The sequence below is a fragment of the Helianthus annuus genome, chromosome 5 (genome assembly GCF_002127325.2).
Source record: "Helianthus annuus cultivar XRQ/B chromosome 5, HanXRQr2.0-SUNRISE, whole genome shotgun sequence".
In the NCBI taxonomy this organism is placed as follows: Eukaryota; Viridiplantae; Streptophyta; class Magnoliopsida; order Asterales; family Asteraceae; genus Helianthus; species Helianthus annuus.
This window is the reverse complement of record NC_035437.2, coordinates 39,528,678-39,589,625: the sequence shown is the minus strand read 5'-3', so window position 1 is coordinate 39,589,625 and position 60,948 is coordinate 39,528,678. Positions and strand designations below refer to the sequence as shown.

Below are 60,948 nucleotides of genomic sequence, written 5' to 3'. Positions count from 1 at the left end.
ACAAGATTATCATCAACAATTTGAAGAAGAAGCTTGGATCCAAAAAAGGGAAATGGGCAGAAGAACTACCTTATGTGCTTTGGGCTGATAGGACAACCCCCAAGAATGCTACAGGCCAGACCCCATTCTCTTTGGTATTTGGGGCAGAATCAGTGATCCCTACAGAAATGGTGGTTCCAACTGCTAGAACAAGTATCCGTGATCCTGAGGAGAATGATGAGAACTTGGTTCAAGACCTGGATACTATTGAAGAAATCAGGGATATGGCTAGGCTAAGGATGGCCAGTTATCAACAAAGAATGGCTGGTGTTTACAACAAAAATGTCAGGATCAGGAAGTTTCAGATTGGTGATATGGTGTTAAGGAAAGCATTTCAGAATACCACCAATCCTGCTGATGGAAAATTGGCACCAAAATGGGAAGGCCCTTATTTGATTGAAGCTGAGGCAGGAAAGGGGGCATATCGATTGCTGACCATGGAAGGTGATTTGCTACCAAGAGCTTGGAATGCTGTCCATTTTAAGAAATATTTCATGTGAACAGGATCCTCATAGAACAGATGATCCTTACATTATGGGTATTCTTGAAGGATCCTTAAAACACAGATGATCCTTACTTCGGTAATATCCTAATCTCAAACTATTTCATTTCCTTATTTTCTCATATAAGGATAAGGATCATGTGTCCTTTATCCACCTCTCACGTGATTCTGAGTTTTGAAAGTTCAGGTATCCTTAGCAAAATGTTGGTTATCCATAGAAGCAACCAGTCAATTGGGTTTAACCCCAGTTATTTGGGCTTGACCCCAGTTCCGCCTGTAGCGCATGATGATCCTGGTATAGTTCATGGCAGTGGGACCAGTACTCGCTTTAGGGGCTGATAATTCCATTGTACTGGCTATACCTAGGATCCTACGTATAATGGTAGACGTACCATACATCCGTTCCTAAGGTTTCTAACGTTTTCACGTTAGCTAAGGTTTTGGCATTTTCATGTCACTAAGTTTGGATAGCCGCCAGTTAGGGCCATACTCTAGTTTACAAACGATCCTTGGGCTTGTCCCCGGTTATCCTTGGGCTTGTCCCCAGTTATCCTTGGGCTTGTCCCCAGTTGCTAACTTTTATCTTATATTGGCTTAGTCCCAAGTTATGCTCTATTTCAGGTCTTTGAAGTTAAACAACTAAGGATCCTTGATCCTTACTTCTCTCTAAGGCTTGTCTTATAGTTATCCTGATTATGGTATTAAGGGTTAGGATCCTAACTTGGATCCTCAGGTATGATCCTTAACTATTTTAATTTTGTTCATTGTTTATTTGAATAACCCTTGTAATTTGACAACTAAACTTGTGATCCTTAAAATATACTACTTTTTGGGATTTTTCAACTATAGGATATTTGATCCTAGATCATATCCTAAATATTTTCAATCTAACTTATCCAAGATTTCTTATTTAGACAAGTATACATCAAAACAATTGAAAATTAAAAAGACAAACAAGGATAACAACACAAGATAAGCCAAAAAAGATTATAGTTATTTTATTAACAAAGATTAAACCACCAAAAGTTGTCAAAATTGTCAACCCACGTTTCTACCAGCAAAACATGGTCCGTCCACATGGGTTGGCAACGGGTGTCCATTGTTTGTGAGGTCTTAGCATGCAGGTAATTAAAAGGCGGCAGGATCACAATGGCTTCATCCCCCAAACAGAGGATCCCTCCACCATTTGTAATCCTACCTATTGTCTGAAGGATCCTGGACCCTTAATCCTAAAACTATTGTTCAAAGTAGAAACTGACAATTGTTCAACAAACTACCATCAAAACAAAAAATTTGGGCTCCGGCTATGTCTAGAAGTGTCCATCATTGCCCAATCACGCAGCCTAAACCTTCGCTGCATCACCACCACCAGCTCCACTTGCCTCACCCCCATGATCCTTGCCACTGCTTCCAGCCTCGATCGTCAGGATCTCTTCAGCCTCCTCCTCATCATCCAGCTCAGCCAGCCTTGCCTTCCAGCCTTCCACATCCCAGTTGCTCCTGTCAAAATCAGGATCCTGAGCTTCCAAGGCCATCTGCAGTTTGGTCTTGTACATCGCTATGGCGGCAGAGACTTTGGCATCCTCGGTGATCTCATGCTTTTCATAGTCAGCATTGATCAATACCTTAGCCGTCTCGTTTTTGGCGTTCTGGATATCCTTCTGGAGGTCGGCAATCTTGAGGTCCTTAAGCAGTGCAACCTGTTGGAGGTCAGCAATCTTCCTATCCTGATCCTCAACGTTGCCCACGTAATCCAATCTCAGCAAATTTCTGCAAAGAGGATAAAGGATAGTTCAAGACCAGGTGATCCTCAAACAAGCAGGATATACAAGCAGGGACAGTGATCCTTACCTCATTGAAGTACTCAAGGAATTGTTGGCGGATCAAGGGCAGACCTTGCAGATCCTCAGCTTCAGAGGCTTTTCTTTTCTTGCCTCCCCTTCCCTTGGAATGTGCCTTGGGGATTGAAGCAGTCGGGCTAGCAGGAGTCTTCTTCTTGGAGGATCTAACATTGGCGAGATCAGTGACGCTGAATTTGGAGGCAGACTTTGAGGATTTTTCAGCACCTGCACAAACAAAACAAGATAAGTATCCTTATCCTACTTATATTTAACTGTTTATTTGAATTTTTAAACAGGATACTTACTTGACATCGTGACAGAACCTAAGGATACCTCTTGTGAATCCTAGGTGGTTGTCTTGAATGATCTTATTTCAGGATTGAGTCTTCTAAAGGCAGTAAGCCTCTCTAAGGCAGCAGGAGACAGTTTGAGGTGTGAGACGGTAACAGCTGCATAACAAAGAACAAAAGGGTGTTAGTGATCCTCATACAAAAGGAGACTGTCTGGTGATCCTTCTCAGGATCCTCTATCCTACCATGGGTGGCCCATTTTCTCGGTAGATCCTCTCCGTTGGGGATAGTATCTCTTCTGACAAAGAAGAAACGCCGTTTCCAGTTGGTGTCGTTCTTGGTGGCTTTAAAGATTGGGTGTTCTTCACCAGGTCTACGTTTGAACAAGTATCGGTGGGATCCAAAGGTAGTGAGATCATACATCTCGCCCAGCTCTGACATTCCTAGGTTAATCCCCTCCTGCTCAATGATCCTTTCAAGGGTATACAAAACCCTCCAGATCATCGGCATGGCTTGGATATAAGAGATGCCAGTAAGAGAGAAGAAGGACTGGGTAAAGGCCGGGAAAGGATAGGTGTATCCTATGGTGAACGGAGTAAAAGGGAAGGCAACCCATGTTTCAGAAATGTGATCGCTCAGGGCAGTGGGATCGAAGGATTTAAATACGGTATCCGCAGGGAAGCAATAGCGGATCCTATCGATCTGAAGATCAGAAAAACAGCAGCGTTCCTTTATGGAATCTTTGATGATTCCTTGACCTTTGAGAGGGCTGTTCTTCTTGAGATCCTTGGCAGGAGAATTTCGGAGCATCATATTTGACGGTGGTGAAGAAAGAAAAACAGAGTAAGAGAAAGGAAAAGAAGAAGGAAAGAGGATTACCTGGTTGGTCTTCCAATACGAATATAAAGGGAGTTCTCTTGAGTTTAAATGCTAATCGATCCCTATCTCTATCTCTTATTTATAATCATGATCTTGCAGGCATGTCACTTCGGTGACGTCAAAAGTGTAACGGCTAGTTCGATATTAACGGCTATAAATCCGTTAGTTAGTTGCAGATAAGATCAACAAAATACAACTCGTATATGTTACATAATTACTCCTTATATTTTGGGGGCAATTGTTAGGGCAGGATTTTTAATGAACTATGATCCTCATGTGTTATCCTATTAGTGATCCTTACTTCTGTGACAGATGATGATCCTCAGGAGTGCTTCATAATCAGGATCATGGATCACCCTAAGGATCCTCATACTAACGATTGTTCACTTTGAATTTCGTATTGTTTTGTTTTGCAGGAGTAACAAGTTGGACTTGGTCTTGGCAACGTTACTAAGGAATATTCCACGGTTATTTCGCACGTGTTTGACTGGAAATGGACGTTGTGGAGAACGTGGGAGCATGGCACGAATTGCGGATAGTTAGTTAGCATAGTTAACTTCTATTTTTAAAAGGGGTAGCGAGCTAGCTTTAAAAATACTTGGCTAATTTTGGCTACACACACTCGTACAGCAACACTCTTGAGCATACAGCAAAACACTTAGCAATTTTACACATTTTCTGCACTTTACACTATAGTGATCCTTGTACCTAGCTCGCTATTATCCGAAGTTGTAAACAATTATTGATTAATTTGAAGTTGGTGATCGGTAGTTTCCATCACCCGAGGTTTTTTATGTCGGAGATCATTCGTTGATCAAGGGCTTTTTCCTCGTACAAATCTTTGTGTCACTTGTGCAATTTACATTTAAGTGATCCTTATCGTTGATCCTCAATTCAAGCATCATACCCTGTAACAAAGAGTTTGGTTGCATTATCCTCATCTGATTTTTGACCAAAACAATTCGTATGTAAATCGATTTGCATAAACACCATCTTATTAATATCATATCACATATTAATATTACAGTCAAGCACATGTTCTGATTTCACAACATAATCTCATTAATAAACATCACTAGCATGAAACCCTAGTTGTCATATAGAAATCGAGATCATGTCAATTAACAAAGATGTAACACTAACCGAATCGTGTGATGTGACTAATTTGATCGAGATGGCCTTCAACTACCACTGGGTTCGGTGATGGAGGATTGTTGCCGTCGCACAAAGAGAGAGGAAGAGAGCTTAGGGTTTTTGTGTGTGTTAGTGTTTTGGTAAAGTGTGAGGTGGTTACTAACACCCTAAGTGTTAATCGAACTAATGAGGATGGGCTGAACCCAAACTTGGGCTGCCCTAAAGATCCGAGTACAAGAGTGTAGCCCAAATGACTTGTGCGGTTGGGTTGTGTTGTGCGTTTACATAATACATACACTCACATAACATATAACACATATCATCTCATTAAATTAACATATCAAATAATTACACCAAGTCTACATACGTTACATTAAGCACATGTATAAGTTCGGAAATACGAGTTGTCACACGTTTGGGCTAGCCATTGTCACAATATATAAAAATATAAATTTCCACATGTCAACTCAAGCCCCCAACCCACGCCCCTACCACACCCCACTTTTTTGGGGTGACCTAGTGGAGCCCATCTCCGCCACATGTCAACTCAAACCCCACACCCAGCAGTCTAAGACACTAAACCTCCTTGATCTTTTTGTGGCTATGAACTTCATGATTAAACTTCTGCAAAACGAAACACCATCATTGTCGCCACAAGAAGAGGGTTATCAGTATGACCACCCTCCTACGTGATAATAAGTATCAACTATCTAAGAGTTAATGAATGTATAAAGGACGTAAGGACATACGGAGTGGGCGGCAAAGGGGATCGGCAAACCGAGTTTGCCGCTCGGGAACACCGCCGCCAACCCCCCTTTCCCGCGCGGTTTCATTAATCATTGGTGTTTCATCACCGATCAGTGAAGGGAGTAAAGGAGAGTGAGGGGTGTGTGTGTGTGGTGGGGTCTATGCCATCTCAACCAATCACACATTTTTTTTTTTTTAATAGTTTACCAATTCATGAAGTGTCTAACCATTGTCAACACTTTTAAGCATAGTTTAAACACTTTTCATTGAATGACATGGCACACTCTCATTGGTTGATTTTGAAGTTTAGTATCAACTATTTAAGAGTTAATGAATGTATTTAAGAGCTAATGAATGTATAAAGGACGTAAGTATAAGCTTAGGGTTTGTTAGAGTGCATAAGAATGCAAATACTTAATGACTTTGGAAATTAGGGTTTTTCCATAATAAAGATAGGAATGTATAATAATTTCTATTAGGAAATGATATTTGTATCCGAAAAGAGATATTCTTTTGTAATTCAAATTCAAGAGAAATTTCTCCTCATTGATCGGAGACATCTTCTTGCTAAACAAGTTATGCCATGTAAGCAATCTTTTAAAAACCGGTTTTTAAGTCATACCGGGTTATGCTCTAAAATGGTTCAACCGGTTGAACCGGGTTGTATCGGGCGGTTGAACCGTGTTATTAGTTAACCCTATAAATTCCATAAAATACAAATTCATCTAAAAAACAATCCAATCTCAACTAGGATTTATGTAAGTAATCATAGTTTTATCTAAAAACAACTATTTTTATTGTAAATTATTAAGCATTTTAAGAATATTTTTATTCGTTATAAATAATATTGCATTGTGTGAGGTGAGTAACAATTTCAACAACGACGAAATATTGGAATAGAAGACACTATGTTAATTACCGAAAATATGGAAGATCAATATTACCTTAGTATTGTATTTTATTAAAATTAAGAAATCAAATCTTAAGATAATGCAAACCGGTTCAATGGTTTGAACCGGTAGAACCGGATTTACCGTCGGTACATAGGACATACCGTATTCGGGTTTTACCGGCCTTTATCGTACCAGACTCGCGTCCGATATCCGGTTTAACCGGTATAACCGGCCGGTTCAAACCGGTATTTAAAACATTGCATGTAAGCACCACTAAAACCAACCTGTGTGGACCGGATTTAACAAGGGATGGCGGGTATTATGATACCAATTCGGATTTAATGACGCAATTCGGGTCATACCTCATCAATTGGATTGGTACAATTGGTTACGATCCATTTCTCACTCGTGTTGGCTTCTAAGTTGAGTGAATAAACATTGAACAAAAATATATTATGATATGCATTTAAACTTTTTATATAAGATAAATAATTTTGGTATCATGATTAAAAAAGGTAATAAGCAAACATAGGCAAAATAATTGATGAAACAAATATTTTGTTTCTTTTCAAATATAATGTTTTATGAAATTCTGAATATATCATTGTGATGCGTATATTTTTATCTTCGTTTCAGCATAAATTTATTCAAAACCGAACCATCGCAACACACGGATATAACCCACTCATGTCTTTATAAAAAGTAAAAATATCATGTCTTTGAGTGTCACATTATAATCCATCTAATACTAAGGTTGTGGGATGTGGAAGAGCCCTCCCCCAACATCCACATCACACCTTCACCTTCACCTCCACATCATCTCCACATCACCACATCCCTCTCTATCTCCATCAAGAGAAATGGTTCCCCTTCACCCCTTTTGATTTTCCTCCAATCAACAACCAACAACAGCAACATCAACAAGCAAAAATGATTCAGGGAGATAAGAGGATTTCCCTGTCGGCACCGAAGAAAGGGCGAGAGAGACGATGTTCCCGTTGGGGTCGGCTGCCACCTCAGCTCCCCGACCACCTTCCCGCTTCCACACTCAGGCGTCTAATAAAGCATTACATCTAATGCCACATGATATTCTCTTCTCTAACCTATTTTTAATTAATGCCACATGGCATTTTCATCTTTAATACATTAATAATATATAATAATTAATATCTAATTCAAATCTATGATTAAATAACATACATAAGTGATCTATAATTTAAAAACTATAATTTTAGTGCTTCTTAAAATAAAATGGTTTAAATTCCAAAAAAAAAATGTCATCCATATATGAGATTATATATAAAATCGATATATGAGTTTTTCTAACATATAAATAAAAGGTAAAAAAGAGCAGCTAACCAGAGGACTATATCGCAAAAAGACTAAAATTTACTGAACTTTATTTTAAAATTATAGATGGCGAGAACTTAACGTTTGAAGTTTTATAGATGGGATAATATTAAGGTTTGTAGCTACACCGATTTATGATCAATAAATGTGTTTTCAATTTAATAGAGCAAAGAAATATATTAATTTCATTTTATACATATTTGTAACATAGTCAATTAACCTTTAATAATGAAAACATTTTATTCATCATATATAAACCTTTAACTTCTATCATAACTTTACAATAACTATTTAGAGTAAATTGCCAAAATCGTCCATGAGGTTTAGGCCTATTTACCAGTTTCATCCAAAATGACTTTTTTTTGTCAAACAGCCCTTCACCTTTGGTATTTTTTTTCATTTTCATCAAAACCACTAATTTAGTTTACTTTTTCTGTTAAGTTGGAGGATATTTGGATGAAACTGTCATATATAAAAACTCAGGGATGATTTTGGCAATTTACTCAAACTTTTTTTTACTTTCTTTTATTTAATTAACTAGGTTAGAACCCCGTGTATCACACGGGTTGAATAAATGCAATTTTATATACCAAATAATAAAATAATATATATTTAAAAATTTCGTTTATTACATTGGTTGAATAAATATAATTTTATATATTAAAATAATAAAAAAAGTTATATCTTTAAGAACCCCGTGTATTGTATGGGTTGAGTAAATTTAATTTTATATATTAAATAATAAAAAAAGTTACATTTTTAAGAACTTCGTCGAGCTGAGGAGCGAGACTAAGTTCGACCGTTAGGGAGACTAAAGCGGTAGGCTGTGTTATACGGGTTGAACACATGTAATTGTATTTACCAAACAATAAAAAGTTATATCTTTATAAATCCTATGTATTATATGTATTGAATAAATCTAATTTTATATACTGCATAATAAAAAAAAAGTTATATTTTTAAAACCCCGAATATTACATGAGTTGCATAAATGTAATTTTGTATGGTAAAAAATAATAATGTTATATCTTTAAAAAACTCGTTTATTACACGGGTTGAATGAATCTAATAAAAATTTATATCTTAAAAAAAACTAACGGATATACTCGATATATGATGGATGGGGTGATTGCGATGATTGTTCTTATAAATGTCACATAAACATAGTGATTACCGTATTTGAGTTGAGAATTGAACACAGAAATATAAGTATAGAACCAATAAACACCTTTAAAACATTTCTGAAATAGGTTCTACCCTTAACTATTTTAGTTTAATAAAATAAATAAATCATTTAAATTAACTAAATTAGGGCTAAAGGATATAACTTGCAAGGGTTTGCAAATATCGAGTACGTTTTCTGTAATTATTGAAGACAAAGGACACAGTTTGCAATAAGTAACATACATAAAGGACGATTTTTGTAATTTACTCTATTTTAAAATATTATATATATTATCTCCTATATGAATTGTTTAAATTTATATTAAATTTTATGTATATTTATCTTTTAATTGATATTAATTATTTATAAAAATAGATGGTTTCAATGAATGACACGTGTCCAAAACTTGGTTTCTTTTATTATATTAGATAGATTCACATATATCTATATATAACAAAATATATATGCAGTTTTTATAAAAAAATTAATAGTTTTGTCATATAATTTTTATAAATTTTCAACCAAACCACTAACTCGGTTTATTTTTTCTGTTAAGGTGAAGGATGTTTTATATTTTATAAATTAAGACAGAAATTAATTTTCTAGATTTTTATATAGATCAATTGTATAAAGAGAAAACGATATATAAAATAAATATAATTGGTGTGCAACACATAACAATCGCTTACAACTTTTAGTATTTAATCAATTGTAGAGATAGAAAAAGATTGTAAAACGTTACATATTTTTTAAATGTGTTAAGTGCCTAGGAAATATGTTGGTATAAATAAAATATTTATTTAATTAAGATTATGAGGGTAACAACTAATATTTATGCCGTTAAAAAAAAGTGAAAAGCCATTAAAAAAACAACTAATATTTATTCTGAGTGGTTTGATTAAAGAAACTTTTGGTTTATGGCATTATACTTACTATTTGGTGGGTAATTTTAAGGTTTTGTAACAATATGTTGCTTGATAAGGGAAGGGGGCACTGGCTTCTGTTTTTCGTTAGGAGCGAATTTAAAAGAGTAAAAGATGAATTACAAACTTGGTACATATGATAAGATCTGTTTATTTGACATTTTTCTATAAGGTCACTAACATTTTAGTTTTATAAAATTTAGAGGTTTAAGTAGATTTTATTTTTATAAAACTAATCTATATAAAAAATTGGAAATTAATTTTTGTCTTAATTTATAAAATTTAAAACATCATTTGCCTTAATAGACAAAATTAACTGAGTTGGTGGCTGGATGAAAATTTATAAAAATTATGTGACAAAACTATTATTTTTATATAAAAATTGCATGTATATTCTTTTTTATTATATATGTGACACAATTAATTAATTAAATAAAAGAAATTAAAAAGAGTTTGAGTAAATTGCCAAAATCGTCTATGTGATTTTATATTTGACAGTTTCATCCAATTATTCTTCAACTTAACAGAAAAAGTAAACTAAGTTAGTGATTTGGATGAAAATGACAAAAAAATGCCAAAGGTGAAAGGCTGTTTAGCACAAAAAATCATTTTGGATGAAACTCGCAAACAGGCCTAAACCTCAGAGACGATTTTGGCAATTTACTCAACTATTTATTAATTAAATCTCATAACAATTATTAGTAAGAATAATGAATCTAATATGTCATACCACTTAAATAATGAATTTTGTAAACAGAATTGAGGTCTTACAGATTTATTTTAAATAAAAGGTATATTTAAAAGATACACAATGAAAAAAAATATCATTATTTTATACACTGTTATATATAACGTAATACATCATTTCATTCATATTAATAATATATAACTTTGTGTATTACATGTTTTTCGGTATTCAACCTTTGTAATACACGGCTATTATGTTATCTTCAATGTTACTAATTAAGATGGATCCGTTTATGCGATAAATTCAAGTTAGTTATGTGAACTATCATATAGTAAAAAAATCGTTTATATAAAGTTTCGTTACTAATTAACATATGCCTTTAGTTATATAAAGTTTTATAAAGATTATATAATTATATCGTTTATATTGTACAAACTCGTGTAATACACGGGTATATAACATGGAAAACTAATCTAAAATTAATAAAAGATTACAATAATGTCACATGACACTCTCTCCTTCAACCTTATAATTTTACTTTTTTTATTTAAAATGTTTTTTTATCTTATACTTATGAATATTATTTATTATAAATTCTCTTAATTTTTTAATCATTATTATTATTATTTATAAATTCTCTTGATTTAAATTTTAATATTTAGATTATAAATTCTCAATTCTTTTATCCTTATCCTTAATGTTATTATTATTTATTATAAATTCTCTCGTTTAGTTTTAATATTGTGTGTATATATATATATATATAGAGAGAGAGAGAGAGAGGGAGGATCATGAGAAAACTACATATAAATTAGAAAACTAGAAAACTAACTAAAAAAGCAAAAAAAAAAAAAAAAAGCTAAAAAACATACAACACTTTTTTTTTTACAATTTTTAATAAAAAAATAGCTAGTTTTTATTCCTAGGAAAAAATTTTCAAAAAAAAATAATAATTTTGTTGTACTGCACATGTGCAATATATGTGATTATATATGTACTACACATGTACTACACATATGCACTATATCCGTAATAGTGCACATGTGCAATACAACCAAAAACTTTTTTTTTAATTTTTTTTAAATTTTTTTCCATGCATAAAAAGCTGTGATTTTTTTTATAAAAATTAAAAAAAAAATTGGCATGTTTTTTGGCTTTTTTAGTTAGTTTTTTGGTTTTCTCATTTAAACTAGTTTTCTCATGATCCATCCCCTATATATATATATATATATATATGGGAGCCGCTAAAATAGGAACCACCTTCAGTTGTAAGAACCGTGAGAACCACTTTCAACCAATCAGATTATGCCAACTAAAAGGGTGTTTTGGTCTTTTACTCCAAATGTCTAATCTCTCACTCTCTCTCTTCATTAATGCCACCAGAAATGTCACTTTCCTCTTCTTAAGTGTCTCTCTCCTCTTTCTTCACTTCACAATCACGCCTTTAAATCCTCCTCATCTCTCACTTTAACCTAAAGCAAAGATAATCATCATTCATTCTATCTTCATACACCAGAAAGTCAAAAACTTGAGTTTGGTTTCAAATTTTCAAAGTTGAACAGCTGATTACTTTAAAGGGTTCAAGATTATATATTTAAGAAGTGAAGATCATTCATTCATACTATCATAGCATGATGGTGATGCAGATGGGTTCTTCTTCAGCCGGTAAACCCTATATCTCACCGGCGACCGGAGCCGGATGTCAGCCGGTACTCCGGCGCCCAGCACCTCCGGCAAACCCCAAAAAACCCACCGACAACCTCTGTCACACACCATCATCCTCCTTCTCCCCGTTCACCGGCGACTTCTCCGTCACACACCATCATCCTTCTTCTCCTCGTTTACCGACAACCTCACCCTACAACCACCTCCTCCCTCTTTTTTTCCGGCGGCGGTGGCGGTGAGCTTCCGACGTCAAGCGAAGAGAGAGAGAGAGACGGTGGCGGTGATCAGGTCTGCCGATTCAACAAGGTATTCGATGTTATTTTGGAAAGGTTTTGTTGTTATGATGTTATTTATTAGATTTAGTCAGAATGATTTGTTTTTTTTTTAATTTTTTGAAAATAAAAACCCTTGAAGCATCTAGACTCAGTGACGACAATAACTGGTGATAATTGTTTTAATAAAGATCTTGTTTTTTTTTAATTCAAGTTTTTTTTTTTATATTCTTTTTGGTTTTGTTAAGCAGGCTTGAGTCGTCTTAGACTCAGTGACGGTGCTGGTTGTTTATAATGTTGGGGGTTGGTGGTGACGACGATGGGTTTGGTGGTGTGGCGGCAGTGGCGGCAGTGGTGGGTGACGGTTGGTTTGATGGTGCTCGATTGGGGGTTGTTCCGCCGGTGGGGTGGTTTGCTTGATTCTGGGGGTTTGTTTGTTTTTACAGGTGACCGATTGAAAGTGGTCCAGATGGTGCTCGGTGGTGCCGATGGTGCCCGGTGGTGCCGATGGCGCCCCGTGGCGCCGATGGTGCCCGAATTAGGGGTTGAGTTGTCTTCTTGATTCTGATGGGTATTTTTGATATGTTTTGGGGGTTTGAATTGGGTTCTTTGATTTCTATTTTTGATTTGTATTCTTGATTGTGTGGGTTTTGATCCGTTGGATTGGGCGGCGATGATGAGAAAAAAAAATCGTAGATTTTGATGACGATGGCGCGGCAAGGACGGTGGAGGGTAGGTTTTTGAACCTGCAACCCACTTTGCAGCCTCTGATTATTGGAAAATCTAAGCCAAAACTTCGTTTTTTTTCAAGAATCCACTCCTTCTTTTGATTTTTGTTTGTTGGGTTTTTTTTTTTTTTGAGGCGTCGATGATGATAACAAACTATCTGAGACACCCCCCGAGTGTGCGATTTTCTGGGTGCGTTCGGTTTTGCGTAAAAACGTTTTTGTAAAAAAAAAGTTAAACCGTAAACTTTTTAACGTAAAAACGTAAAACGTAAAAAGTTTTTTGTAAAACGTAAAACGTAAAAAGTTTTACGTAAAACGTAAAAAGTTTTTCGTAAGACGTAAAAAGTTTTAGGTAAAACGTAAATCGTAAATTTTTTTTAGTAAAACGCAAAAAACCGGCGCGTAAAACGTAAAAAATGTTAACGTAAAAAACTAGCGCGTAAAACTTAAAAAAATGTTAACGTAAAAAACCGGCGCGTAAAACGTAAAAAAACATCAACGTAAAAAACCGGGGCGTTAAAAAACGGCGTGTTAAAAAAAGGCGTGTTAAAAAATGGCGCGTTAAAAAACGGCGTTAAAAAAACGGCGCGTCAAAAACGGCGTTAAAAAATGGCGCGTAAAAAATGGCGCGTTAAAAAAATGGCATGTTAAAAAAACGACGCTTTGAAAAAACCTGGCGTAAAAACGATGCGTCAAAAAAACGTAAAACGTAAATAGTTTAACGTAAAACTTAAATTATAAAAAGTATAAAAAATCTTTTAAAAAAATCTGAATTTAAAAATGTTTTTAATAAAAAAATTATGTTTAAAAAATAAAAAGTAATATAATAATACAAAAAACTAATAAAAAACAATAAAGACAAAAAGACAAAATAGAGTCATTTTACTAAATTACCCTTTTGGATTATAATATTAAAGACATAATAAGACAAAAAACATTTAATATTATTTTTAGTTACTTTTAATCTCATCCATTGATCTTGAAGATCTAATAGCTAGAAAGTGGTTCTCTCGGTTCTTACAACTGGAGGTGGTTTTCATTTTAGCGGTCCAATATATATATATTTAGCCCCATCCTCCACCCCATTGGTCCATCCCCTTTAGGCCCATCCTCACTCCCGGTGATGTGACGGATGACGTAACGGTCCATCCTCTTGCCCCCATACCCTCCAGTCTAAGAAGAGCTTTGTATGCCCTGTTTTTAGTAGGCCCCTTAATGATGAAAGTGGAGCCGACCAAACCAAGCCATTTATTCAGTCATGACTCATGATAGATGGATGTAGATTGTGGGTAGATGGAGGAATTTGGGAGGAGAAGGAATTGTGAAGAAGAAACGCTAGAAGATAATTTAAGAACAACTTAATCGAGTGATGGAAGAGGATAGTTAACAATGAGTCAATGATGATTGATAATTTGTTTGAAAATTAAACATAAACTCAACAATCGAGTACTCATATATTTCAAGTGACTTCTAAGTGTCCACAATCCCCCTAGTTGGTTTCTTCTTCTTAACATGTAAACAAATTGTTTCTCTATGTTTCCTCATCTGATATTGTAGGTTGTGTAACTGGTCCAATCAGTTAACTAAGGCTAAAGGGTGGGGTTATGGTTGGGACATGATTCGCCAGTGGTAACATGGATGGAAGGCTATACTACCGTCTTCCCTAATGCACCATGATTTGCATGGATTAAACCATGTCAACCATGGTTCTCCTTTCCATTTTTCAAGTAATCATTTTCTTTTTCTTTAGACAAAGATAAATTAAAATAAATAAGTGGATAGTGGTTTGGGTCATGACCACACCCTTAGGATACTGGTTTTGGATTGTGGATTAGAGGTGCGTGACGTGACACTGACGTAGAGGATCATGGTGATCATGAGAGTCATGACCACACCTTATACCCTAATAAAGTAACTTTTAATAATCGCTCCGCCACGGTTGATAGCAATTTGATATATTTACACAGGCTATAAAAGTATCTATATAAATAAAAAAAAGTAAAAAAAAAAAAAAACTTTTTACCAACATTTAAGACATTCTATAAATAAAGAATTTTGAATTAAAGATCCCAACAACATTATTAAAAGATATAACATTTAAATTTAATTTTGATAGATTTACACAGGCTATAAAGTATCTATATAAAAAAAAAGTAATTTTTTTTACCAACATATAAGACAATCTATAAATAAAGAACTTTGAATTAAAGATCTCAACAACATCATTAAAAGATATAACATTTAAATTTAATTCCATTTACAACCCATGTTCACCAACAACTGAGCTGATCTAATTCTAGATCCTAATCCCACAATATTAATTGTAGTTTTTTTTTCTTTTTTTTTTTTTTTGAAGATTTAAACTTATAGCAATTACAAAGTTTAAATGTTCAACTGATAGTTTTAACCACATGTTGGGAGATATGGAAGGCACGCAACGATCTTATATTTTCCGGTAAACGTATCGATATTGAAAAAATCTTCGGAGAAATACAAACATCGTCTTACCTTTGGGCAAAGCATAGGGCGAAGCGGAGCAATTTGGAGTGGAGAAGTTGGTTAAATTTTAATATAGCAGAGTAATGTATTTGGGCTAGGTGATATGGGTGTTTGTGTAGAATGTTTTGGTCTAGTATCTTGCTTTCTAATCATTGTACACATTTTGGTGATGAATATATGAAGTTTGCTGTTCAAAAAAAAACAAAGTTTAAATGTTATCTTAGGTTTAGTTGGGTAGTAGATCTTTCGTTTTTTTTAATCATGTATAGTGTGGTTTGAAATTAATGTCTTTTTCTTAGCATGGAGTGATACGTGACAGTTCAATCAGTAGTAGGGCATTATGAGGCATTAGTTTAAAATGAGTGTAGTGGTATAATACCTAATCATGCTACATCCAGTGATTACCCAATTATTTTTTTTTTGTTTTTCTTTTAAAATTAAAACTAATGATATTTCATTAAATAAATAAAAATTACATAACTAATAAAACACACATAAATAACACTACTCGTCTTAATTTTCATCTTCGCTTTCGCTGTACTCATCATCTTCGTCTTCCTCGTCATCATCTTTTTCTTCACCCTCGTTTGGAAAATATACCGAACCGATCATGCGTGTTGGACCAAATCAACCGCTAACGCGGAACGTGCGGCTTCAGACCGCATTTCATGTGCCTTGTTCACTCTTTCTTCCATTGTTGCTTGCGGTTATTCCAAAACAGCTTCCGGTACATAGTTTTGGCATATTGCTTTTCCTTCGTCTTCCAATATCATATTATGCATGATTATACAAGCGTGCATAACATCTCTCATTTTTCTTTGGTCCATGCACGACAAGGATTTCTCAATAATGCCACTGTTGTTGAAGAACCCCAACGCATCTCTCAATGTCCTTCCGCGAAGACCCTTGAACTTTTTTTAAAATGAGCTCTTCTTTCATCGTGGTCCCTAAACGTCTTCACGACAATCAAATGCTTAGGATATATTCCATGACACAAATAGTATTCGTGCGGGTAGTAGTTTCCGTTTGCATAGAAAGATGCTTTTGCAGCTCTACCAGAAATGAAATCCTTTACCCATGGAGATTGTTCGAAAACGTTTATATCATTGCATGACCCTGCGAGAACAAAGTAAGCCGACCAAACCCAAAGGTCGTGTGAAGTAACCGCCTAAAGAATAACAAATGGTCCGTCTTGGTCACCTCGTGTGTGTTGACCTCACCATGCGGTCGAACATTTATACCACCGCCAATGGCGACAATCTAAGCTCCCGATCATGCTAGGTAAACCATGTTGATTAGAATGGACCTCGTAAATTTGTTGAAGATCGTACCATGTAGGCTTTCTCAGATAACAAGCACTATACAAATTTATTATACCTTTAAAAAACAAACATATATAATTTTAAGCAAACTAAAAAGAATATGAATGCATGTAATATTTATAGTATTGTAGTGTACCGTGACAAAAATTCTCCAAGGTATCGCACGTTATTTTCTCGGCCATCTTTAAATACTCGTCGTTGATGTCAGTCGTGTTTTTGTACGCAAGGACTCGTAGCGCTGAAGTACACTTTTGAATAGCGGTAAATCCAAGCGTCCCTCTTGCATCCGCTTTTCGTTTAAAATAATCAAACTTGTTTTCCAAGTCTCCAGCAATGCGTAGAAATAAACGTTTACTCATCAGGAAACGGCGCCTAAAAACGTTTGGGTTTGGGTAAGTAGGCGCTTCATCAAAGTAATCTTTCATCAATCGATCATTTGTCGAACGTCGGTCTCGTTCCATGTATTCTCTTGGCAAAATTTCACATTGAGGCCGATTAACATGTTTGATAAACCGCGCCGCGAGTTCGCACGCACTCGTAACCGCCTCTTGCTCGACCTCCTCGTCGGTCGACTCACCCTCATCGGCTAAAAACTCTTTGTAATAAAAATTGGCAACGGACGATGAGGACGTGGGGGAATCTATTTTTTATAGAAAATGGTGTGTAGTTTGGGTTTGTTATTGTAGGTTTTGGTTTATGGTTTATAGAAAATGGATTGTGAGAGTTTGTGTATATGTGTATATATATATAGGGTAAGGTTCATTTGAGAAACACCCTTATTGCGAGAACCGCGAGAACCAATGTGAACACAAAATAAAATCTTAAAAAAATAAAAAAAGCACTATTTTTTTTATTTTTATTAATATTTTTTAATAAAAATCGCTATATTTAGTTACAAAAAAAACTTTTTTTTTCGAGTAACAGTTATCCATGCACATGTGCATATATATCATTACTTCAACAAATTCCGTAATACGTTATCAGTAATAGAAAATTGCACTTTAATTTACAATACCATCTGTAATACACTACTTTTTACATTACCAATATTCAAAATGCACATGTGCATCATTAGGTATAACAATGATATAACATTTTTTGGTACAAAAAGTTTGTGATTTTGAATGGAGAAGTAGACCCATATACATATTTTTTGGTTAGTTATATCTAGTGGTTGATGGTTTGGCTATAGTTGTTACTTTATGATGTAATATGATGATTGGATGGTATAAATGGTATTGATATACATGTAATAAAGTGAAAATATTAGTAATAGTATTGTATTATGGATGGTAGGAGGTAATATGATATTGTATTATGGATGGTAGGAGGTCACGGTAGTGTATTATGAATGGTATGATATATGAAAGGGAAAGTGTATTCAAAGTAGTGTACCAAAACACCTTATTTCATGTTGATACATATAGATGCACATGTGCATTTCTAATATTGGTAATGTAGAAAGTAGTGTATTATATATGGTAGTGTAAATGAAAGTGTAATTGTCTAATATTTGTAATGAGTTACAAAATTTGTCAAAGAAATGATACATATGCACATGTGCATGTTTGTGTATTATGGATGGAATGATAGATGAAAGAGAAAGTGTATTCAAAGTAGTGTACCAAAACACCTTATTTCATGCTGATACATATAGATGCACATGTGCATTTCTAATATTGTTAACGTAAAAAGTAGTGTATTACACGTGGTAGTGTAAATGAAAGTGCAATTGACTAATATTTGTAATGAATTACGGAATTTGTCAAAGAAATGATACATATGCACATGTGCATGGATAACTGTTACTCGAAATTTTTTTTCTTTTTGAATTTTTTTTATTAACAAAATATAGCGATTTTTCCAAAAAAATAGTAAAAAAAAATAAATTTTTTTTTGGGTGTTTTTAGATATTTTTTGGAATTACTGTTTGTGTTCACACTGGTTCTCGCGGTTCTCACAATAAAGGGTGGTTCCTAACGGATCCTTCTCCTATATATATATATATATATATATATATATATATATATAATGTGAACACTTAAAAAATATTAAAAAAAAATTAGATTTTTTTGATTATATTTTTATTTTGTTTTTTTGATTTTTTAAGGTTTTTAGGGGTTTAGTTTTTAGCATTTTAGCTTGGGGGGTGAGGGGTTTAGGTTTTTTTTTTTTTTTGGAGGGGGTGGGGGTTAAGTTTTTTTTAGCTATTTTAGGTTGTGTTCACATTGGTTCTCGCGGTTCTCGCAATAAAGGTGGTTCTCGCATGAACCTTACACTATATATATATATATAAGATTAGGCTCAAGAGTGAACATTAGTGTATTTGTGAACTGAGCGAACTAATTCTGGCCATACACATGTGTAAATCAATGGTCAGGATCCGTTGGGTTGACCGTTGCCAACGGTCATTGGCCAAAATGAATCTCGATCCAACGTTTTAAATAACACGCCCATACATTTTTTTGAAAACCACGCCCAGGGGGGCAGTGGGGACGGCGTTTTTAGGCCTTTTTTTACCCTCCACGCCTAATTATGTTACCACTACGGGTGGTCTAGGGAGAAAAGGAGAATACTATGGTTTAATTATTGGCATGTAATAAATTATGATTAGGTTGGATGGTGTGATTTAACATAATACCCCGTCATGTTAGCATCACATAGGCAATGAGATTTAACCAACCCACTCTTTAATTAATAATCCAAAAAAAATAAAATATAACTAAAATAAATAAATAAAAACTAAAAAAAAATATGTGATTTGCTGCTTTTAAGTAGCCTCACATTTCTTCGTTTCTTGCGCCAGATAAAGGGATAACGATACCAGAGCTGACACTCACAGGGCAATGTGCCAGACGCTAAGACGCTGATATGGAAGGGGGCATGAGCTCACACATTTTAACCTTAATTTTGTGTAATTTATGAGTATGGTAAAATGACATTTAGCGACTAAAAAAACTAGAAAGTTTAATTCGTTTTATAGCGATTAAAAAAACTAGAAAGTTTAATTTGTTTTTAGGGCAGGCGGGGTGGAATGATTTTAGCACGTGATGAACCTTTTTCACGAGTGATGGAAAACAAAACACCACTGCCACTCATAAGTATCACTCGTGGATTTTATCACTCGTTATATATATCACGCGTTATTTACATTGAGTGGTGAGTTATTTTTAAATGGAGATGGGTGTGTGGTGAGTATTAGTAATGACCATTTCGACTAAAAAAGGTTGTGAGTGATGGAATAATGGTTGATGAAATGACGGAACTTGATTGGATGACGTGACTAATGAGTGAGTGAGGAGTGATCACCACCCGGTCCACCCCCACCCCCTTTATGCATTAAATTCTCACTAAAATTGTCACTAAAAACATAATAATTTTTGTTAAAGGTTAGTTTCGTCATTAGCAAAAAGGTACAAAAATCTACTCTTCTCCTTCAACCGTTGAACGGGTTTTCTTCCTATAACTAAAAAGCCGTCTCTCTGTTTCTCTCCCGCTCTTCAACCTTCTAATTTTGACTCATTCCATTTCAAAACCCTAAACACCTCCGTCGCCGGTAATATGCCTATCGCCGGCCACTCTGTATAATCAGTCATCGGTCTGGTTATGTTTCTTCACTTTTTCGTGTTCAATTCATGTTCATCCTGAACAAATTTCACATTCTGTTTCGTAAGTTTAAATTATCTGTGCTATTATAACTGAATCTGTTTCAAAACCTAAACAGCTCCGTCGCCGGAATATTCATCATCTAGTGATCGCCAGTCACACAGTCGAATCACTCACCGGTTAGATTACGTTTCTTCTCTATTTCGAGTTTTATTCATGTTCTTCAAATTCTGTTTCGTGATGTTTAAACCGTCTGCTGCTATTATAACTGATTCTGTTTCAAAATTAAACAGCTCCGTCGCCGGAATATTCATCATCTAACACTCACACAGTCTTATTAACCACCGGTTAGATTTACGTTTCTTAACTTTTTTGAATTTAATTTTATTTTAATTTAATTAATATATGCGTATTTACTGGAAATTTCAAATTCTGTTACGTGATATTTGAAATGTCGGTTATCATAACTAATTCACTGTGAAGTTTCAGTTTCGAGGTCAAATTTAATGTCATTAATGGTGATAGGAGTTTAATTGGTTATATTGATTATATTTATTTGCATTTCTACAGCATCCGAGGTTATTTAGGTGAAAAAAAATATAAAAATATCAATCTGAGTGCAGATCTCATTCGGCTATATTTTATTTTTGATTTCTGATACTTTGCTAATGTTCCGTAAACTATAGACAGAAATCTGTGACATCCAGACACTACATCATGTATGGTTCACGGAAAAATTTACTGTTATATATTATAATATTAAATTTATAATCTGTATCAGGTTTCTCCGTCGGTTCTTAGCATCTACTTGTAGATTTAAATTAAATATATATTTGTTTTTAGAGAACAAATCAGTAACTATGTGAATTTTGATGTTACTATATGTGTGGACCAGCTTTGATATATTATGATATTTGTTTTGTTGGAGTGATTGAGTATGTGTGAATGGATACAGTGAATCAAAAACAATGATCCGTTTTGGCACATGGTATTCATGGATGTTTCCATAATCTTTTTGATTTTATGCATTATTACATGCTTGTTGTTTTTTAGAATTAGATTGATCTATTGACTGTAACTGTAAAAGTGAAATCCAAATTGTTATGTGGAGACAAATACTGATTGTATTATCGTATTCAGTGCAAAACAACAAAGATTAAATTTGGACAATTTGGTGTTATTGTTGTTTTCATCATAAATGGTTTGAAGATTTTATTTTGTGTTTTTTCTTCATTACTCTGCTCTCTGCATCTCCTTTTCTTTTCAGTCATGTCGATTATGGGAAATCCGTGAAGGAGATTACAGGTGGCACTTGCACTATTGTGTTTATTAGCTGCATTTTTCTTATCCTACGCACCCCTTCATCTCATATCTCCTTCACTACTGGGTACTGACTGATCAAGGTTGTACCAATCAAACAGGCCCACTTTGGATTATTAAAGCTGTAAGTGTATTTTTTTTTATTAGTAATAACTTGATATGATCATGTTTAGGGTGTTATAATGATTCAAAGATACTTATTTGCTTTAATTTGTTCTAAAGTTTCAAAAGGTTTCATATTTCCAGATCTGGCTGCCTGTAAAGAGGTGAACTTTTTTATGACTTTTTCTTTTTACATCATAATATCTTCTATCTGTTTGTGACAGTGGAAGAATATCAGAAAGCAAAAAAAACCATCATCTTTGATTCTTTTCAACAAGTTTGTGGAATTGTGGGTTGTTGACTTGTTATTCTTGATGATACAAGACATTAGACATCAATGTGGTTGAATTTGAATAGAGTGGATGGAAGCATATGAATCAAATAAAGCATTCAACACCCGAAAATCACAGCCACTATCTGTTCCTGAAAAGAACAATGGAAGAACGGTCAGTTCTCGCTATAAATCCCCTACACCAAGACGTTTTCCATCGCCAAACACCACAAGAACAGCTACACCGTCAGCACCTGTACAAAAGAGAGCTGTATCTACCGGAAGAAGGCCAGCAACACCGCCATCACCGCCTAGTCCCACCACCCCGGTTCACGACACATCTGTGTACACAGGACTGGCAGCCGGAAAGGCCAATGGTAATAAGTTACCAGAGTCTTTATGGCCATCGAGAATGCGTAGTTTGAGTGTAGCTTTTCAGTCTAATACATATTCAATGCCGGTTATTAAAAAAGAAAAGCCTCCACCTCAGGCTGTTTATGACCGCACTTTGAAGCCATCTTCAAATGTATCATCACCTACGTATAGAAAGTTCACACCAGAAAGAAAAAGAAGTCCCCTGAAAGGAAAAAACTTGACCGATCAATCGGAGAATTCTAAACCGTTGGATGGATTACATTCCAGAATAATTGATCAGCATCGATGGCCCAGCAGAACATCTAATTCTAATCTTCTAAACAAAAGCATTGATCTAGCTGATGAAAGTACAAAAAAGATTATCACTCCGAATCTCAGGAGAACGTCGAATCTTGTTTCAACTTCGCTGGAGAAAAACGGTGGATTTATATCCTCATCTTCACCAAATAAGTCATCTGGTGTTACTCGTGGGGCCAGTCCATCGCGAACCAGGGTCATGGATTCTGCACCTTCTAGAGGGGTCAGTCCATCGCGAGCCAGGGTCATGGGTTCTGCACCGTCTAGAGGGGTCAGTCCTAACCACATGAGACCATCTAGTCCTTCGAGGCAATTATGTAATACGAATACGAATACAGTCTCTGTTCTCACTTTTGTAGCTGACATGAAAAAGGGGAAGAAAGTAGCAACCCGTATAGAAGATGCGCACCATCTACGTCTACTTTATAATAGGCAAGTGCAATGGCAGTTTGTTAACGCAGGTGCAGAAGCCGTGTTGAATTCTCAAAAAGTAACAGCTGAGGTTGGTTTTTTGTCGTATCATTTTACTAATATGAGTATAATTGATTGAAGAATTGCTTGCTGTTTTATTTCATCACGCAGAAATCTTTAATTAGTGCCCAGAGAACTATATCAAGACTCCAAGATTCAATAGCTGCAAAAAGGATCAACATCTGTCAGTTGAAACTGCAGCTAAAGCTTTACTTGGCTTTAAACCAACATGTAATGCATTTTAACTATATCACTTTGAATCAAGGAGTTTTTTTTCTTCATCTCTGTTTATATATGAGAAAGATAATAAATCGTGTAAGCACTTGTATGTACTAGAAACACTTAAAGCAACAAGTAAAAGTGTTTATGCGTTTTCCGCAGTTCTCTACCTTAAACTGGTTCATATATGGTAAGAAATGTCTTATTATAACTGATTATAGAGGTAGAAGGTCAGCCATTAAGTTTAGGATGTAGTTTCCCATTGTTCTGCTGCGTGACAAAAGTATTTGACTGATTTTGAGTTTGGTGTCGCGGTCAGATTGCTTATCTCAACCAGTGGTGTTTGATAGAAAGAGAGCATGATTTTGCATTACACGGTGCCATTCAAGATCTACAAGCAAGCACTCTAAGGCTTCCTGTCACCGGATTTGCAACGGTAAGTCAAATATTTCTAAAATCCAGTTTAGATCAATTTAGATACTACTTCCATATAAATAACCCTTATAATTTTCAACAATGTACAGGCAAATATTCAAAGTGTTAAATCAGCTGTTTACTCAGCCATCCAAGTAATGCAAACAATGGGATCATCCATACAATCTACACTATCACGAGTAAGATTTATACTATTTAAAAATTTAAAATTATATATGTGTATGTTTATTTCATTCATATTATTTTTTTAATTTGTTACAGTTGGAGAGAACAAATTGGCTGGTTTATGAACTTTCAACTGTAGCAGCACAAGAAAGATCTCTTCTTGATCAATGTGGAGCTTTAATGGCTTCTGCATCTTCTCTGCAGGTAATTATTACATTTATTGCATTAGTTAATATTCATCTAATTAAAATATATTAAAAAACAAAAACAAAAACAGTCTCTTTTCATATATTGCTTCCAATCCAAGTAAAAGACTAAAAGCAAAAGGCTCATGAAGCATTATTGTTAAAAATATCATGGTTTCCTAGCTCAATTGTCCTTATAATTTGGGGACAATTCTTATCTTTTTTGAGCATGGTGGTTACATTCTGCTGGTAGCATTATGGGCATGAACTCTTGCCACCTCCTACCCTTCATTTTCTCATGTGGTCCTTTGCCATCATGCCTTGTGCCATTCAATTCACTGGTATTTGCCTAATGTGATGTTACTATCTGATTTGGTGGTTTGTCTTCCCTCCCATTGTTACAATAATTGCGATGAATGGTACGCAAGCCAAGTTGCTATTTATAATATAAAAAAATCGCAACAAATTTTGTTTTTGGCTGTGTAACAAATATCACTATTTCCTTTTTTGAAAAAAAAAAATTTTTCTTCAACTTTTCGTATAATTCATTTAACAATCATCATAGAATGTGATTAGATTCATTATATTCACAAAGTTTAATATTATTGAGTAACTTTTTTACGTGTCTAAACCTATTTCGGGCTTTATCTATGTTTGTAATTGACAATAATCAAATAAATAGTTAATAGTTGGCAGAGTTAACAAATATATATACACACATGCGCACGCACGTGTGTAAACATTGATAATGGAATAAAGTGGTGCAAAATTGAATGACAACCGGAAGATTCTAAAGTTAACGGGTCTAAAACTCTTTGTTTTTTTTAGTAAAGGTTGGCAAACACAAGTCTTTCATGAGGCTTAAACACATTGCTAATTTTGGTTGTTAGGCAAGCCCAGGGGCGGTTCTTAGAAGGCCCGTGCCAGGGCCACGGCCCTGGCAAGTTTTTCGGCCGTAGTGCTAATTTTCCGCATCTCGATCGAAATTTTTTATATATACTATGTTCTGCCCGGGCATTTTTTAGTGCCCGTGTCTTTCGGCCCTGTGACGTTCAACGGGCAAGATCCGCCACTGGGCAAGCCAAATTCACTTTGTATGATCTGGATTACCATAAGCATCATTTTTTTTAACCATAGACAGCTGTGTTGGGCAAAAATTACAACTCAAATGATAATGATGATGACATGCACATTGTATTATTGGACCTATTGGTGTAACTTTAAGTCCTGAGGATGAGTTTGGTACAGAAGTTAAAAGGTTTTCAATAATGATTTAGCTTTTATTCTTTAGGTTGCGTATTGTCCAATCTATTTTAAATAGCCGGACCGGTTGGGTGATGGGTAGCTTGTTAATGAATAACAACAAAAAGAAACTTTTAAAACATAATTAATTATCTTAAAGTTATAATAATAGTATTTTGTTTACAGGTAGAGGAAAACAGCCTTAGGACACATGTGGTACAGTTGAAACAAGACATCAAGAGTTTATGATTAGTGGCCACACCTTCACTAACTTCAGTTCAATTGGTTAATTATTATGTCCTAAAAGCAAAGAAATACATTACATGGTGTGAGTGTGTACATGTGTGCTGGTTCTTTTCTCCCTTGAGGGTGTGAAATGAAAATGTAACTAGTTAATAATGAATGGTTATAGTTTCATTCATTATATGCAAACACAAGCTAGAATTTTTGTTTTTTTTTTCTTAGTTAAAAATATCCAATATGAGTTTCACATCTTGTAAATCTAGTTTTACTTATATACCTAGTCTGAGGAAATCAATAATACTGGCAATGTTTGCTATTTTAAATATAAGGATGATGGTCTTTTTTTGTTAATATTGAATGAATTATAAACATCTTCGATTTGGATTCAATTAAGTTAAAAAATGATGGTTAAAATTCAAAATCAATTGACAATACTAGGGATGTTAAATAGGGAACGTGTTCTAAAATTAGAAAGGTGACTCGATTTTCTCGAAACTTGTCAAGGTTGTTGGGTACATATATCGGGTTTTTGATTGTCACGTCCAAATCGATTTAAAAATGAGACGGATTGACATGTTTAACTAAAAGAACCTTTAGTGACCTATTTAATCCGTACAATTAAGCAATATGACATGTTTAAATCTATTATTCTATATTTAACAAATAAGTAACTTGTGCTACGTGTTCCCTCTTTTCTTATTTCAACCCTTCATTTTCAATATATTATAACTACAAACTATATAATATTGTTTGTAACCAATCCTTTAACCGCTTACAACTGGATTACCATCTGCCTATCCATTACAACATGACTGTTTACAACCTGTGAACCCATGTGACCCAATGAGTCGTGTTCAGGTTAATCAACTCAATCCGCTAGCATCAAACCAACACCAACATTATTGACACCCTTAGTTCCATATACTAACAAATCCATGTCCATTCAATTACTATCTACAACACTTTTGTGGCTACAAAGATGTAAAAACAAAAACACACTTAGAAACATAACAGAAACAGGAAACATAATACAATTCATCATTTGAACAAAACTTTTCACTCTTGCATCATATTTCAGCAGTTGAGTCCACATTGTTTGACATCTGGTCCTTTGGTTTTCAACACAAACGGGTCGATCCGAACCCACAGCAACGAGAAGATCGAAGCCAGAAGAATAGACCAAATCACCACAATCGTCGGTGTCCTGTTCTGCTTTCCCATAAGACCTTTGAGAAACGGGTACAGATGAAGAATCACCCAAAATGCAAAGAACAGCTTCCCAAACAGAGGCCCCCAAGATTGGTAACCATTGTTTATAGCATCAGATATTCCTGCGACAACCCCGACCATGTTAATGATCAGAATAGTCGTTGGCGGGATCAGCAGTGTTGTCCATTTGAACGCGTATAACTCCCCGAATTCCTCATCGTCTGTTGCTTTCGATGTAACAGTAAAGTTTGTATCTATTCCTGCCAAAACTTTTAACAGACCTTGTATAACAGCAAACAAATGAGCCGATACACCACCGATAACCCAAAACTGCTCGTTTCTCCACCATTCTTCGATGCTGACTCCACTCCATCTCAGCTCAAGAATGCCCGTTGCGAAAATCGACAGGAAAAGAGAAATAAAGAATAGACTTGCCAATGTGCTTATCTAAAGTAAAAAAATAATAATAATAAAAATGGTTAAGGTTAAAAAAATTGTATAAAAATGGTGTTTAAACTAAAGTAAAAAAAATAATAACTGTATTCGCTAGTAAGTGCATACCTCTGGCATAATAAACTTCCCAGTGAGCAAGCAAATGGCAGGGAGGATGCAGTATGCAAGAAGTGGGAGAGCAGTGAAGGGATAAATCGTTGTGTTTACATAAGCAAACCTTTCGAGCCACTTGAGATTACCGCCTTTGTAACCATACAAAAGTGGGCTGTGTCGACTGAAAAAGATCTCAACAGAACCCAAAGCCCACCGCAGAACTTGGTTAAGTCGATCCGATAGATTAATAGGAGCTGACCCTTTAAATGCTGGTCTTTTTGGCATACAGTATATTGACCTCCAACCGCGACAATGCATCTTGAACCCCGTTAGAATATCCTCTGTGATCGACCCGTAAATCCAGCCCAACTGCATTGTAAAGACACTTTAGGATCATGGAAACATTAACGAGCTCAAAAAGTAAACGACTGTTTTCACTTTACCTCCAAACCCCATTCGGTCTTGTCTTCGTACCCGCAACTGATTACATGAATGGCTTCTTTGAGTAGTGATGCTGGGCTCGAGGATGGTGGGACCCCGCCGTCAACCATTAAAGTCGAAGTAACGAAGATAGCCGATTGTCCAAACTTCTTTTCAAAGTTCATTTGAGACTTCAAAAGTTCTTTATCATCATCATTATATCCTGAGTTTATCAGATAAACATATCAGTTACAAGAGACCAGTAGAATTCAGTTGGTAGTTGAAGGGTAAAAACGTCAATTTACCTTGAACGTTTTCCACATCACCATGTTTTTCAAACTTTGGATTCTTCTTTCTACGTCCAAAACAAGGACAACAATCACAACTTACCATCTTTGGCCTTTTGGGACCCTTTGGTGGATCATAACCATATAAGGCTTGTCTCCTGAAAACACATCCTGTACCGACATATACCGGGCCTTGGATTCCATCTAGACCTTTCATGTTAATCTGTTTAAAACAAAACACTGCGTTAAGAGGGAACTTTTTAGTGGCGGAACCAGAACTTTTCAACTAACGGATCAACAACAGACCGCCTCTAGTTCCGCCCATGTTACTTTATCATATGTTATATGGGCTTACATCAAAGAAAACCGTGTTTCTATTGGCATATCGATCATGTCTGTCTATACCATCAAACCTTTGAGGAAACTGAACATAGCATACTTTTCTTCCTATTTGTGGGTCCATCAAGAAACACATTGCTTCTCTTGCAGCCTTGCTGTTGTTTAGGTAATGATCACAATCCAAGTTCAACATAAATGGAGCATTTGTTAGAACTCCCGAGACCCGAACCTGTAAATCCAAACAGTTACATTATTCGGGTTTCTTTTAATAGATATAATAACAATGCAATGTTTATGATTTTTAACTTACCAAAGCATTCATGGCTCCGGCTTTCTTGTGGTGTTGAAAACCAGGCCTCTTTTCACGGGAAACGTATACAAGTCGAGGAAGCTCGTTTCCTTCGACATCTGTCCCGCCACTCTGACCGAGAAACACTTGAATCATTCCAGGGTGATCTTTCGTGTTGTTCCCGGGCCATGGTGTCCCGTCTTGCATAATCCAACCTTCCGCAGGCGCTTTCATGGCTTTCGCTACAAGCGCATTGATCCGAACCTTGAATTCTTCATATTCTCTCTGCAACTCATCAAAATTGGATCATTAAAACCATAATGACAAAAATATTTAAGGTTTGATTCAAATTTATAATTTTAGGACCATTTTGGCCTTTTGGACCTTTTAACCCAACTCTTCATTTATTCTAAAACGACTAATTTCAATCAACTTCATTTTTTCCCAAAACCCTTCGGACCCGAACCAAATTCATACTTTTTTAAAGCAACAAGTTTTGACACAAACTCATTTTGCTCAAAGCGCATATTGACCCAAACCCAATTTGACCCCTCACCAGAACCCGCTCAACCCACCCACTTTACCAGCCTTAAGCATGCTGATGAGGTAAACACTATGAAACTATTTACAGACCTTCATAGCTCGACGTTCCTTGACGAATGTGGGTTGAACTTTATCCTTGAGGTAATCGATTTTGTCCGAGAAGTACATCTCCGGTGCTCGAGGTTCAATGGCAAATTTCTTACAAAATGGAACCCATTTTCGCGCAAATTCTGCAGTTTCTGATAGTGATTCGAAGGAAAGCATTGAAGCTCCATCATCTGATATGTAACATGATATCTTATCAACAGGATAGTCCATAGCTAAAATGGATAAAACCGTGTTAGCTGTGACAAGAGGAGGCTCCTTCAATGGATCCACCGTACTCACAAACACATCCACCGGGCATAACATATTCGGTTCGCCTTCCCTTTCATACCTGCATCATAAAAGTATGTTTAAACTTTAAACCGACCCGTTTGAGATCAAACACAACCAGATTGATCGTTATAGTTTATAACCTGAGAGAAAGGCGATCAAGATACGTCTCGCGATCAATGGGAAACCATTTGGGGAACTGATCCAATATCCAAGAGAAAGCAAACCAGATCTCACAGATGACCGAAGTTAGCCATAACCCAAATCCATCCTGCACAGGGTTCATAAGTCTATACCGAAGAAAGATTGCGAGTATAAACAGCCGAGCCACGATCACCATCCGATAAGGATTGATCTTGCTGGATGCAATTGGTACTTTTCTAGAAAGTGGCTGTCTTGCTTCATCTAACCTGCATGATCAGTAACATTGCAACATTAAAGATCCATTTTTATATATTAAACTTAAGCCTTGCAAACGGGTCAAAACAGGTTCTGTTCAAAACGGGCCATTTTTAAAAAAAAAAAAAGTATCAATGATATTAAAAAATTTGTTAAGTTTACATTGCCATATCAGGATCTACTGAATCATCAATTTCAGCTCCAAGATTGCCTTGCTGATGCATTTTCCACTCTTCCATTCTTTCTTTCCACCCTCCATCTTTCTTGTCATCCCATCTTCCACTTCCTGTATAAATAACTGTTCAGTTACTACGTGTGAATTCGTCAAAAAGATAGATCAAATCGATAATATTAGAAGTATACCATACTCGGGTGACCCGTAAGGATGCACCCGTTTATGAAGTGATGATAAGTGCTCTCCATGAGGTTGGGTTGATATCGGAAACTCATCACTCACCTGCATCCATGATCACATAGTTTGTTAGTTTTCATCTTGAAATCATTAGGGATCTTCAAATAGCTTGTAACTGCCAGCTTCACTTATTTTTTTTCATTAGATATAAAACTGTTTGTGGAAGTAATAATTATATATAGATTTTTTTAATTTATGATATAACTAGGTTGAAAACGGGTTGAATAAAAGAAATATTAAATATTAAGGCATGATTCATATTTGCTCATTTACTATTATGTTTTACTATTTACTATTGACTTTTTTTAATAAATCTTTTAAAATTAATATATAAGAGAAGCGTGAAAAATAGTTCTGACACGTGACGTGACACAAAACAAATAATATTTGCTACCCACTTGCAAATACTAATAGATAGCTCATGGCACAAATCTCCCTCGAAAAAATCTCTCTTAAAATCGGCTCGTTTACAAACCGAGTCAGCTTGGATCCTTCATAAACCAAGCCGAGCTCGGTTTGTTTACAAACCGAGACCCTGACTCGGCTTGGCTTGTTTACAAGCCAATCCAAGACCGTAACTCGGCTCGCGAAGAGCCATAGAAATTAGAAATCATAGATTTTATGATGGGCATCAACTTTTGTTTTTTTTTTTTTTGTTTTTTTTTAAAAGCAAATTAACTTACGTGTGCAGATCTACCAGCAATAACAGGTGGGTATTGAGTATTATTGTTGTCATCATCTTCAGGTCCTCGTCCATAGCTCATCTTCCCATGAAGCATTGCTTCAGCAATGTTATTATTTTTGTTGTGTTCATCATCTATATTAAACTCATGCTCAATGTCATCCACATCTTCTTCATCATCATCACCCTCAACCCTTGGACTACCTACAATTACATTCAATTAACATCATACATAATAATAATAATAATGATAATAATAATACTTTTCTAAGTTAAAATTTTACCTTTGAGCCTTTTATATCTAGTTTTGCATTGAGGGCAGTTCTGGCTGCCCTCTCTTCTTTCATACTCATAACATGGCCTGCATACTGGAAAACCGCACTCGTTACACGCTACAAACAAATCTCCATCAACCGTGAGACCGATCTCATCACCACATATTTCACATACTTGACCAGTCATGTCCTTTAACGGCTTCGGCTGTTCAAACATCAAACACCACTCAAAACATTGTTATCAATCTTCCAAAAGTCCCCAAGAGGACATCCTGGTGGTTAAGTGACGCGGGTCACAACCAAAAAAAATATTGTTGTATGTTTTGTCTAACAATAGAAAGTTGCAAAAATATGTGACATGTTTATACCTCTTCATGGCCGTGGATGACGACGAGCTCATTGCGGTTGTGGGAGCCGGCGACTAGACCGGCGCTTGCCTGCATGGTGGCTGGAGAATGCAGAGAGGTTGAGGTGGTGGTGGTGGTGGTGGTGGTGGAGGGTAGTAAGGTGAAGGGGTGGTTTTAATATGAGAAGTGAGGGTGGCGGGTGTGTAGTTTTCCTTTTAGATTTGATGTGTCCCTCATACACCTGATTGTGGTGAGGTGGTATGTTGTTTGTTTGTTTGTTTGTTTGTTGCAGGGTCTATATTGCCTTGAAGCTAAGTTAAGTTTTGGTCTCATTTTCTTCAACTACCTTTTTTTGCATTATTTTTTTCTTTATTTTTATAATTCTGATTTAAATAAATGATTATATTTTTATTTTAGTATTATCTCATAATAAATATTGGCTCCCACCATTCTCACACCCCTAAAATTTTATTTTCACATCCCTACATTTATATGGCCCGTATAGAGTTATATAAGTCATATAACTGATTGTTGCACAAAAAAAATGTCAGAGAAAGTTTTTTTTTGTCTATGTATACAGGCTGTATAACATTATACGACTCGTATAGGATGTTATACGACCCATATAATGTTATATGACTCAAACCTTGTATAATGTTATACGACCCGTATAGAATGTTATACGACCTAATTTTTTTCTCTATGTATACGAGCCGTATTGATGTGCGTGAAGTGTGTTATATTTTAGATGTATACTTAAGCCCTTTTTACACTTTTAGCCAAGTTTTAAATTTATAAAACACGATATTCACTAACACTAAACACACATATGGGCAAGTGCACCCATCGTGGACGTAGTATAGTGTTGGTAAGATACCGAGGTCGTCCAATGACACAAGAGCTTTTAGTACCGGTTTATCCTCAACGTCTAATCAAATCAAAAAGGTTAGAAAAATGTTTTAAACTAAGAAAAATAAAAACTAACTAAATGCTGAAAATAAAAATAAAATAAAAACAGATAGACAAGATGAATCACTTGGATCCGACACGTGTATTAGTATAACCTTTGATTATTTTCGCACTTTTGCACTTGTTTAAGAGATTATCTTAGTTATTGTAGTAGGCCCCTCTTTTGAAGGCGACGTTACCCTCAACCCAGTAGTTTGAGTTAGCAAGGATACAATCCTAAAGGGTCGGATTATTGAAAGATAATGAATTAAGTTATTAATGCAAATTGTGGTAGGCTCCGCTTTTGGGGGTGACGTTACCCTCGGCTAAGTAGTCTGAGTCAGCAGGGATACAGTCCTAAATAGCCGGGTTATAGTATTAATAGTAGTTAACTTATGAGGGGGTCAAAGAGTTTGGATCCCCGCCATCCAATACCTATGGGCATTGAAGGAGATCCTACTAAATTTGACCCAGGTCCCAAGCAGGACCTCTAAACGCTGAACAAGGGCAAGACCCTTACCAAACCGTTCCCTTAACCCCCGACCAGGTAGCCAACATACCTCCATATAGACCGTGGAGATATGAATGGTGAAAATCTTTTATTTTATATAGACAGTAAACGAAATGAGCATTTAGTCTAAATATGTATATTTTTATGCTCAATAAAGGCTCAAAACTCACTTTTGTGGGACTGGGTTTTTAATGTGATCAAGTATATATAATCGAATTTTTAACTAGACTTGTTATACCGTTTCATAATTTTCTTATGTTGGTTCTTTTTATCACGACGCTATCGGTTGTAAACTTGTAAAAATATAACCTTTTTAGAACTTGTTATTCCCAGCTTAAACTAAGACAAGTAAATAAAAAAATGAAAAAGTTTTTTGAAAAAAATTTGGGGTGTTTAGCGGTTCCAATAGAGTTTTGTGTAAGGCTTGTGTTTAGGATTTTGCAAAATTTCAAGGTTTTAACATCCCCCCCACACTTAAATTACACATTGTCCTCAATGTGTCCAAAAATAAAGTTTTTGGTTGATTAGAATGTGTAAAAGTGGGTTTAAAAGCAAAGTTTTGTGTTACTGGCATCCTGGACACGGCCCCGTGTTGATCGGGCACGGCCCCGTGGTCAAGTGCCAGTAACAAAAATTAGAGAATTGAAACAGAAGCCTGGACACGGGGGCGTGTCCGCTGAACACGGCCCGTGTCCAGTTACCTGAACTGGGTGATTTTCTGCAGGGGGCTCAGCACGGGGCCGTGTTGGTTGGGCACGGCCCGTGTTGAGCCTTCTGTGATAGGGATTTGTGTCGGGTTGCTCTGTTCTTTTTGCATGGTTCCATTTTTCTCGTTCCCTTTTTCATCCATTACCACCATGAGTGTGTTTTATTTTTTAAAACAACCATCAATCTTAAAAACCATCATAACATTACTAATCATAGAGAGACATTACATAAAGATAAAGATAAAAATTACATAACTATTAAACTTATGGAGTTCTAGCCCTATGTTTTATTTTAATTTAGCAAAATTTCCAAGAAGCTACTAATCTTGGTTAGATAAGGCTTTTTTAGAACTCCTACTTCCGGGTGTGGTTCTCCTCATATGTCGGCAAGCCACTCCTCTACCTCCCTTGGAAGGAGAAAAGAGGGCTCGTTCGCATTAGTTTGAGGAGTTTCAACTTCCGCTGGAACTTCTTGTGGATTTTCCATGGGAGGTTCTGCGGGAAAGTCTCCCCACCCGGTAGGGTTGTTAACACCGAGTGCCAAGTTCCAGTCTTGTTGTGGAAGGACTGGTTCCATAGGAGGTGCTACCAAAATGTTTAACCTTTGGTGCAAAAGGTTAATCTCTTGGAAGCTGCTTTCAAGTCCCATTGTAAGATCGTTAATACGGTCAATGAGGACCTCCTCTACTGACGTCATTTCGTTGAGAGCTTCCCTCAGTGCTATCACGTAGTGCACAAGTGTAGCTTCAACGGAGGGCCTCCTTCCCCTTCGGCTGTTTGAGGAATGAACGGATGATGTTTCGCTGTTTTCACTCGCCATTCTACGAAAAATAAACCAAAAGCAGTTTATATGACGAAACAGTTTCTGGACACGGCCCCGTGCTCATTGAGCACGGCCCCGTGTTCATCTTTCTGCAGAATTTTGGAGCAAGGAATCTTGGGTTTTTAAGTTATTTCCTGAGTTTATGCAAGCTTTTTGACAGTAAATAACTCTAAACAATGTTACATAACATGTTTTTACCAAGATTCCATGATCAAAACTCATTGTTCCCTACCACAAAGATTGAAAAATTCAAACTTTTCATGGTAGTTCTTGAAGAAAGATGAAGAAAAAGGAAATGTCTAGAAGAGGAAAGGACAAGATGGGTTGTTGGAAACTTCTTTTAGACTTACCTAGGATTGTTTGAGAGAAGACTCCTTCAAATCTCTGTCCCCAAGTTGGTCCAAATGTGCAGGATTTTTGGCTGCATTTATAGAAAACGACAGCCTGCTGGACACGGCCCCGTGTCCGCTGGACACGGCCCCGTGTGCAGATAAAATTCTGACACAGTTTGTCCGTATTCTGACGTTCTGATCAGAAGGGAATCTTTTGGTGGACACGGGGGCGTGTTGGCCGGGCACGGCCCCGTGTCGGAAAGCTGTTTTATGAAGTTTTGTCTTTACTAAGGAGCTAATCTATATCGGGTGGCTCTTGACTTGTTGGAACAACCCCAAAGTGCCTAAGATACCTTAATTGTCCTATACTAAGGCGAGAACGCAAGAGGTTGTCGGTGAGGGTAATTCCTATTTTCATTCTAGGTGGACAAGTCCAACCCTTTCCCAGGCTCTCGTTAAAGAAGGTGTATGCCGAATCGCTCAGGTCTATGTATGCATCGAACGAAGTCGATGGGGAGTCCTTCACGGCACAATCGGCACAGGGACGACTATCGTCCGCGTCTTTTCTAGGTAAGAAGGTATTTTCGGGAGCAACGAGGTTGTCGGAATGCGGTTCCAACATTTCCTCATGGTCATCATCTTGGGATGGATCTAAAAAATCCTTCCTAAGTTCTTTTGACCAATTGAGAAGTAGTTCTTCTAGTTGAAATAACTCGTCAAGGAGCATTTCTCCTAGAATATCTGGCTGGGCGCATTCGAGGGAGAAATAGTGCTTATTTTTACTTTCGCCCCTCTTAAGGTTACAAGGAATCGGTGGGTCTATATAGTGGGGCCTATAAGTGAGGAAAAAACATTTTAATTCCTCATGTTCGCCTCCACATATTCGACACCACAAACCATAAGAGTGCCGAAAGTAAAAAGAATTACTATCACTCATGTTTGTGTTAGAAATTACCAACCGCCGGGATCTAACGGTTCTGTTTTCAGCAACTGAATCTTGGGCACGGGGGCGTGTTGAGTGGACACGGCCCCGCGTTCAGCCTACTGTCTGACTTAAAACAGGATTGCCAGTTCCAATGATTGAGCACGGGGCGTGTTCAGCGGGCACGGCCCCGTGTTGAGCTCTGCAGAAGCTGAAAAACTAAGAAAAAATCCTAAAAAATTAAAGAAAAATAAAAATACGATTAGGCCGTTGATTCCTAACTTTCTTAAAATCCTTGTGTCCCCGGCAGCGGCGCCAAAAACTTGATGTGCGTGAAGTGTGTTATATTTTAGATGTATATTTAAGCCCTTTTTACACTTTTAGCCAAGTTTTAAATTTATAAAACACGATATTCACTAACACTAAACACACATATGGGCAAGTGCACCCATCGTGGACGTAGTATAGTGTTGGTAAGATACCGAGGTCGTCCAAGGACACAAGAGCTTTTAGTACCGGTTTATCCTCAACGTCTAATCAAATCAAAAAGGTTAGAAAAATGTTTTAAACTAAGAAAAATAAAAACTAACTAAATGCTGAAAATAAAAATAAAATATAAACAGATAGACAAGATGAATCACTTGGATCCGACACGTGTATTAGTATAACCTTTGATTATTTTCGCACTTTTGCACTTGTTTAAGAGATTATCTTAGTTATTGTAGTAGGCCCCTCTTTTGAAGGCGACGTTACCCTCAACCCAGTAGTTTGAGTCAGCAAGGATACAATCCTAAAGGGTCGGATTATTGAAAGATAATGAATTAAGTTATTAATGCAAATTGTGGTAGGCCCCGCTTTTGGCGGTGACGTTACCCTCGGCTAAGTAGTCTGAGTCAGCAGGGATACAGTTCTAAATAGCCGGGTTATAGTATTAATAGTAGTTAACTTAGGAGGGGGTCAAAGAGTTTGGATCCCCGCCATCCAATACCTATGGGTATTGAAGGAGATCCTACTAAATTTGACCCAGGTCCCAAGCAGGACCTCTAAACGCTGAACAAGAGCAAGACCCTTACCAAACCATTCCCTTAACCCCCGACCAGGTAGCCAACATACATCCATATAGACCGTGGAGATATGAATGGTGAAAATCTTTTATTTTATATAGACAGTAAAATAATGCCAAGACACCACGGACAAACGATAAGGAAAGATCACCTTCAACATAAGTAACTAGTTATTAAAGTCATTAATACAAAACCAAATAAAAAGTGCAAAAGATTAAAAATAAAAAGTATTATACTAAACACTTGTCTTCACCAAGTGATGTAAGAGACTTAGGCAAACATGGCCTTGATTGTCAAGAACTCTTACGATCAATCTTGGATCCCGAGACGACTCACACGCTCTACGATGGACAATGGATGATGGTGGTGGATGATGGTGTTATGGTGGTGGTGGGTGGTGGATGAGGTGTGAGAGAGGTGGTGTGCCAAGGGATGAGAGAGAATGAAGCCAAGCTCCTCTATTTATAGGCTGAACAGAAGGCTAGACACGGCCCCGTGTCCGCTGGACACGGCCCCGTGCCCGTCTGACACTCTCTCTCCTCATTAATTGTAATTGCGAATTACAATTAATGCGCCTGCTGTACTTTCACCACGCCCCCGTGCCCGCTGGACACGGCCCCGTGGTGGGCAATGGAAGCTTCTACTGGTTTGTCTTTTCTGCTGCTTCCTGGGCACGCCCCCGTGTTCGCTGGACACGGGGCGTGTTCAGACTCTGTTTCTTCTCCTTTGCCTTGGGAGGTGCCGTTGAGGGTCCGGGCAGTCTACTTTTGTTCCTTTTCTTGTATTTATGCTAGAATTAGTTGTCTTTTTGCTTCTTTTGTGATTTTGAGCTCATTTAATCCTGAAAATGCAAAAGGAAGACAAAAACACTATTTTTCCAACATTAGTACTCAAAAAGGGTTAGTTTTATGCCTTAATTGATGTGATTTATATGTTGCATTTTACACACATCACGTATAACATTATACGGCCCAATATTTATCATGTCAAATTATTCTATACGGGCCATATAACATTATACGACCCGTATACAGGGTGTAAAATTAACATTTTGAGGTATGAGATTATTAGGACCCTAAATATTCTCTTACAAACTACAGGGATGTATCATGTCATGTAATTATCATCTAGAAAAGAAGGTATAATTGTTTATTGTTATAACTAATTAAGTTTGTTATACTACCTCTGATGAAAACTATTATCACAATAAGTAAAATAATTATGTTCATAAACGCTTTTTTTTAGAAGTTAATTATTTTAAAACAAATGAAATAGTAAAATATTAGTAAATGATGGGACAACATACCACTTGCATACTTGGTTTTTACTTTTGTTGCAAGTATTCAATTAGCAAACTATTCTTCACTTAGTTTATTACGTTATGTAAGAGCATTCACATCCAATCCATCAAATTATACATACATTCCACTAAAAAACAATTTCTATATCAATATATTTCCACTAAAAACAAATACTTTTTCTCTCTCCTTTCAATTAAATAATATTATCATTACATTTTTCTCTAACTTCCACTCACAACCACTTTCAAAATATATTAAAAAATTATAACGGGTGAACAGTGTCCCCTCAAATATACAGATGAACAGTAACATTTTCTCTCTCCTTTACTCACAACCACTTTTTATACCCTTTATAATATAAAAACCCCTCCTCACATAATTTGATGGTTAGGATGTGAATGCTCTAACTTGGGGCTGAATTAAATTACCAATGATTTGGTTTTAAGGTTGTACTTAATTACTAAACTTTAAATTAAAAGAGTTAAATGTAGAATTTAAATCAATACTACAACATACTCTACGACACATTAAACTTCAAACATAATACAACTACTAATCAAGTTTTACGAAGATAATTTGTATATCTAACCATCAAGTGAAAGTTTAAAAAAACCCTAATTGCTCCGACTATGTCGGGCGACCAAAGGCGGCCAGATCCAGAAGAATGGGAACAAGCTCATCATCGGAAAGGGAGAAGGAATGATCATCAGGTTGAGGGTAACAATAAGGTAATATCAAAGTTCTTTGTGTCGAAACTCCCTCCAAAGTGTTCGTCACAAGATCTTAAGGAGGTGTTGGGAGGTTACGGTAGATACGAAGGGTCGTATATCGCCAGGAAGGTAGATAAATGGGGTAAAAGGTTTTCGTTTGTATCGTTCTCAGGTGTTAAAGATATTAAGCGAATGGAGGAGGAGTTATCGGATGTTTGGATTGGCTCATATAAGTTGTTTATTACGATTGCCCGGTTTGTGGATGGTGAGAAGGTGTCTAAGCCGGTTAGTAATCCGATACGGAAGACGACAGCAACGTATCAGAAGATTCATGCAAACCCTAGTTCCGGGGTAGCATACGAAGGGGGTGGTAGTCCGTTTTTGAATGGGTCTAACAATGCGGCAGTTGGTCCTGGTCGGTTGTATGTGGACTCAGTGATGAACAGGAACAAAGTGGACATCATTAGAGTCGACGATGTTGTGGAACGATTTTCTGACTGGAATGGGTATGCCTTTGTTGGGAGGGTGGTGGATTTTAATACCTTGGTTACATTGAAACAGTTGCTTCGTAAGAATGGATGCTCATCAATGGACATCAAGTATTTGGGAGGGCTTACTGTTGTATTGGTTTTTCATGAAAGTGGTGAAGCGGAGAGGTTTTTTAATGATAATTCTTGTTGGTCCGTTTGGTTTACGTCCTTAGCTCCTTGGGACGATAATATTAGTATGGAGGAGGAACGTATTGCATGGGTTCAAGTGCATGGGGTACCGGTTCAATTGGCGTTAGACCAAGTGTTCGACTCGATTGGCAGTAGGTATGGTAAGGTGGTTCACTCGGCAAACATGTCGGGTGACGATAACATTTTTTCGTATGCTCTTATTGGTGTTTTAACTAAGGTGTGTAAACGGATAGTGGATCGGGTGGACATTAGTTGGAGGGGTAAATTGTTTAATGTTTGGGTATACGAAGAAGTTGGTGAATGGATCCCTGATTGTGTAGTGGATGACGAAGAGGATGTTACCTCGGAGACACCAGAGGAGGAGAAGGTCGATGACCTTATGTAGCAGGATGAGAATGTGTTTGCTCACTGTGAGGAGGGGGAGGTGCGAAGGGAGGTAGGGTTGGGGAATGTTGACAATGATGGGGTTGGGAATAGTCATGGTATCTCTTCTGGGGCCGGTGATGTTTCGTGGTTTGGCTGAGCCTTCCGGAAGGCAAACTGTTACATCCACTGGTAGGAAGAAGTTTCGTCGTAAATCGCAATTCAATAATAGAAGTGAGGGTAATGGTTCTCTTGAACGTCCTTAGAAGAGGCCTAGGGAGAATAACGACATGTTCGGGTTGGACAAATTGATTGGTATTTTATCTAATGCTTCGGAGTCGGGTGGTAGTGGTGAAGCAGTCGGTAACGATTGCTTTCTGACTCCGGATCTCAACCAAAGAGTTACAGCCGGAAGTTTGGACAGTGGTTCTTTTGTAGCGCTTCATGCCGAGGTGAATAATAGTGAGGCAGTGGTTAACCAGCCGGTTGATTTAGAAGCAACGGAAACAGTGGAGTTGAGTAGAGCCTTGGGGGTGGAAAACTTGAGTGATTTCGTGCCGAATGTTAAAGAGGTGTTGCGTACTGAAGGGTATCAAGACGGTGATCAATGAATGTTATTTCATTGAATATCCGTGGTATAGGGAATCACGGTAAAGCAGATTGGGTTCGTCATCTTCGGACTCATAATGAGGTCAGTTTTTTAATGATGCAGGAAACGCAATACACTTCTTTGGATACGGTGAACTTAGGGCGTTTTTGGGGGGTTGGGGATTTTATTTATGATTGGGTGCCTTCTACGGGTAGATCGGGAGGTTTGTTGTCTATTTGGGATCCTCAGGTGTTCGTCATGGATATGGTGGTAAAAAATCCTAATTGGCTTCTTGTTTCCGGGGTGATCAAAGGGAGTGGGTGTCCGTGTCATGTGCTCAATGTGTATGCTCTACAGAATATAGCCGCTAAACGTGTTTTGTGGACAGAGATTATTGGGTTGGTTGGTGAGGGGGTTGGTAGGTGGATTGTGGCTGGGGATTTTAATTCGGTCAGAAGCGCGGAGGATAGGCGGAACTCTAGTTTTAATGTGGTTGAGGCTAATGAATTTAATGATTTCATTGATGCGGCGAACCTTCATGAGTACTCCTTGAAAGGGAGGCGTTTTACTTTTGTTGCAGGTGTGAAATTGAGTCGCATTGATAGGATTCTTGTGAACTGGGATGTCTTTATGGAATGGCCTTGCGTTAAATATATTGCTTTAGAGAGATATAAGTCCGATCATAGTCCTCTGCTGTTGAAGATGGGTTCGAGAAATTTCGGCCCTAAACGTTTAGATTCTATAACTCGTGGCTTGGTCGGGATGATTTTGGTATGATTGTTAGAAGCACCTTAGAAGATGGCTCGTTCACTGGTAACCCGGACTCGATTCTAATGAGGAAGTTCAAGATGTTACGTAAAGATATTTCCAATTGGGTGGCTGAGGTTAAAGCGAATGAAATAGAGGAGAGGCGTTTATTGGATCATGAGCTTTGTGTGTTAGATCAAGCTTTGGAAAGTAGAACTTTATCTGAGGAGGAGGTTTGGACTTTGGCAGAGATAAAACGGCAAATCGGAGAACTAGATGATCTTAATTATCGTGATTTGAAACAGAAGGCGCGGTGTAATTGGGCTACTCATGGGGATGATAATTCGAGATATTTTCATGGGTTTATTAACAAACGTAAGGCGTCTAATCATCTTCCAGGTTTGGAGGTTAATGGGAGGTGGGAAACAAATCCGGTTATTATTAAACGGGAGGTTATGGGTTTTTTCCGGGATAATTTTAAAGAATCTTTGTGTAACCGGCCGAAGCTTGTGTGTTATGGGATGTCCTCGTTGAACTTAGTGGATGCTGAAGGGTTGGTTGCTGAGTTCTCTGAGTAGGAAATCAAACGATCAGCTTTTGATTGTGGTGCGGACAAAGCGCCTGGTCCTGATGGATTTAACTTTAGATTCATTAGGCATTTCTGGGACTTGTTCGAGACTGACTTTGTTGATATTATGGGTCATTTTCACGAGGTGAGACGGTTTAGCTCGGGGGTTGGGTCGTCCTTTATTACACTGATTCCTAAAGTTAGTGTCCCTTCGAGCCTGGGGGATTTTAGACCGATTAGCCTTATAGGGAGCATCATTAAAGTGGTGTCCAAGGTGTTGGCAAACCGGTTGAAGTCGATTTTGGGTAGTCTAGTGTCTGAGCATCAGTCGGCGTTTTTATCCGGGAGATATATTCTTGATGGTCCTTTGATGACCAATGAGGTTATTGCTTGGGCAAAGAAGAGAGACAAGAAAATCTTTTTGTTCAAGATCGATTTTGATAAGGCATATGACAACGTTAACTGGGAGTTTTTATTGTCGGTCATGGCGCAGATGGGCTTTCCTGCTGTTTGGTGCGATTGGATTCGTGGTATCCTGGTTTCATCTAGAGCCGCTGTTTTAGTGAATGGTTCCCCTACCTTCGAATTCGGGTGTCAAAAAGGCATACGACAGGGAGATCCACTTTCTCCTTTTTTATTTATTATTTTGATGGAGGCCTTCTCGGGAATGTTGAATCAGGCATGTGATATCGGTACTTTTCATGGGGTCAAGCTTCCTAACGATGGTCCAGCTATGTCTCATTTTCTTTACGCGGATGATGCTATGATTATGGGGGAGTGGTCATCGTTTAATTTCACTAATATGAAGCGTATTTTGCGTATTTTTTTATTTATGTTCAGGCCTTAAGATCAATCTCCACAAATCGGTGCTTTATGGAGTGGGAGTGGAAGACGCAGATGTGGTGGGTATGGCCGAGACTTTAGGATGCAAGCAGGGTGCATTGCCATTTTCGTATTTGGGCATCAAGGTTGGGGCAAATATGAATAGAGTGTCGAACTGGGAACCAGTGGTGTCTTCGTTTAAGCGGCGGCTTTCGAAATGGAAAGCTAATACCCTTTCTATTGCCGGTCGTTTAACTTTGATAAAGTCGGTGTTGGATAGTCTACCAGCATATTACTTTTCCCTTTTCAAGGCGCCTAAGAAGGTTATTGGTGAGCTAGAAGGTCTTATGAGACGCTTCCTTTGGGGAGGCACGGAGGATGTCCGAAAGATGAGTTGGGTTTTGATACGTGGTTGAAAACCGGTGCTTGTAATCGTTTAACTTGATGATTTTACATAAGTTTTAGTTCCGAATTGCCTACTCCTAATTAGATTTGTGTTTTGCAGGTTTATTGGAGTTTAAGGAGCTTTCGGGAGCTTTACGGGTCACCGGAGCGAAAACGGAACCACCGGGAAGCGACACGGGTCAACCGGAAGCAAGGAATGCGAAAAAACAGAAAGATAAACACCCAAGCACCGTCGCCGACGCCCACTTGGGCCGTCGCCGACGGTTTTCATATATCTCCGTCGCCTAAAAATGTCCGTAGACAGGAAGTTAGGCCGTAGGCCAAAAGTAAACAAGTAGGCACCGTCGCCGACGGGGCTTCAGGCCGTCGGCGACGGCTCATCAATTGTTTGATCGCGAAATTATGTGTTTGGGGGTTTAGAACGAGTCAATTGGGGTTGTTGGCCATCAATTCGGGAGTTACAACTTATTTGGAGTTTGAAAACAGGTCTTGGAGCCATTATTCAGGGATCCTTTATCACCACTTCATCTCCAATCAAGATTCCATCTTCTCAACAACCCGAATCATCATCCAATTCCAAACCCTAGCTCATCACCATTACAATCATTCAACCATTCGTCCATCCACCATAATCACTCACCTAAAACCCTAATCCTCATCCATCAATTCACCTTCAAGCTTCATGATGATCCAATTCACGCTTCCAACATCCGGTGATCAAGTTTCTTCGATCATGCTTGGCTAATTTCTTGGAGGTGTCACCCCGGTGTAGACTTTTGTAAGATTTAGGGTTTATTATGTTTTGTTGATTGTTTTGTGTAACACCTCGAAATTTTGCGTCCAATGATGTGTTAACACGTGTCATTTGTTTACACGTGGCATCTATAATAAATAAAGGACTAATTTTGACAAACCTTGAAAGTATATAAATTCGAGGGTTATAAATGTCAACAAGGGTAAATATACTGTATAGTATCCCTAAATAATGCTTAAACCTTCAAACGAATAAATTATAGATCGTACAAAAACAAAATGCGGAAGAAAGTGAGAGATTACAAACTACAGGGGTTAACTGTGTCAACATGTTTAATAATACCTCTGAGTGACCCTTTAACGTTCCAAAGACTTTGTAACGGTATTATACCCTCACTAAAATAATATATGTGAATTTCGCGAAGTTTCGATATGAAACGAGAAAGTTACGATCGAATTCGTAGAAGAAGGGTTAAAAGCGTCAACAATGAAAGTTAAGGCTTTCAGAATAATTAAATAAATAAACCGGGGACTTAATAATGCGGATAAATAACACGAGGCCCCTATCGGTAAATAACCGAGGGCCAAACCGCAAAGTTACCCCTTCAAATCCGAAAGGTCAGGCAAATCATTACGAAAGATTTCGTTATTAATGGCCCGATTCTGTAATCATTATAAAAGATTTGAAAAATTCAGAAAATATAACCTCACGCGACCCGCGTAAGGTTTAAACATAAGTTGAGGCGGGCCGCGAGCCTCCTCTATTACGCGTCTGATTTTCTGATCCCAGGCGACCCGCGTAAGAGTTGCATGGAATGTCCATGCGGGTCGCGTACGACGCCCAGATGCAGAAAGTTGTAGTTTCTTGACTTTTGGAGCTTGTGAACGATCATGCACATAATTATGGGGCATGGGCACCCTATGCTCAACCCATACACTTAGGGGACATCTACCCATCAGCTCTGGACTGATTGTAGTGCTTGTAATGATCATAAGTTGCTTCCTTTGGCTATAAATAGCCACACCTTGTGCATAACAAATCACACAACACAAAACACTTACAACTGATCATTTCAAGAGCTCCCTAGCATTCTCTTCTGTTCTCTAATCAAGAGTTACCTTCTGTAAGTCGTTCATAACCATTTTGGTTTCACATTTCCATAGTTATAGCTCATAAACGCAACCGTCGTAACTAACGGTTGTCATTGCAATATCTTGCAAATGGTTCAGTCTTATGATGAATCAAAAATGGTTATGAGTTGGTATTTATGTGGGTAATAAACCTCTAAAAGGGTTCCCCCTGATCACCACTCTAACTATGTCAAATATCGAGTCAAACGCGCGGTTAAAAAGTCAACAGAAAGCTATTTTGGCGATTTATGCATAATCTGTAATATATATGTTATGGAACCTGTTTTGATAATCATAAAACATGATAATAAGTATATAAACATGTTTGCGCTCGTTTGAATCGATCATTTACTATATAGAACCGGTTCGGAGCCGAATGTCGCAAAAGTTTGACTTTTGCTTTGACTTCAGTTCTGACCCGTTTTAGTGAGGTATAAATATACCTTAGGACTCTCTTAGGACCAGGTCACATGTTGGTATACGCCTCTGTGGTCGGTTCATGAGTTATCCGAGTCTTTAGCGCATTACCGTCATTCGCCTAAAAGTTGACCGTGACGGCCTTTTAAAATTAAAACGAGTATTTCGGACACGTGAACGGACCAAAACCTTGCTTGTTAAATTATAAGCATGTCCTTAAAGTTTCACGTCAATCCGAGGTCTAGAATGAGAGTTATGCTAAAAGGCGCACTTTTAAGAAAGTTTTGTAATTAACGGCGCAATTAGCATAACGCCCATCTAACCCAAGTTTTCGTCACCAAAACTTTTACCCACTGTGGTAAAATAATATTTTGGGAATTTTAAAGATTTTTAATAATTTTTACCTTGCTCATAACCTGCGGTTATGGCTACGGTTCGGTAAATACCGAATATGCCCTTTTTGGCCAAAACGGGAGTTCTACAAGGTCTTTTGACCCAATTCCAGTTGCCACTGGTTTTAAATAATAAATAAAGTATTTTAAGCTTTATAAGCTGTTCGGGAAACTCAGATTTCCTGTAGAACTCGAAAAGCCCTTTTAAAGTCTTTAAAATGACCGAAAAGCCCCTACGGGGCATAAAATTTACTTAAACTCGTTACGGGCATTACGGGAGGTATCCTACTGATACCAAAATACTTTTAAGGCATATTGACATAGGAAATAAGCGTACGACTCTTATGGTTAACCGTTTCGCCTATTTGCGCACACGGTACGGCCCACGGAACTAGTTTTCGTGCAATAGCCGATATGGGTCAAATTATACTATTTGAACCCCAAAATCCAGAGTATGAACTATAAACCCATATAAAACAAGTCACTGAACTTGTTGGGTCCAAAACATACTCCATTCTCGGTTTTCGCCCTTTCGTGCGAATTAACCATATCTATATATCGGAATCAACCGGTTTAAGCTACGGCTAATACAAGGACCGTTAGGATTCTAAGAGGTTAATTAAAACCTTCGTTCCAGATTAGGAGCCCCAGTAAAAGCTATCGGTGACTTGATCTAAATTAAGGATTAATACTTGCAAAGGTAAATACTTTAACTTATTTCCCCTATACGGGCTTGGGTTACGGTATATTAATACCGCTTGATTGAGCATTATATAATTCCATCGCTTAGGTGGTTAATTGATTAAATATGATTGGCTCATTTAAACAGTTTTGTTGCTTATAAGCCTTTGGGGGGTTTAATGACCGTTGTCCCGGATATCCTCGGCATCATTTTACGAAATGGCCACGACCATCGACATCCCGGTGTAGGCGTACACCCGGTATAAAGTGTCGACATTAAAATTAAAAGACGTAGCCGTTGGTTTTCATACTACGGTTTTACGCAAACGTGGTGTGTCTATAAATCTTTAACCCGGCACGACCCGGGCTACTGAACGCATAAAAGAACATGTAAAACGTTCACAAGATTTCATTATGAATTTTCCCAAGTTATAAAAGAGTTTGTGCCTTGTGCATTCAAATCAATTTTGATAAACATTTTCAAATGTGTCAGTTGAATGTATTTACCAGTGTAAACTGACGTATTTTCCCCAAAAAGATTAAGTGCAGGTACCTAAACGTAATTGGCTGGTATTAGCTCCCTAGCGTCGGGATAAGCCTCGCAAGCTTGATTGCAGTATCTAATGGAACAATACTTTACCTTTATTTACGATCCACTGTGGATATTCAACTCTGTAATACATTGATATTATGATCAGAGGTTGAAATTTATATATTTATCTTATGCTTCCGCTGTGCATTAAATAATTGTGTGGTTTGACTATATTGTTGCCAACATCGTCACGGTAATCCCCCACCGGGCCCACCGGTGAGACACGTGGAAATCGGGGTGTGACAGGTTGGTATCAGAGCCAACATTGAGTGAATTAAACACTATCCTATTGTGTTTAATCTCAGTGACACAATTGCACATACTTGAGTCTAGACAAGAACTTAGGACAAATTCGGATTATTACTCCTTTTTGTCTTTATTTCGATTGATTTTTAATAAGTTTTGGAGCAGGAAAATGCCACCCGTTATATTCCGAGGAAGAGGAAGGGGACGTAGAGGCCGAGGAGAAATCGTGACACATCACGACCAAGAAGCTGGACCATCTGGTACAAGACATCCTTCGATGACAAGAAGCGAAGAGCCACAGAGACGAAGAGATCTTTACGAACCAGCGAGGCATTCCACTTCGCACAGCTCGACGCCATCCTACCGGCACTCCTTTGGGCCAAATTCAGAAAATGATCCCAATAACCCACAACCTTCCTTCATACCTCTACAACGTTCGGTTTCGCACTGGAATTATGACGACCCTACTCCATACTACGTAGCTCAGTTTAATCCGGCTGACTACATACAGGAACCTTCAGGTTTTGTTCCACTAGGGCCACAAGACCATTTTTCTGAAGATCCCATGGAGGAAGATGAGGATCCAACTGAACCAGCTCGTGGTACGCCCACGCATCCGATAGAAGTATCTGATGGATCTTCATATCAAGGCCCAGATAGCTTTATGGCCTTGTTTGACCGACATGAGTGGTACAACACACCATCTCATCAGACATCGCAACCGAGACATCCACAGGATCCCTCTGAGGATTCACGCTTTGAGGCAGTTACGCCACCACCTCCGCCACCGGCACAACCAGTTATACCTGATCCGCCGAGGCGTAGGAGGACCAATGCTCGTATGTCTACACGAGGAGGAGGGGGTAACCACTTCAGCACTCCTCGACATTCAAGTAGCAGCCACTATCCGCCGCTACAAGAAGAAGGACCTTCAAGTCCTATACAAGAAGCGAACTCCGCACCTACTGCACGAAATTCGCCACCATTTGGGTATGACCAACCCATACCAGCTTACACAGGTCCAACGGCTTACAACCCGTTTGAACCATCACAAGCACAATACAACTACGGCTATGAGCGCGACCCATATGTGGTGTCGGCTAGATATAATGCGCGCTACCCTGACGGAGCACATGGAAACATGGGACCACCGGATTACTCAGCTCATGGGTATCCAATACCTCCCAGACCTCCAGTTCCGCATCAAGCGCCACAACCACGATTTTCTCCTCCTGAACAGGAAGAAATACTCCATCGACTAGATCGTGTGGAAAGAGAGTTCGAGGAAGAGAAGAAAAGCCACCGAGGATTTCTCAAGGGCTTGGCGAATCTACTAAAGGGCAAAAAGAAGAAACGTGACCATTAGCCTTAATAGTTGTACTACTGTAATTTCTACCTTAAAATAAGTCCCTGTGTGGACAACTTATCGTATTTCAGTCCCTACGTGGACTTATCTTTAGTCCTTGCATGGACACCTATCTTATATTAGTCCCTGCGTGGACTTGTCACTTATTTTAAAAACCTCTATGGAGGTATGTATTATTTGAAAGACCCGTTTAGGGCAATATGTAATTGTATTTGAGATTTTGGAATGTATGTTATGAGTTTTGTTTTAATATATAAAAAAAAAAAATAAATCAAAACCATTCCTTTTATATTGATCTGCCTAAATAAAGAATCTTAAAGGGTGAAACCTAGCTTGGGGTCTGTTAAGATCTAGTCAAGATGGTACGGCCTAACTGAAAAGATTCTGATTCCCTGTTAACCTCTGTACGCATGTTAACATTCATGGCAGATGTGATTCGTTATAATCACGCATGTCATTCCTATACAATAATCCTTTAAGGATTTCAAAACCCAACTAAATGATTTATAAATCGTGGGTTGAATCACCAATGAAGGTGATCAATATTAAACATCCATTAGTGATGCAGTGCCTACGGGCCAGAACTATTAAAACATCCATTAGTGATGTAGTGCCTACGGGCCAGTATTATAAAGACATCTATTAGTGATGCATTGCCTACGGGCCAGCATATTAAAACATCCATTAGTGATGCAGTGCCTACGGGCCAGAACTATTAAAACATCCATTAGTGATGTAGTGCCTACGGGCCAGTATTATAAAGACATCTATTAGTGATGCATTGCCTACGGGCCAACATATTAAAACATCCATTAGTGATGCAGTGCCTACGGGCCAGAATTATTAAAACATCCATTAGAGATGTAGTGCCTACGGGCCAACCATATTAACACATCCATTTGAGATGTAGTGCCTACGGGCTAATCATATTGAAACACCCATTAGAGGTGTAGTGCCTATGGGCCATAATAATTGTCTTATAACGACAAAGGACAGTGGTGGTCTATGACTCCCTGTCGAGAAGAGATAAGGAACTACGGTTCAAATTCTCTATGCCTATGATTCTATGAAATCTCGGCTAATATTATAAAACATCATCATGATTAGGCTTTATGCCGCCAATACTATTTATATAGATAAAATAGGATATATTCAAATCCTAATATTTAATGAAATAAAGAGTTAACCGATTATGGTCTCTGTACCATGGTTGACAAATTGTCATAAAAGACAATCATATAATAATCTCCTAAATTAAAATTTTGTTATCTTCTGTAACAGATTCAAGTTACAATGGCGGATCCCGATGGAGAGAACAGCCACACGAATGAAGATGACTATGACAATGCGTCAGTACATTTGACAGGCGCACAACTGAAGGCTCTGATCAACAATGCTGTCCAGGCAGCTATTGATCGTCAAAATACTGAGTCTCAAGGCAGATCTGTGTCAAAACCACCCTCTAAACCAAAGACACACTCCAAACCACCCTCTGAACCCAAGAAAGATGACGACAAACACTCGTCTACTGAGCACAGCGTTCATCGCGATAGAGAATATACTGATGCGTCAAGTGCTAAGGGTTGCACCTACAAATACTTTGTATCATGTAAGCCCCGTGAATTTACAGGGGAAAAAGGTGCGGTTGATTGTATCACCTGGCTGGACGAGATGGACACGATTGTGGACATCAGCGGGTGCGCTGAGAGGGACGTGGTTAAGTTTGTGTCCCAGTCATTCAAGGGCGAGGCCCTGGCATGGTGGAGAGCTCTGGTGCAGGCTTCAGGTAAGTCTGCCTTGTACAAAATGTCATGGGGGGAGTTTATTACCCTCATAAAAGAAAACTACTGCCCTCAGCACGAGGTTGAGAAGATTGAGGCAGATTTTGTCTCACTAGTGATAACAAACCTGGATTGTCAAGCTTATCTGACAAGCTTTAACACTATGTCACGCCTGGTGCCATATCTTGTGACACCAGAACCACGAAGAATTGCCCGATTCATTGGGGGCTTAGAGCCGGCGATCAAGGCCAGCGTAAAAGCCTCTAGGCCAACGACCTTCAGGTCAGTTACTGACCTCTCCTTGTCTCTTACACTTGATGCTGTCCGTCTGAGGGCACAAAGGAGCAAGGAGGCTGAAAAGCGAAAGCGTGAGGATGATACCTCACGAAAGTCTGGGAAAAAGCACCGTGGAAACGGTGAAGGCAAGAAAGGGTCGGAGGCAAGGAAGGAGGGGCAAGCTGATGGAAGACCCCACTGCAAGGTCTGCAAGAAACCTCACTCCGGGAAGTGTAGGTTTGCGTCTGGTTCGCAGTCGCAACAAAGGACTCCACCCTGTGGGCTATGCAAGTCCAAGGAGCATAAGACAGTGGAGTGCAAAAAGATAAAGGACGCAACCTGCTATAATTGTAACGAAAAGGGGCACATAAAGAGTTATTGCCCGAAGTATGCCAAGAAGGCGGAAGAGACGAAGAAGTCGAATGCGAGAGTTTTTCGCTTGGATGCAAAGGAAGCGGTCAAGGACGACAATGTGCTTACAGGTACCTTTCTCGTAAATAATATATTTGCAAGAGTACTGTTCGATTCTGGCGCTGACAAGTCCTTTGTAGACCAGAAATTTTGCCAACTACTAAATATGCCAATCAAAACCCTTGACGTGAAATACGAAGTAGAGTTAGCAGACGGCACGATAGAAACCGTCTCTACTGTTCTAGAAGGATGTGAAATATCCATTAGGAACCATTCTTTTCCTTTATCTCTACTTCCTTTCAAACTTGCGGGTTTTGACATCGTGCTAGGCATGGACTGGTTATCCCATAACCAGGCCCAAATCATTTGCGGCAAGAGGCAAATAGTTTTAAAGACTCCGAGTGGTGAATCTCTTACCATTCGAGGGGATACGCATTACGGATTGCCCGAAGACGTATCTATGCTGAAAGCTTCAAGGTGTTTGAACAGAGGCTGTGTAATTTACATGGCTCAGGTGATAATTGAAGAACCAAAGCCGAAGATCGAGGATCTTCCGGTCATTTCTGAATACCCCGAGGTTTTTCCTGAAGAACTACCTGGTTTGCCACCAGATAGACAAGTGGAGTTCAGAATTGACATCATTCCTGGAGCAGCTCCGATAGCAAGAGCACCTTACAGACTAGCGCCAACGGAAATGAAAGAACTGAGGACCCAGTTGGATGAACTGCTGGCGAAAGGTTTTATCAGACCTAGTTCATCTCCCTGGGGAGCTCCTGTCCTATTTGTAAAGAAGAAGGACGGATCGATGCGGTTGTGCATCGACTATAGAGAACTGAATAAAGTTACCATAAAGAATAGATATCCTTTACCAAGGATCGATGATCTATTCGATCAGCTGCAAGGAGCAAGCTACTTCTCCAAGATCGACTTAAGGTCGGGTTATCATCAACTAAGGGTCAGAGATGAAGATGTACACAAGACTGCATTTAGAACTCGCTATGGTCATTACGAGTTCCTAGTGATGCCTTTTGGGCTCACAAATGCACCGGCTGCGTTCATGGATCTCATGAATCGCGTTTGCAAGCCGTATCTAGATAAATTCGTCATAGTCTTCATCGACGATATCCTTATCTATTCCAAGAATCAAGCTGACCACGAGAAGCACCTCCGTTGCATTCTCGAATTACTACAACGTGAGAAACTCTACGCCAAATTCTCGAAATGTGAATTCTGGCTACGAGAAGTTCAGTTTTTAGGACACGTTGTGAGTGAGCGTGGTATCCAAGTGGATCCCGCTAAGGTAGAGGCGGTCATGAACTGGCAAGAGCCAAAGACGCCTACCGAGATTCGTAGCTTCCTGGGTTTAGCAGGATACTACAGAAGGTTTATTGAAAATTTTTCGAGGATTGCTGCGCCTTTGACTTCCTTGACCAAGAAGAAAGAAAAGTACATTTGGGGCTCGAAGCAGCAAGAGTCCTTCGAAATACTGAAGCAAAAGCTAAGTAACGCACCTGTGTTGACCTTACCTGAGGGTACAGATGAATTCGTAGTTTACTGCGATGCATCACACACGGGTATGGGGTGTGTGCTTATGCAGAAGGGCAAGGTGATTGCCTATGCTTCAAGGCAATTAAAGGTGCACGAAAAGAATTACACCACCCATGATTTGGAGTTGGGTGCCGTTGTATTTGCACTGAAGTTGTGGAGGCACTACCTTTATGGCATTAAATTTGTGATTTATTCTGATCACAAAAGTCTCCAGCACTTGTTCAACCAGAAAGAGTTGAACATGAGGCAACGCCGTTGGATGGAAACCCTGAATGATTATGACTGTGAAATCAGGTACCATCCCGGCAAGGCGAATGTAGTCGCCGATGCATTGAGCAGAAAAGAAAGGGTAAAACCCATTCGAATCAATGCCAAGAGCATTGAAGTTAAAAACAATTTGATCGAAAGGATTTTGGCTGCACAGCGAGAGGCTGTGTTGGAAGCTAATTGTCCTAATGAGAAGCTGGGAGTAACTGCGGAGCAGTTGACTCTTAGCAAGGATGGAATTCTTAGGCTGAATGGACGTATATGGGTTCCGATTTATGGGGGACTACGAGATGTTGTTCACCAGGAAGCCCATAGTTCCAAATACTCAGTCCATCCTGGTGCTGATAAAATGTACCAAGACTTAAAGGCAAATTATTGGTGGATAGGCTTGAAAAAGTCTGTAGCCGCCCATGTAGCAAAGTGCTTGACTTGTGCTCAAGTCAAAGCCGAGCACCAAAAGCCGTCTGGCTTGCTACAACAGCCTGAACTTCCCGAGTGGAAGTGGGAATGCGTAACTATGGACTTCATAACCAAGTTACCCAAGACCAGGAAAGGAAATGATACAATATGGGTCATAGTCGATAGGCTGACTAAATCAGCTCATTTTCTACCCATCAAGGAGACGTATAGCTCCGATATGTTAGCCCAACTTTATGTTGATAAGATTGTAGCCTTACACGGCATACCTGTGTCTATTATCTCCGACAGGGATACTAGATACACATCACACTTCTGGAAGAGTTTCCAGCAATCTTTGGGCACGCGTTTAAACTTTAGTACGGCTTACCATCCACAGACGGACGGTCAAAGTGAGCGTACTATACAAACACTAGAAGACATGCTTCGTGCATGTGCGATCGATTTGGGCGGTAACTGGGATAAAAACCTACCCCTGATCGAATTCTCCTACAATAATAGCTACCACACCAGCATAAAGGCTGCGCCTTTTGAGGCATTATATGGTAGGAAATGTAGATCGCCTGTTTGTTGGGCGGAAGTAGGAGAGGTCCAATTATCGGGACCAGAGATTGTTTTCCAGACAACGGACAAGATTGTCCAGATCCGGGAACGTCTCAAGGCTGCCCGCGATAGGCAGAAGAGCTACGCTGATCCAAAGCGTAAGGATTTTCACTTTGAAGTGGGTGAAAAAGTATTACTTAAGGTGTCACCCTGGAAGGGGGTGATGCGTTTCGGCAAGAAGGGCAAGCTGAGTCCGAGATACATAGGGCCTTTTGAGGTCATTGAACGAGTCGGATCAGTTGCCTATAAACTAAACTTGCCTGAAGAGCTCAATGGAATTCACAATGTGTTCCACATCTGCAATCTCAAGAAGTGCTTCGCCGACGAATCGTTGGTGATTCCACACACAGATGTGCATATAGATGAGAGCTTAAAGTTCATAGAAAAACCTTTGTCGATTGAAGATCGACAGGTGAAGAAGCTTCGCAGAAAGCACGTACCAATTGTAAAAGTCAAATGGGATGCTCGTAGAGGTCCTGAATATACGTGGGAAGTCGAAGCTACAATGAAAGAAAAATACCCCTATTTATTTGAGTAAATCTCGGGTCGAGATTTATTTTAAGGGGGTGAGGATGTAACACCTCGAAATTTTGCGTCCAATGATGTGTTAACACGTGTCATTTGTTTACACGTGGCATCTATAATAAATAAAGGACTAATTTTGACAAACCTTGAAAGTATATAAATTCGAGGGTTATAAATGTCAACAAGGGTAAATATACTGTATAGTATCCCTAAATAATGCTTAAACCTTCAAACGAATAAATTATAGATCGTACAAAAACAAAACGCGGAAGAAAGTGAGAGATTACAAACTACAGGGGTTAACTGTGTCAACATGTTTAATAATACCTCTGAGTGACCCTTTAACGTTCCAAAGACTTTGTAACGGTATTATACCCTCACTAAAATAATATATGTGAATTTCGCGAAGTTTCGATATGAAACGAGAAAGTTACGATCGAATTCGTAGAAGAAGGGTTAAAAGCGTCAACAATGAAAGTTAAGGCTTTCAGAATAATTAAATAAATAAACCGGGGACTTAATAATGCGGATAAATAACACGAGGCCCCTATCGGTAAATAACCGAGGGCCAAACCGCAAAGTTACCCCTTCAAATCCGAAAGGTCAGGCAAATCATTACGAAAGATTTCGTTATTAATGGCCCGATTCTGTAATCATTATAAAAGATTTGAAAAATTCAGAAAATATAACCTCACGCGACCCGCGTAAGGTTTAAACATAAGTTGAGGCGGGCCGCGAGCCTCCTCTATTACGCGTCTGATTTTCTGATCCCAGGCGACCCGCGTAAGAGTTGCATGGAATGTCCATGCGGGTCGCGTACGACGCCCAGATGCAGAAAGTTGTAGTTTCTTGACTTTTGGAGCTTGTGAACGATCATGCACATAATTATGGGGCATGGGCACCCTATGCTCAACCCATACACTTAGGGGACATCTACCCATCAGCTCTGGACTGATTGTAGTGCTTGTAATGATCATAAGTTGCTTCCTTTGGCTATAAATAGCCACACCTTGTGCATAACAAATCACACAACACAAAACACTTACAACTGATCATTTCAAGAGCTCCCTAGCATTCTCTTCTGTTCTCTAATCAAGAGTTACCTTCTGTAAGTCGTTCATAACCATTTTGGTTTCACATTTCCATAGTTATAGCTCATAAACGCAACCGTCGTAACTAACGGTTGTCATTGCAATATCTTGCAAATGGTTCAGTCTTATGACGAATCAAAAATGGTTATGAGTTGGTATTTATGTGGGTAATAAACCTCTAAAAGGGTTCCCCCTGATCACCACTCTAACTATGTCAAATATCGAGTCAAACGCGCGGTTAAAAAGTCAACAGAAAGCTATTTTGGCGATTTATGCATAATCTGTAATATATATGTTATGGAACCTGTTTTGATAATCATAAAACATGATAATAAGTATATAAACATGTTTGCGCTCGTTTGAATCGATCATTTACTATATAGAACCGGTTCGGAGCCGAATGTCGCAAAAGTTTGACTTTTGCTTTGACTTCAGTTCTGACCCGTTTTAGTGAGGTATAAATATACCTTAGGACTCTCTTAGGACCAGGTCACATGTTGGTATACGCCTCTGTGGTCGGTTCATGAGTTATCCGAGTCTTTAGCGCATTACCGTCATTCGCCTAAAAGTTGACCGTGACGGCCTTTTAAAATTAAAACGAGTATTTCGGACACGTGAACGGACCAAAACCTTGCTTGTTAAATTATAAGCATGTCCTTAAAGTTTCACGTCAATCCGAGGTCTAGAATGAGAGTTATGCTAAAAGGCGCACTTTTAAGAAAGTTTTGTAATTAACGGCGCAATTAGCATAACGCCCATCTAACCCAAGTTTTCGTCACCAAAACTTTTACCCACTGTGGTAAAATAATATTTTGGGAATTTTAAAGATTTTTAATAATTTTTACCTTGCTCATAACCTGCGGTTATGGCTACGGTTCGGTAAATACCGAATATGCCCTTTTTGGCCAAAACGGGAGTTCTACAAGGTCTTTTGACCCAATTCCAGTTGCCACTGGTTTTAAATAATAAATAAAGTATTTTAAGCTTTATAAGCTGTTCGGGAAACTCAGATTTCCTGTAGAACTCGAAAAGCCCTTTTAAAGTCTTTAAAATGACCGAAAAGCCCCTACGGGGCATAAAATTTACTTAAACTCGTTACGGGCATTACGGGAGGTATCCTACTGATACCAAAATACTTTTAAGGCATATTGACATAGGAAATAAGCGTACGACTCTTATGGTTAACCGTTTCGCCTATTTGCGCACACGGTACGGCCCACGGAACTAGTTTTCGTGCAATAGCCGATATGGGTCAAATTATACTATTTGAACCCCAAAATCCAGAGTATGAACTATAAACCCATATAAAACAAGTCACTGAACTTGTTGGGTCCAAAACATACTCCATTCTCGGTTTTCGCCCTTTCGTGCGAATTAACCATATCTATATATCGGAATCAACCGGTTTAAGCTACGGCTAATACAAGGACCGTTAGGATTCTAAGAGGTTAATTAAAACCTTCGTTCCAGATTAGGAGCCCCAGTAAAAGCTATCGGTGACTTGATCTAAATTAAGGATTAATACTTGCAAAGGTAAATACTTTAACTTATTTCCCCTATACGGGCTTGGGTTACGGTATATTAATACCGCTTGATTGAGCATTATATAATTCCATCGCTTAGGTGGTTAATTGATTAAATATGATTGGCTCATTTAAACAGTTTTGTTGCTTATAAGCCTTTGGGGGGTTTAATGACCGTTGTCCCGGATATCCTCGGCATCATTTTACGAAATGGCCACGACCATCGACATCCCGGTGTAGGCGTACACCCGGTATAAAGTGTCGACATTAAAATTAAAAGACGTAGCCGTTGGTTTTCATACTACGGTTTTACGCAAACGTGGTATGTCTATAAATCTTTAACCCGGCACGACCCGGGCTACTGAACGCATAAAAGAACATGTAAAACGTTCACAAGATTTCATTATGAATTTTCCCAAGTTATAAAAGAGTTTGTGCCTTGTGCATTCAAATCAATTTTGATAAACATTTTCAAATGTGTCAGTTGAATGTATTTACCAGTGTAAACTGACGTATTTTCCCCAAAAAGATTAAGTGCAGGTACCTAAACGTAATTGGCTGGTATTAGCTCCCTAGCGTCGGGATAAGCCTCGCAAGCTTGATTGCAGTATCTAATGGAACAATACTTTACCTTTATTTACGATCCACTGTGGATATTCAACTCTGTAATACATTGATATTATGATCAGAGGTTGAAATTTATATATTTATCTTATGCTTCCGCTGTGCATTAAATAATTGTGTGGTTTGACTATATTGTTGCCAACATCGTCACGGTAATCCCCCACCGGGCCCACCGGTGAGACACGTGGAAATCGGGGTGTGACATTTTGTGACAACTTGAATTGCGTTTGAATCTTAGACAATTGTCCTACGTTGGTATTGAATTTGCAAACTGTCGAGTGAATGATTAAATTTGACTTTGTGAAATGAATGCACGTATTTATGCTTTGTCTTTTGGTAGGATTTGTTAGTCCAAAGTAACGAAGTGTATCATGGTCCGTTGTTTACGACGTTGATAGCGATTGACACCTAAGCTTTGTGATTGCGACCCGTTAACGAACTATTTCAAGTAAAGCTAATTAAAATACATAGTAACCCTAAGTCTTGCAATTGTTGAAACCGGGTGTGAGCCTTGTTTTCTTATTATTGTTTAAACAATCATTTTCACTTCTTGCATTTAGTAGTTAATTTAGTTAATTGCTTTAGTAATTTCAATTCACATCTTTCAATCAAGCAAAAATATACAAAAACAATATAGCAAGCTTCATAAAAGTGACAACTATTCATAATTCAATCAAATCCGCACACAAACCACATACTCTTCGTGGTTCGACCCCTTGCTACCACTAGCTATTTGTTAAGGGTAATTAGGGTATATAAATATTATCTTTGACCGGAGCGCGACACTTCGATCAAATTTTGGCGCCGTTGCCGGGGAGTGCGTGCGCTTTGTGTTTGGATTATTGTTTGAATTTGTGTGATTAACTGTTTAACTTGTTTAGCTTTCTTGTTTGCACTTGTCTTTTTCCTTGTTACGCGGGGTGTGTTACTTGTGCAGGTTACAGGTAGTGCATGCACATGCGCAATTCCGGGAGGACTTCACCTCTAGTTTACGAACCGGAAATCGAAAGAGTAGCAAGAAGAAACTTAGCAAGCCGGTTAGAAGCAACCCTTCCTTCTAATCAAACCAACCGAACACCACCACTCACACCGACCATTGAAACCGATTCAATGGCGAACCACAATTCCAACCAAGAATTTAACCCAAACCAAAACCTCCACCCAAATCAATTCCAAACCCGAGGAACTTTTTTCCCCGCTCAAGAGCTACCGGGTGGTAACACCAATGCAAGACCACCCACTCCACCTTTCCGAAACCAAAACACCAACAACACCCAACGAACACCTCAGCAACAACCTCTTCACCGACAAGCATCGTTGCCTATTAACCTTGATGATCGGAATGTCAACTCCGATCGAAGAGGTAACCGTGATCACGGCAATCCCATGAACGAAGACCCATTCTTCAACATTGACGATTTAAGGAATGCAATTCCCGATGACGAACCGTATAGTGTTCCCGGTTATCAATCGCCGGAACACGTGAGCATTCATACGGAAAATTCGGACGATGGGGGTTATTATGATGATCGAGCCAATGATGATGAAGATTGGGGTTACTTGAATAGGGGAAACGTATATAATGCTCGAAGGTATGATGATGAGGAGTTTGGGTCTCAAAACGCCAACTATGTTGGGGAAGAAGAATATGGCTACGGGGGTGGAAGAAACAATGGGTATGGGAACAACCGTCAACCACAAAACAACAACCAACGGAACCGGAATGAAGGGTTTTACAACAACAACAATAATAACAACAATGTAAACCCCAACCGGATTCCTCGTTTTGTGGGAGGTGGTAACCCGAGAGATAATCGAAGAGAGGAGAGACGGGATGAAAGACGGGATAATCGAAGACCGGTCGATCAAGAAGTTAATGGGCCACAACGTCGTCAACAACCTCCACGGGGAGTCAATGACCGTTTCCGACCGATAGTGACCGAAAACAATTCTCCAATAGTATGTGAAAGGAGGATGTTTGATTGTAAACCCCATTACATCAACATTCTTCCTCATTTCAATGGAAGGTCTAACGATGAGCCGTACAACCATTTAACGGAGTTCTCATCTATTTGTGATACTATTGGAGGACACAATTTCGCATTGGAGGAAGTGAAGCTTCGCCTATTTCAATTCTCATTGAAGGATAAAGCAAAGCAGTGGTTCTTTACACTTCCGCCCAATAGTATTCGAACTTGGGAACAAATGCAACAAGCATTCTTGGATGAATACTATTCCATGGCCAAGACCGATGATGCTAGGGATGAAATTCGGTCATTTCGTCAACTTTCAAGTGAGCCGTTACATGAAGCATTCACCCGATTCAAAGAGCTAATGAGGAGATGCCCACATCACCAAATAGAAAAATGGGAATTGGTGAAATGTTTCGTACGGGGCTTGGATGATGCGACGTGGAATCGGCTTGAGACGACAAGCAATGGTACCCTTTTGAGCAACCATGAGGATGATGATTGGGAATTTTTAGAGAGGATGAGCAAACGGTCCAAGCAAAAAGAATCGGCCGATAGAGCAAAAAGGCATCCGGTTTCCCGGTCACTTCCCGATCTCGATTCCAAGGATCGGATCTCCTCCTTAGAGTGGGAGATAGCTCAATTGAAAAAGAAGAAAGAGGTGAACGCGGTTCAATTCGAAGTGTGTGAGGATTGTGGTGATATTGGACATAGCACCGAGCAATGTTCAATGGGTTCGAGTGGTTACACCGAAGAAGTCAATCAAGTGTATGGAGATAGGAAGCAATATGACATGAACTCCAACACTTACCATCCGGGTTTAAGAAATCACCCCAACTTTCGGTATGGTA

At 38.3% G+C, this 60,948-nt stretch overlaps 2 protein-coding genes across 14 annotated transcripts; one reads left to right on the top strand and one right to left on the bottom strand.

The window, feature by feature from the left end:
• Positions 1–20,379: 20,379 nt before the first annotated feature.
• LOC110940311 (AUGMIN subunit 8) lies at positions 20,380–26,126 on the top strand. 13 transcript variants are annotated; one of them, XM_035990536.1, is made up of 11 exons: positions 20,380–20,493; positions 20,662–20,722; positions 20,837–20,890; positions 21,811–21,987; positions 22,086–22,129; positions 22,290–23,410; positions 23,491–23,610; positions 23,918–24,034; positions 24,123–24,212; positions 24,295–24,402; positions 25,812–26,126. In XM_035990536.1, exons 6-11 carry the CDS (start codon positions 22,328–22,330, stop codon positions 25,872–25,874), a joined length of 1,581 nt encoding a protein of 526 aa, XP_035846429.1. In that variant the 5' UTR covers positions 20,380–20,493; positions 20,662–20,722; positions 20,837–20,890; positions 21,811–21,987; positions 22,086–22,129; positions 22,290–22,327; the 3' UTR covers positions 25,875–26,126. The 13 variants fall into 13 exon arrangements, with proteins under 13 accessions (XP_035846429.1, XP_022037552.1, XP_035846433.1 ...); XM_022181863.2 differs by having other exon boundaries at positions 20,387–20,535; XM_022181862.2 differs by having other exon boundaries at positions 20,387–20,540.
• Positions 26,127–26,763: 637 nt separating this feature from the next.
• LOC110940310 (cellulose synthase A catalytic subunit 7 [UDP-forming]) lies at positions 26,764–32,224 on the bottom strand. Its single transcript, XM_022181853.2, has 13 exons — positions 32,013–32,224; positions 31,654–31,849; positions 31,371–31,573; positions 30,639–30,732; positions 30,438–30,561; positions 30,020–30,286; positions 29,592–29,937; positions 28,980–29,243; positions 28,686–28,898; positions 28,349–28,553; positions 28,067–28,266; positions 27,639–27,992; positions 26,764–27,524 (listed from the first exon to the last, which is right to left on the bottom strand). The coding sequence occupies exons 1-13, from the start codon at positions 32,085–32,087 to the stop codon at positions 26,943–26,945; spliced, it is 3,123 nt and encodes a 1,040-aa protein (XP_022037545.1). The 5' UTR covers positions 32,088–32,224; the 3' UTR covers positions 26,764–26,942.
• Positions 32,225–60,948: the final 28,724 nt, after the last annotated feature.

Excerpts from the sequence above, each read along its gene's own strand:
- LOC110940311 (XM_035990540.1), top strand. The coding sequence starts at position 22,328 with ATGGAAGCATATGAATCAAATAAAGCATTCAACACCCGAAAATCACAG. Across the intron at positions 24,213-24,294 it reads TACAATCTACACTATCACGA|TTGGAGAGAACAAATTGGCT; the intron begins GTAAGATTTATA and ends AATTTGTTACAG. Across the intron at positions 24,403-25,811 it reads CTTCTGCATCTTCTCTGCAG|GTAGAGGAAAACAGCCTTAG; the intron begins GTAATTATTACA and ends TTTTGTTTACAG.
- LOC110940310 (XM_022181853.2), bottom strand. The coding sequence starts at position 32,087 with ATGCAGGCAAGCGCCGGTCTAGTCGCCGGCTCCCACAACCGCAATGAG. Across the intron at positions 30,562-30,638 it reads TTACGGGTCACCCGAGTATG|GAAGTGGAAGATGGGATGAC; the intron begins GTATACTTCTAA and ends TTATTTATACAG. Across the intron at positions 30,287-30,437 it reads GTAGATCCTGATATGGCAAT|GTTAGATGAAGCAAGACAGC; the intron begins GTAAACTTAACA and ends CTGATCATGCAG.